Raw genomic sequence first — 72089 nt, 5'->3', positions numbered from 1 at the left:
CATAATATCCTCTCAAATCTCACTGCAGTCTTATATGAAATTTTTTCTCAGGAAGAGTCACAAGAAAAGACGTGTATGCAAACCTTTAACTTTGTACCGTTATATAAATTATATAAAACTATAATGAGTGGACATCAGGTGCCACCGAGATGAGAATTGGTTTTCTTTTCAATCTAGTTTCTCTCTTTCTATCTTGGGGAGATTTTCCTTGCCACAGTCATCACTGGCTCACACATTAGGATTAGGATAACCTCCTAATCTCTGTAAAGCTGCTTTGGGACAATGTCTATTGTTAAAAGTGCTATATAAATGAAATGAAATTGAATTACATATAAATAATATATAAAATATAAATAAATTTATGCAAATACTTTGCCAAGTTGTTGCCCTTTTCAAAAATGTCAGATGTAAAAACAGAAAGAAAAATCACTGTTGAAAACACTGTCAAATACTATAGAATAGTCATCACTTTTTCAATGAACCATCGTTGTGGAAAAGCTGGTCAGCGGCAAGACTGTCAAATTAGTGATGTCACCTTGACTGTGAAACCCGGTCCTGTGATTATTTTTTATATATTGTGGTAATATTTTAATATATAAATATATATAAATAAATAAATATATAAAATTAAATTAATAATAATAATAATAATAATAATAATAATAATAATAATAATAATAATAAAAAATTAGCTGTGAACAGAAACTCGGATTTCCGAGACAAAAGATCAGTGATCAGTGTTCTCATTACTACTAGCTCACGATTGTAACTTTGGCGTGTTTTGAGACCCACTTCAGCTTCTCCAGTTTCCAAAATGCAGTCAGGAGAAAGCTGCCAGGACCATGCTGGGGGTTAAAATCCAAATTTATCACAGTCTCTGGAAATTTTGGAACAGGATTTTGGTGGTAGCTGAATGGGCGACACAAACAAAATTAAATTAGGCATAAAAAGGCGGTCTGGGCATCAGGCATTTAAATGGTAATAAAACTAAAAGGCCAAATGTTTATTGAGAATCTGAACAAGAAACAAATCACAGGATTGGATTTATTGTGTGATAGATGGATATAGATATACATTTGATACCTTTGTAATTTGAGCTTTTGTTCCCTGAGTGCTAGTTTTATTTTAATGACCATATATAGTATAAACATGTATATTGTCTGTGGGAACAAATATAGACATTGCCACAAAACAGCTTTTCAGAAATCTGGATGTAGACTGAAATCCCTGATGAGCAAACCAGGAACAAAAGTGGCAAGTGAGATGACATGAGGAAGAAAACATGGAAGAATAAAACATTGGAGCATGCTGTTATTGGAAAAGAATCAATTTCCTGGAGTCAACAGTAATTCTGCTTCATATCTGGCCAAATTCACATCACACCAGTGTTTTTTCTTTTCCTAGAACAACATACTACCACATTTACATTTTAAAGGAAAGGTATAAAGCTGAAAGCAGGGAATGATTGTGTCTCCTTAGGTTTTAAGGGTATTTTATATTAGCTTATATAAATATGCATTAAGCAACTTTGGATATTTGATTGACGTTGCATTTGTTCACCAATCAGAACTTCAGCAGATTATTTGACATTGTATGTAAACATTTTACAAATCATTGGAGACTTTGGCGGAAGTGGCAGCTCAGTGGTTAAGCTGACTTCTGATCTGAAGGTTGTGAGATCAAATCTCTACCACCAAGCTGCCCTGCCGGGCCCTTGAGCAAGGCCCCTTAACAGTTAAGCTGTAAGTCACTCTGGAAGATGAGCTTTGCCAATGTGTGATTGTAGAAAGAGACTTGATCTGTGAAGTCAGCGGAGATTCTGTGTGGAAGGCATGGGGAGGTCAGTACCTAAACTTTGTTCATTGTAGAAAAAAGAGTGAGATGGGAATTTAACAGGAAGTTTAAATATACTGTATTGGAAATCCCAGTACTTCCCGTAAGCCACAGTCAAAGCACTCAAGCAAGCCTCTTAACGCCGAACAGCTCCGTCTATTCTGAGCTCGAACATTTTGCATTCAGAAAAAAATTGCAATCTGATGTATAATTGAACCGCACTCCAAAATGAGCAACACCACTGTCTGCTCAGTGATGGGCTGAATTGCACTTTTGCAACGAATATTCATTTTAGAAAAGAAGGCAAAAAAAGAAAGGTTATTAATTCCTGTGATTGCTTACTAAGTCCAGCTAAAGAGCAAATTCCTAATTTTACTCCCACTCTGTTTATTAGTGGCTGAATTAAAGATTAACCTTTCAAAACTGTCTGGCATTTACTCCGTCCCCTCAAATGCAAAATTAATTCGCATTTTTTAATCATTAGTTTAATTTCCAGCGTGATACTTTTGTTCCTTTGGCTGTTGAACTGTTACGGGGTGTTACAACCCTTCAAATTGTTTGCCTCCTTCTGGTGCGGTGTTTTATTATTATTTTTTTTTATCATAATTTATTTTTCTGAATAATTCATTAAGTATCATTAGCCAAGCGTGGAGGATCTCATTTAGCATGGAGGATCTCTTTCTTATGTGGGCTTGACACATAATCAAAGTTTTTATCGGTGCAGAAAATGTGTGATTTACACTCATCCCTATAGCAGTTAGTGGCTATCTGAGTATGGTACATTGGCTTGTGCTGCTCTAAAAATGAGGATTTAATTAAATCATGGCTTTAAAAAAGCAAGGCAGAACAATACGGAGCTGAAACAAGAAATGATTTTGAATTCAATTAAGGGATTAACCCAAACGTGGCATGACTGACATCACAGAATTATATCCATAAACAACATAAACATAAACCACTGAACCATGGCAGAGATTTTTACTTATACTATACAAGTATATTCCTTTCACTCTATAGGAAGTAAACTGTTAATGTGCACATTTTCCTCTTTTTGCAGCAGAACTGTTTGCAGTTTCATACCTTTTGCTACATTTACAATATGATTAAGCATTCAGAGCTACTTTTAAACATTTCTGTCTGGGAATGTGATATTATACGAATGCCTTTTCACTGCATCAGTGAATCATGAAATAAATCCAGACCTCCGTTGTACCACAATGTTATCCAAGATGACTACTCAGCAATATGTTTGTATGCACGTGTGTGAATAAACAGTAAAAGGGAAATTGCTTCCAGACACATGATTTTAAAAATATATATTAATATTATAAGTAAAGTGTCGTAAGTGATGCATCTACCGAATGTTCTGATCAAGGTAATTATTTGAGGCCCTGGTTACAGTCAGCATTTTTTTCAAACATGAGTGAAGTAATGAGGCCTACAGATTGCATGAAGTGTATTTTGAGAACAGGCGAGAGAGCGACGTAGAGCCACACAACACAAGTCCATTAAAGCAGCTCTAACCTCCTCCGACCCTCATTAAACACACAAGCATGCCTTGTTAAAGGACAAGCCAGGTTTGTGCTTAATGACCTTGAAGTAAATGTAATTGACTGGGCATTACCATCCAAAAGGCCCCACAGCATATACAATGTTTACCATAGTCGTTTTTATTTTTATATGCAACATCTTATAAGTACTTTTAAATGCATGCTTTTTGTTATACCTTAGTGGCTATAAGACTTTGTGTAATTTAAATAATATTAAAGAAATCATGACCAATAAAGCTGAATAACAACTATCAAGCTGTATAAAGATTTCTGTATCACAGAAATACTTTGCAGAAAAATACCCTTTGTACAAGAAAATGGAAGGTGGGCACTATTTAGAATTCAAATTGATATTTTATTTAGTGGGTCTCCCAGTGGGATCCAGGGACCTCCTAGTTTTGTGTGGCATAGTCAGAGAGTCTGTGATCGATTTATTTATTTATATTTATGAATATTGAGATGGCCATAAAAAAAGCAATCTATTAATATCAAGGAATGTTGCAAAGAAATGCTGGAACAAAAGTGGAGAATTGTGACCTGAAGACAAAATAACAAAATAAAATCTCTTTAATTAAAAAAAATAAGTAAGTAAATTGTGCAGAAAGCATAAATAATAATAATAATAATAATAATAATAATAATAATAATAATAATAATAATAATAATAATAATAATAATAACAATAATAATAATAATAATACAAATAATAATAATAATAATAATAATACAATATTTGGTATTATGACATTTTTTTCTTCAATTTTATATGAATTTTTTATTCTTCTTTCTTATTGTTTTCTTTCATTTGGTTTTCTATTTAAATTGGAAAACAGTTAGTACATTTTACTGAGCATCCTGGAGAATCTGCTGCAGTATGTTGCATTCTTTACAAACACACAACATTTTTTCCTTAAATTCTTGTACCAAAAACTATTAAGATAGAAATCTATAACCAAATGTGTACTTTTTGTGTAGGCAGGTTTTTGTGAAATTTGTTTTTGCAGTGTAGAAGTGCTTTAGCTCCAGGGTCCCAGGTTCAATCCTGAGTGAGGGTTGCCATCTGTGCATAGTTTCTGTGCATGTTCTCCCCATGTTCTACACATTCTCCGGTTTCTGCCTACCTTCCAAAAACATACTGGTAGGTGGCTTGGCTAGAAAATCTGAATAATGCAAAAAGTTTGAGAAATCCCATTTGGTTGTACTGATCAAATTGGAGCTGTCCGTTCAGCACCACCCACAACACACAAAAAATCTGCTTTATTGTCCAAGTATGCCTAAGTAGTCAAGGAATATGCGTCCAGTTTGGAGCATTTCAGCTGTGCAATTTTATCATACAGGCACTGCACAACAGTACTGGCCAAAATAAGATGTAGACTATAAGAGACACGATTACACATGAACCAGATGACCAAGAATAGAAAACATACACACTGGCCTGTGACAGAAAGTGACATTATAGTCAAGTGAATGTCCAGTTATGTAAAGAAAACAACATTGCACATAAGTATGATATTGCACAAAGTAAGGGAAATAAAACATATTGTAGTACATGTATGTCGATCAGTGGTAGGGTTTCCTCCCATTAGATATACAAGAGTCCAGATTAGTGTCATGAAGCACCAGTGCAAAATGAATCATTTTAAATGTCTGATTTATTGACTTGATGGTTATGCATTAACTGATAATCAGCAGAAGTGGTTCTTTTTGTTAATGTAACAATGTAATTGTTTAAGCTATTATTCAGTGGTTTTTGGGTTGCCAAAAAATTCAATTCAAATATTTTTTATTTGTATAGCACTTTCAACAATGGACATTGTCTCAAAGCAGCTTTATACAGATAATGCGGTAATAAAATATTTATAAGATTGTTCTTTATAGATGTAAGTTTGTCCATGATGAGCAAGGAGGCAGCAGCTGTCACAGGGTAAAATGTATGTGCATGTTTAACAATGTTGAAGGAATATGAGACTTGATTTTGAGGTAATCCAGTATGATCTTAAATGATAAAGACCCTTCACTAGAAATCTTCCTTATGGATTTCAATAAAAGGAACACTTTTATAACAAAAATTATAACAAAATTAATAAATCAGTCATATTTCAAACTACTACCAGTCTACCCCATGTGTTATTCTACATTCTTTGATGTTAGTTCCTGGGACATTATACAGTATCAGAAAATAAAAACATTAGCCTCATAACCATTAACATTCCTTGTTGATGGATTGGAGCAGTCTGGGGTACATCAATTGGGCCTTTTGTGTATATCGTTTTATATATATATATATATATATATATATATATATATATATATATATATATATATATATATATATATATATATATATATATATATATATATATATATATGTGTGTGTAATATAACATTTCTTCTCTTCTGCGGTCTAGACTCTTTCTGCTTCTGACTTTGCTTGTACGTTTTATTTTCTGTTGTATTCCGCTAGAGGGCGATGGATGACCGTGGGTTTTATTTTTGTGGCCTGACAAAAAATCTTCACGGGGCATTTATCACAGCAATTCTTCTCATTTCATATATCACTGACACCTTTCCTTGGTGGGACTTTCATTTTGGTGTAAAACGTGATCTCCAGATCTCCAAAAATTGTCAATAAATAGCTTGGACTGGGCTACACCTCAGTAATCATGTATATATAAAATCCAAAATGTAGATGAACATAAAATAAACTTGACCCTGTTAAAGGGTTTATTAGTAATTGCTAAACCAGTCGTACAACAAGTATTTTAATGTTTAATATTTATTATAATTTTTGTTTTTGTAAATTACAAACTGTAATGATCTTTTTCAGTACCCTATAACTGTTAGTATGTTTTGTGTGTGTGTGTGTGTGTGTGTGTGTGTGTGTGTGTGTGTGTGTGTGTGAGTGTGTGTGTGTGTTTAATTATATGCAATGCTATATAACCAGGCCACCTCATAAAAAGGAAAACACACCAGTCTTGGGCACGCGCTGTGGGGTCATATGCAGGGTAACCGGATGTAGATGTAGTGTTGTGTTTTTACAGACTGTACTCCAAAAACCAGCCGTGTTAAAAAAAAAAATTAACACCTTGGAGCAGTGTGTCTCCTAACATACCCGACCTTTACACACACACACACACACACACACACACACACACACACACACACACACACACACACACACACACACACACAGGTCAAGTGCACCAGACAAAGTGATTTTTTTTCACTATACTGTACCGGCACGTTTCCACTAAAATCACCGAGCATCATTTAACACATGCAGCGTTAAACTGCTCTCACGTTTATCAACCCTGTGTGTGTGTGTGTGTGTGTGTGTGTGTGTGTGTGTGTGTGTGTGTGTGTGTGTGTGTGTGTGTGTGTGTGTGTGTGTGTGTGTGTGTAAAGGTCGGGTATGTTAGGAGACACACTGCTCCAAGGTGTTAATTTTTTTTTTTTGAACACGGCTGGTTTTTGGAGCGTGTTTTCAATATTTCACAAAAACGACTGGAGAGGAAAAACGGAATAAAGGGATGAGGGAACTTCCTGTAGTCTGTTATGTGTTTAGTTTGTAAGTGATTTAGGAGATGGATGGATGGATGGATGGATGGATGGATGGATGGATGGATGGATGGATGGATGGATGGATGGATTTGTGTGAATGGATGGATGTACTTAATACCAATACCAATGCCACTTAAGCTCCTATTATGGCCTTGCATAAAATAAAATAGATAGATGGATGGATGGATGGATGGATGTCCTCGTGGATGAATGAATGGATAGATAGATATTCTGGTTGACTTTTAACAAATGCATTCGTTGTTAATTATTCGAAGAAAAATGAAGATTTGGTTTTCATTGAAACAATCAATAATAAATCAATAAATCAATAAATCAATAAATAATAATTAATCAATAATAATCAACTGCTTGTTTTTCAAGCGGCATTTTAGCATTACAGCATCGAATTACTTTCTTCTCAAATGATTAACAGATTTCAGTGTATCTTCGTGTCTAATTTAAATTCGGCTCAAATCACAAAACACTTCTGACTTTTTAACTTCTCTGAATTTCTATATTATTTGTATTGAAATAAGACGTCATGATTATTGGAGTAAGTCATATCAGTGATCTGTACCCAGTTTATACTCAGCTGGTTGCAAATAAAGACTGTAAGTGTTTTTAACGAATTCAGGTGCCACTGTGCTTCCTCTAGCTTTGTCTTCCTCTCCATATGCGCACATCTGCCACATCTGTAGCCTTATTTGTAATTATTGCCCATCATGTGGTCTCCGGCTATGAATGAAGAGTCTTTTAATTAAAGCCATATTTAAGGTTGTGTCTCGGCCAAGAGCTTTGAGGCAGATGGTTTTGTGCTAGCAGTGTGTGAGCTAAAACACACAGATATCTCTGGAGCTTTCGAGCTGACAGACCCGAATGCGTCGGTTTTAGAATAAAATAAAATACACAAGACAAAAAATAAATAAATTAATTGTATGTCGCATACATAGACCAGATTTAAAAAAAAGGCATTTAAAAATATTATCTATTCATCTAATAAACATAATAATAATTATTATTATTATAATAATTATAATAAACATAATAATAATAATAATAATTTTAAGACAAAAATTATTTTTATATAGTTTATTTAAACGAATTTAGACTGTAAATCAAATTCAATGTGGAATATTCACTCAACAGATCGAACCTCCAAAATATTCATATCAAAATAACTTTATTGACCTGAATTTTACATTTATTAAAATGATAAAACCGCATAAAGCAAATTCGATTGTATGATGTAATTCGCATTAACGTTTGTTGACGTTGTGCATTTATATATCGCATTAACATCGGATTCAGATTGTGAGTTAAAGAAACAGTTTCTCGGGGAATTTCTCGTGCACGAAATGTTTGATTTTTAGAGCACGAGCTAACTAAAAAAAATCAATCTCCCAAAATGTACTTTAATTTTCAAATAAAAATGATTTTTAATATTTTAATCCGACAGCTCTCCTTTGCATTGTGATTTCTTCGGGATTTCTGCATTTCTGATGTCTAATCTATTTCTCAGTTTTTTCTCTAATATGCATGTTGTAGCCATAATACGACATTTCCTTTTTCCTGCCAATAGTTAAAGCATAGAACAATAAAAAAGGACATGCAAGTGCTTTTTTTGTTTTCATATGTGAACATGCATGCGTGCACATGCATCCAAAAGCATGCATGCACTTATAAACCCTCAAACACACACACACACACACACACACACACACACACACACACACACACACACACACACACACTGTATATGTAGTATCCTGTCTAAGCAGAAGAATTCCTTAAAGAAATCTAATTGAGCTGAGAACCAAACGCGAGTTGTTCCAGGCGTTCACTTGATGTCCATAGATGGCCATCAATCGTGCAATCCTGCCACAATCTCCTTACACAACTCCATCCACAATTTTAAATGGACTGACCCACTCGAATATGAATGCATTCATTATTAATCGGACATGCAGTCCAGCATGAGCATTGCTTTTTCCCTTTCAGTGGATGCTTTATATTCCATTTCTTGCAAGATTATTAGCTTTGCAGCCTCACAACCACTGGGAAGCTGAGGGTAAGAGAGTGGGGGGGCATTAGTCATGTTTGTTTAACTCCAATCTTGCATGCCTTCTTTGTTCGGTGTGTCCTATAGTGTAAAGCTGATTTCTGACAGAGGGAAATAGCTATAATTTTGGTGCATATTGGTCCTTATAGGCCTCCCTGTGGACAGGCAGCTTTCCCCAGTGAACGGGTTTGGACCGAGGCACCTGGAGCAGCGCAGCTAGATTAGCATTGATATGGGTTTAGTGGAAATGCAATCTTTTTAAATCTTGGTGAGCTGCGGGTAGATAATTACACTTTCAACAAAATTGCCAAGGGGTCAGCATCCCCAGTGGACCTCCGAATGCACTGATTCTCTAACAATGGAGTGTAACATGGAGCAAAGCAGTGTCTGAAATTATAATGTTAATGGAAAGAGTCACCAGGGAGGAAAGCCAAAAAGAGAAAAGGGAGAAAAAAAACAACAATTCACTACCGAGCTGTGTGTTAGACACACTAGTCTGATTCTTTGCCTAATTTAGGACAATGGGATCATATGTTGGAGCAGAGATTTGGATCAAGAAGGCTTGGATGGTGTGTACAGGTGGTCTGGAGGGAGCAGCATGAACCATCTCTTCATCAACAGATGGGGTTTAAAGCTGCTGATCTGGTGTTAGTTAGCAAACAATAAGATAATTATGTCAACATTTGCTTCTAATGCTACTTTAGACAACGATTTATCTGCAGTTCAACGTTAAAAAAACATCCCTCACTAAACCATGGTAAAGGAACTCTTGTGCTACAACCTGGTTCAGCCAGACATCATATTTGCACAAGAGATGGAGGATATGATTAAATTACAGGCAATTATGACACCGTGCACATTATTACTCTGTACTTGACTGCCTGGGAACTTGGGTGGCATCCAAGTACAGGGACAGATGCCTGGCTCCTGCATGCTTGCCTTCTACCAACATCCATATTTCACTCGGTTTGTTGTAGACCACAGACATTACACCATACAGCTGTCTTTTTTAATGTTATATAAATGTGTACAACAAATCAAGTTATTAATCTTTGTTTAAAGGCTTTGGTTTTTGATGAATTGTTTCTCTATTGAATCCAGTTTCATTCGGTATATTCATAAAGAACATTGCTTTATCAATATTCATCAATATAATCATTAATAAACGAGACCAGCAGCGCCTAAAAGAAATCACCTTAAATGGTGAGCAATAACAAGCTGTGATTAAAAGATGAAAAGCAGGAAGCATGTGTTTTTCAGCTGTGGAAGCAGCTACAAGGCCATTTATGGCAAAGGAATGCTCGACTGAATTGTTGGCTATTGTTATTCCCTGATTATCTTATAAAATATTTTAGAAAAGACGACATTGCTGTTGTCTTCTGTGTATTTTTCTCTTTCCAAGTCATATGAAAGAATTTAATGCACAAGTTTGAAACTTATTTCAAAATGGAAACAAAATAATTTGTATCCCTGTTTTTTAGTTTGTCTTTGTTTGGTTATTGTAAATTATGTTGACTCTCAAATCTTAACCTCCATAAGAAGTACAATCCTTCCTTCATTTTCTCACTTTACAAAAATACACGGGGGGGGGGGGGGGGGGGACGGGACTCGGGTGCAAATCAGATATGGGACATTTAGAACATTTACTTATGTATACACAGCTGAAGAGGTGCATACAACAAACATCACACACACACACACACACACACACACACACACACACACACACACACACACACACACACACACATCATAAGCAGTGTTAGTAGTAGACTGATAAGAATCAGAGCTAGCAGAAGTTTGTATATATATATATATATATATATATATATATATATATATATATATATATATATATATATATATATACATATATATGAACATGATTTTACCAAGTTTAACATTTCAACTGTGGATGTTAAATGTAAAAGGAATAAAAACACACTGATGCTGCACTGGATATAAAAAAAGCAAAGAAAAACTTTCCCTACGTCACGATTTCATCAATAAAAAGCACCATGTCAAACGTTATTAGCCTTAACAACCGACCAGTCAAGCGTATTGACTCTTTGCTCCACCTTCTTTGAGACATTCTGTACAATATATTCACTAAAATGTAGCCAAGACTCAATTCACTATTCACCACAAGTACTGCAATGTTCATGTTTAACAAACTAAAATTTATTTCCCCACATTTAAAAATACTCAGAAAGTGAAAAAGACTGATCAGTCAGTCATATAGTGCAGCACTACAACATTTATTAAGGTAAAAAAAGACAATCACATCAGTAACAGAGTAGCTTTTTACTGGTCCTATCACTTATCACATGTTCATCTAAAAGAAGCAGACTAAAACTGACATTTTCAAAATACACTTTATTTATTTACTATCTATCTATCTATCTATCTATCTATCTATCTATCTATCTATCTATCTATCTATCTATCTATCTATCTATCTATCTATCTATCTATCTATCTATCTATCTATCTATCTATCTATCTATCTATCTATCAACACACACAAATAAATATATATATATTGAATGTATATGTTATATTTACTAGCAGTGTTATTAAAGAGGGTTATTAATATTTATATATGTATATTTATATAAATAAATAAATAAAACAAATGAATTCCCTGCTTAATAACTGAAGACTCATGTCAAAGGGTCAGATAAAAAATATTTAGTAGTTACGTTTACATAAATTTCTTTCTTTCTTTCTTTCTTTCTTTCTTTCTTTCTTTCTTTCTTTCTTTCTTTCTTTCTTTCTTTCTTTCTTTCTTTCTTTCTCTCTTTGTTTGTTTGTTTCTTTAATACTTTGTTTGGTTGTTTCTTTTATACTTTCTTTCTTTCTTTCTTTCTTTCTTTCTTTCTTTCTTTCTTTCTTTCTTTCTTTCTTTCTTTCTTTCTTTCTTTCTTTCTTTCTTTCTTTCTTTCTTTCTTTCTTTCTTTAAGTGCAAATGGTATGACTCGATTTTGAAGTCTATTCAATGTGATGTATCAAGAAGACATTTTTCTCATCCAAGTCAAATTAATCCAAAGGTACTATTTTGAATCGAATGCCATGATTTACTACTGAAACACCACATACCTCTAAACCATCTATATAGTACAATCATCACATATCAAAGGGAAATCTTTAGTGTTTAAAAAATATATAATATTAATTTATTTATTTAAAAACAAATGATAATCAAGATAATTTAGGCAAAAATTAACACTTTATTCTACCACAAACATCGCTTATGTTTTATAATAAACGCAATTGTAATAAGTTTATTAATAAAGTTTGTAACTCGTGTATCATAAATACACTGGTGCAAAGTTTAATTATCCAAATATTTAGTTTTTTGCCATTATGTAGTTTTGAATTCTGTGTTATTACTGTAAGTTGATTATAAGGCCATTACATGTCAGTGTGTATATAATGAAGTATATTTTGGATCCAGGCACGAGCGTCTGTTTGCTGTAGCGCGTTTTTGCGCTGAGGCTCTTCTATTTAGTCGAACTGTCATTTGTCAGCATGTCTGATGTGCTCGTTAGCTCGCATTTTCCCCGCTGTCAGCTCCCAGCTTGCCCATGTACACGGCAACTCTCCTCTGACAAATTTAGCCTCGTTATTATTATTCTTATTATTATCCGTGCGATTTGTTTGCCTTATTGTTGCCAGCACGACGCGTCAAAACCAATCGCGTCGCAGTCAAGTTGGCAGGTGTCAATCTGCGCCTTTTTCCCCCCACTATGGCCTACTTAATCTTATCATAAGGGTCAGAGAATAAGAGCAAAAATAAATCCTTTGGACGGTCCACATCTTGCTTTGCTTTTTCTTTCTTTCTTTCTTTTTTTTTTTTTTTTTTTTTTTTTTTTCTTCTTTCCCAAATGGCCACTTGTGGACCAGCCTAATATACATACAGCTTTTTCCCTTCATACAGCTTTTTCCCTTCATACAGCTTTTTCCCTTCATACAGCTTTTTCCCTTCATACAGCTTTTCCCATATACAGCTTTTTCCCTTCATACAGCTTTTCCCATATACAGCTTTTCCCTTCATACAGCTTTTCCCATATACAGCTTTTCCCTTCATACAGCTTTTCCCTTCATACAGCTTTTCCCTTCATACAGCTTTTCCCTTCATACAGCTTCCCAAAGATTCCGATTTAAAAACAAAAAACGAGACATTTTTAGAGACATATCATAAAAACCTCTCAAACAATCCCTTCAAAAATCCTACGCTGAAATGTATTAGACAGCAAATGTTCCAGCACATCAGCCTGCGATAATAAACCTGGTTGACAAAAGAATTATTAAGACGAATATCATAAACAAGCAAAAATTATGTGCTAAAACGCAATTAACTAAAAAAAAATTCTGAATGTTTTGTTCAAAAGTATGAACGATGAAAGATGATCTAACCCTAAATCATTAATGAGTATATTTCTAAATTAAAACTAATGTATCGAATAATAACGAGTGTTTCAAATTTGGGCAAACAAACAAACAAACAAACAAACAAACAAACAAACAAACAAACAAACAAACAAACAAACGACGTCTACTTAGCAGTAATGCAATAATATGCTGAATAGAATGGCAAATGTTGTCTATAGTGAATAAATAAATATATTAATAATAATAATAATAATAATAATAATAATAATAATAATAATAATAATAATAATAATAATATAAGAGGAAGAGGAAGAGGAAGAAGAAAAAGAGAAAGAAAAAGAAGAAGAAGAACTACCGCATGGTGACCTTACTTTTTATATTATTAGTGTTATTATGATTAAATTTATATTATTTAATATTATTACTAGTATTACTATTATTATTATTATTATTATGATTAATATTATTTTTATTTGTATTATTATAGAGTAGTAGTATATGTAGTATGTATATGTAGGTGATGAGATACTGATCGCAAATGTCTTTCCTTTTACTAAACAATATTTCGAGGTCTCTATCAGACAAAGCTAGGTGCTCGGTGCTCGGTGCTCGGTGCTTGATCTCTCTCTAAATTGGCTCTGTGTGTCATAGGGGGCTCCATTCCCCTCCTTCTGTCTCACTTATTTACACACACCCACGCGCACTTGGAAACAGAGGGCCGGCGTAGGGCTGAAAGCTGGCTGGACAGATTTGCGTTCACGCCTGATCACGCACTGAAGAGTGGGGTTATAGTCGAGAAAGGGAAAGGCAGCACCTGTCCCGTCTTTCGCGTCCTGTCTCGGTTTACTGAGTAGCCCGATAAGCGCTCCGGGGCCGTGCGGTTTCCAGCGGAGACTCTCAAGAGCCCCTGCAGCGCTGCGCGGTTTCACTGCGGACGCGCTCCAATCTTCGGAATAGTGCGCTAACCGGGGCTCTGAGCTCCTCTTCCAGAGCTTTTACACAAGTGTGACTTATTTGCTTTAGTGGAACCTGTTTGGAGAAACAACATAAGCAGTTCCAATGAACCCGGTTTAAGACAACAAAGGAGCAAAAAGTAGACCAAAGTTTATTTAACGCACTCTTTTACAGTTCAGTTCAGTTCATTTGTTTCTGGGGTTGGACTGCGTTTGGGAGAAGAAGAAGAAGAAGAAGAAGAATAAACGCTCTCAGGTTTTAGGTTTGTTTGCTAATAAAATAACAGAAAATCGTACAATTCAACAATTATGACTTTTTTGTTTGATGATGTTTTTTTTGTCCAACTTTTATTATTGTATTAAAGTGCTCTAGTGTACCAGGAGGAGACAGATCACGAATCGGAACACAGCCTGTGTGTGTGTGTGTGTGTGTGTGTGTGTGTGTGTGTGTGTGTGTGTGTGTGTGTGTGTGTGTGTGTGTGTGTGTGTGTGTGTGTGTGTGTGTGTCTAAAGGCGGCAGCTCTCAGCAATCAGTCCGAGTCCAGGTCTCCTATCTCTCCTTTAAAAGCATCTCATATCTCTCTGTACACTTCCTGAGAGACGCGCGCGCACACGGTTGCGTATTTGCCGTGCGCAGTGTCCGTGAAAAATTGACATTAGCTGTTTGACGCACAATGATAGCAGCTCATTCAGCCTCATTCAGCAACTGGATTTATATATATATATATATATATATATATATATATATATATATATATATATATATATATATATATATATATATATATATACACGTAAATACATATACGTATATACACACACACACACACACACACACACACACACACATAATATATATATATATATATATATATATATATATATATATATATATATATATATATATATATATATATATATATATATAAAATATATACTATATATTTAAAATTACTTATTATAATATTAAATAAATACACGGCAATACATTTTCAATTAGAAAAATCTCGGTTGCCATACTTTTTGGGAAGAGAAGGAAGGAGAAAGACCACGAGGAGAAACCCCAAACCCAGGATCATTTACATCACCAAGAAGCTGCAGAACAATTGAGGGTCTATAAAGAATTTACAAGCATGCATTCTGTGGTTAGGCTATTAGCTTTAATAAATAAATAAATAAATAAATAAATAAATAAATAAATAAATAAATAAACACCATATTAATATGCTCACCGTAGCAGAGAAGTCACTGACATGGTCTGAAATAACACAAATATTAGTCTAATGTATACAGTTAACAACAACATTGCAAAACAAAAAAATAAAAGCTAATGTTTGAACTCGTGTTTTACAATAGAAAAAAACAGTAGAGCAAAAACATACAATGTATAGATTTGTTTGGTCCAGACTGCAGTCAGGAGGCTTGGATTTTTACACATTCTTAGAAAAATAAAGGCACCAGTGTGTGTGTGTGTGTGTGTGTGTGTGTGTGTGTGTGTGTGTGTGTGTGTGTGTGTGTGTGTGTGTGTGTGTGTGTATATATATTTTAAAACAAACTGGACATTTTTCAATATAGTGATTAATAGCTATTTACAATACATGTCCTTTTTGCGGATAAGACACACCACACACACACACACACACACACACACACACACACACACTTAAAAAAATCAAGTGAACTTGAAAATGTTATGCAATTTATGTATTTTATTAAAAAAACTAACTATAACTTTAGTTATAAAAAACTAAAATATAAAAAAGAAAAATCACTTCAAGAAAGGAAAAAGCAATACAAAACATGAATCCCTGATGGTGGCATCTTACCAACAATATGAAGTATGTAAATATTCTAATTGAAGGATTTTGATGGCCATCATCTTGCACTCAGTGTGAAACAAATAAACACATAAGATATTAGATGATCTAATCTTAACTCTTGGCTGATTATTACTAATAATTTGAGGTTCATATCTCTTTCTGATGCTTGTTTGCTCATCAAATCACACAAGTCGGATTTTGAAAAGAAGTTAAAAAAGCCTTTGGGGTCATGTGGGCGCACAAACATTTTTCCCGGAGACTTTGCGCTTCCAACTTCCCGGTTTGGGGGGCGTTCCAAATGGCGCCCATTGTGACGTATTAAGTCATCCAACCAATCCAGTTGAAGACGAGGAGAATATTAGGGCGAAAGTTGAGTGTAAGAACGGAGGCCGTCTGTTTTTCTTTTTAATATTATTTTACTTTCTATCGGTGTTTAATGTGCTGCAGGAAAGGAATCCACAAACATCTTACAAAGATTTGCGTTTGAAATAAATTCCCAAAAATTTAGAAAGAAGCAAGTGGAAGTTTTTTATCCTTATAGGTATATTTTTTTAAATATATTTTTTTTACTTTTAGCATCTCAACCAGACTTTAGAAAACAACAACAACAACTAAAGAAATCTACGTTCTGCAGCTCTCTGGACTGGATATTATCGACATTTTTGGAAATAGTTTGGTGAAATCGATTGAGAGGGTGGTGCTTTTCTTTTCTTTTCTTTTCTTTTCTTTTCTTCGCGCATCCTGTTCCGTACCCGAATGGCTTTGGGGTCGATAACCATCTAATCTCGACTCAGCTATATATATGATCAGACAGCGGGACTCGATCGGTGAAAACTTGAGGTGAGTTGATGAAGCGCACATTTTTTTTCTAAGACGCAGCAAAAGTAGGCTGTTTGCAAAGTCTTGCGTAAAGACGCAAAAACAAATGGCTAAATAAATGCACTAAATACTCACCAGTGTTTTTATGCCTAACGCTTAAAAACAAAACGTGGTCATGTTATATGTTCAGAGGGAACTCGAGAACACCAGTGCTTTTTGCATTTGATCTGAATGACTTTTTTGCGGTTTATTAAGGTGGAGAAAAAAAGGGAATGAAAAAATCTTGAGGTGTGAAATAACAACCGCTTCGATAATCTCCAAAACCGGATTTACATGTTCACACCTTATTCACCTGTCACTGATAATATCTACAAAACAGAAAAAAATTGAGAACAATAGAGACGCTTTTACAGCAATTAGATGATGATGATGATAATAATAGTAATAAATAATAATAATAATATAATACACTAATAATAATAATAATAATAATAGTAATAATAATAACCACAGTATAAACAGTGTCATAATACTAATATAAATATAAAAAGAATTCTATACATAAAAAAAAATAAAAAATCTCGGCCTTCATTTCGGGGTCTCCAATCCAGTTTTTCTTACTAAGCAGTTTTTTCCGACATAAACTTTTGCCCCTAAATGCAGATTACAGGTCCATAATCTCTGTCACAACTGCACCATGTCAGAGTTATTAGGATAAATCTAACATCTCTAGTAGCCACTGGGAAATGTATGTTATGTGTCCATAGTCCACACTACAGGGAAAGATGAGGAGTGATTAAAATCTATTACTCCACTAGCCTCCATCTCTCCACTTTTAGGGCCTAATGAAATGGAATAATGTGTGACTTGCTCCTTTTCTTGGATAAATGGACAGAGATCATGGCGCCTATAGGGTTACAGGCAAGGTGCCACTGAGCAAAACCGCCCACCAGAAACGAAAAAAAAAGAATAATGTTTGGCAGTTCCTTCCTTCCAACACAGTCACTGCATGTGTTAATAGCAAAGTACTGGCCAACTCTACAATTACAGAACAGTGAGACGATAAAGCTCTTTTTTTCCTCTTTCTATTGGCTCTCTCTCTCTCCCTTTATTCTCTTGCCACCCCCCCCCTTATCTCTCTTTCACGTTATACATTAGTGGCACTCTATGGTTTGTTATATTTCTCTCTCTCTCTCTCTCTCTCTCTCTCTCTCTCTCTCTCTCTCTCTCTCTCTCTCTCTCTCTCTCTCTTTTGCTCGCTTTCCAAACATGACGTCAGATGTATTCACTCGTTTCCCCTCCCCTTATTATTTTTTTTCTTTTCTAAAAAAAACTTTAGAGAGAGAGAGATAGATAGAGAGAGAGAGAGAGAGAGAGAGAGAGAGAGAGAGAGAGAGAGAGAGAGAGAGAGAGAGAGAGAGAGAGAGGGGCGCCCTGAGACAATTTTGCTTCAGGGAAAATAGCGACAAGATTAGGGTCTTTTTCTTCTCAGTGCCGAACAGGGCTCAGTGCTAATCCGAATTGGGCTAATTGACAGACCTCAGAAAAGCCATGTGAACACAAATTTTTTTTTTTAAAGTTGGAACTTGATAACTCGCCTATAAACATGGGCAAATTTGACTTATTCAAATTAAAAAATGTATTTGACTGGTACACACTTAAAAAAAAAACATTGTGAAACAACAGGTAGCTATCATCTTAATCAATGAAGCACAAAACAATACAATTATAACACTAGATGAATTACTAATTATAAAAAGAAATAATAATAAAAAAAAACAATTAGCCCATGTCCTGTTGAGACTACGTGTAAAATGAAACACTATTAAGCAGAATTACAGACATGCGCAATGAGGGATCGCGTTTCCCAAAAGGAAAAGAGCTAATCTCCTTTTAATGTGCTCTTAAACATCATGCTTGGGCCTAATTTAGGGGCTTGTCTTATTTTTTTGAGATAAAAATCGATTGAAAATAGATGTAAGAATTCCTCGGGAACAAATGCAAAAAAATTGAAATGTGTCACGTGTTTAAATTGTGTTTGCATCCAAAGGCGCAGTAGAAATGACTAGATAAGTAAACAAGCAAACAAACAAACAAATAAACAAATACATGTATCCCCTCACACTGAAACACAGGGGGAAGTGGTATAAGCTTGATCATATAGAACGGGATGGGGGGTGTTTTGTTTTGTGGCACCACCCGTCAGAGATGCCAGTGCAGCTCATTATCCAGTTTCCTTTCAGTGCGATTTGCAAACTGTTTGGCAGCGTCGTTTGTCTCCTCATTTTGCGTCTTAGTGGGGGGAATGCGATGCTTGTCAGGACCCTCATTCACTTTCGCCATAGTTTATTGATGAGTCTCTGCGTTTTTTTCTTCTATGCACATGTCAAAAGTCGAGTCGATTGTACCCTACATGTGCAACCACAACTTTATTTTATACCCAAACAACGTTCATTTCTACAACCACCCTGAAGTGCTGCCTTACCCCCTTCCTCACCCCCTCCATCCCTCCCATGACTCTATTTCACATTCCCTCCGACCCCCGGACTATTTTCCCCACTCTAACAGCATTGGAGTGAAGAGTACAGAACCAAACACACAGCACCAAACACACCGCACCAAACACACGCTTTAGCGGTGTTCACTAAAACCCAAAACAAGCAGCAACATGTGGCGTGTTCCAGTCTTTCAGTCTCATCAAGCAACAGTCTGACAAATCAATTATTTAATACTCTTTATTTCCTAATGTTAAATAAATTATAAATCTGTTCTATTTGTGCATAATTTATACTTTTGCGCATTTTTTTCGTTTATCAAGCAAAGTGCCAGGATGCACCTTTAAGTATGTTTACAGTACAGATGTGTGTGTGTGTGTTATATTTGCAGATTAAATACCAAAGTAAAACACAAGTGTTGTTGTTGAGAGTAAATTGTGAGATGTTGTAGTTTTATTTATAAATAAATAAATAAATAAATAAATAAATAAATAAATAAATAAATAAATAAATAAATAAATAAATAAATGTATTATAATTAAATCCTATTCCATTCAAGGAAACAAAAAGGTTGCTGAGTTGGTCCCATGTTATGTATTTTGAGTAGGTGTACTGTATTAAACAACAACAACAACAACAACAACAACAACAACAACTTGCAACAAATGATCTCCAAGTGTGTGTATAATCTGATCATTATAATTGTAAAGGTATTCTGTAGGAAGGTTTCCAGATGACAGAGACATATCAAGGACACCGCCCTCTGTCATTCTTGATTCTTGAAAAACAAAAAACAAAAGAATAGAAAGAAAGGAAGAAAGGAAGTTAAACGACAAAATATGTGGACATGCAGTCAATTCTAACTGAACACCCACCATATAGGCTGCATGTGAATCCCAAACCAGAGTGCTTTTGCTTCTTCATTTCCGCTTTTAGTAATCCATAGACTGATGTGAACATCTGTTTTACCTGATCAGTCTTCATTCTCACGTTCCAGCATTTGAACATCTGATCATTTGAGTAACGCTTGAGGTTTTGAGGTTTTGATTTTGCTGCTACCGTTTTGCAAAAGGAAGCAGAACTTTTTGTTTGTTTGTTTGTTTTTTTTTAAAGCAAACACGCTTCAGGAGGAAACCGGATGCTCAGATCAAAATTTTGGAGTTGATCAGAAGGTTGACATTAGGAGATAAAGTCATCATCATCATCATCATCATCATCATCATCATCATCATAATCATCATCATCATCATCATCATTATCATTATCATCAATGTACTGTCTATAAGTTTTAGGAACTTCATGAGGTGCATTTGTTGGGTTCGGATTGCACATGGCAACGGGCTCAATTACTTTCAAACAATCTTGAGAACCCTTGAAAGATCTAACATGCATGCAGGAACCTTTTTTTTCTTGTTCCTGGAGCGTGCTTCCACGTTTCCCACATTTGGTGGAGTCTCTATGGCTATGGTTTCTATAGCAACAGCCCCCGCCGTGCGCCGTCCAATAGGCAGCTCGCGCGTGAAAGGGAAAACGGGCGAGCGGCGCATTATGGCAGTAGTGCTCGGTGCGCGCGGGAGCAGGGGAGCCGGCTTTTTCTGTTTGCACGCGCGTTGAGTTTTTCAGCGTCTTGCAGTGTTTCCCCACGGTTTTCTCTGCTGAGACACGCAAGGGGGCGCGAGGAAGTGCGTGCGTGGTGTTTGCATGCGTGTGTGTGTACGAGAGTGTTTTTTTTCCTTTCTTTTCTCTTTTCTTTTTACTTGAAGATGATGACAGAGGTCAGGAGCTGCTAATGGGGCCACTGAAGAGGAGGCACCGAGCAGAAACACATACATTGCATATACTAGAATACCGCCAGACTAGGTGCATGCTCTCTCTCTTTCTCTTTTTTTCTCTTTCTTTCTCTCTCTCTCTCTCGCTTTCCCTCTTTTAATTTTCGTTTCAAGCTCACGCGCTGCTGCGGAGTTTTCACGCATTTGATTTAGATTTTTTTTTGTTCAACCCTGTTTCCTCTGTGTCTCACAGGGATTTCTATTTTCTACAAGTCACTTGGAAACTATAAAAAAGACAAACCTATAGGAGAAATATATTTCACTTCTCTTCGCAAGAATCACCAGCCGAGTGACGAGCTGCAGGAGAAAAGCAAAACAAAAACAAAAACAAAAATGCCGCAAAAAGGTGAGTAAAACATTTTCATATTTTGTGCAATATATACATAATTAAACTTTAATGCGTTTGCACAACAAACCTAGTGTTTCTTCCAGTCCAGCTGAACAGGAAGCTTAAAAAAAAAAAAAAAAGTAAATAAACACTGTTTTAACTGAAGTGTAGAAAACAGACCGGGACAGTTTTTGACGCGTTTTTAAAAAATATATTTAAATCAGGTGTTATTACGTAACAACAGTAAAATCTTTAGTACCGGATTAAAAAATAGATTATTAAATGCGCAGTGTGTTAACACGTTTCAACCTCAGGTTCAGTTTTATAATTTTGAGGTGATAAAGATTTATTTTATGACTCATACCATGTCGCGTTTTTACTCCTTTTTTGCGTAAAAATCGCAATTTTATGACTGAAAAACAGTAAAGCCGCGGCCGCAAATAGACAAACTCGGTAAAGCTCTGAGGAGGGTGTCAGGTTGGATAACACACACACACACACACACACACACACACACACACACACACACACACACACACACACCAACAAACCTAAAATCATTTGAACTTGAAAATGCTAAAAATAAAAACATACAGATTATGAAAATACATTTGCACAGATTTAAGTCCAAAAACGGACACTTCTAACATGTTTGAAGACTTTTTTTTATTTGCATAATATATTGTGTGTAAAAAAAAATTTGGTAAATTGGCCCAAAGTTAAATTGAATGTTCAGGGTAGTTACTTGTTTTTCCGACTTGCATTTGTGCATGTCAATATAGACGCACTAGAAGTCAATGACAGGCACAGAATGGGCATGTTGGAAGACTAAAGGCTTTGTGTTGCGCATTAAGAAGTGTAAAATGCAGATGAGGCACTAAAACACTAATCATTAAACCAGAGCCACTGCATTTCTGACAGCAAAGAAAGAAAGAACCCCTTTTTTCCTAAATAAACAAAATTACAGGAAAAAAAAGTTTATTTGGCGATGTAAGGATGAATATTTACTTTTACGTTTAACTAAAAGTAAAATTGATGCACACACACACACACACACACACACACACACACACACACACACACACACACACACACACACACACACACACGTGATCATGTTTTCACCCCAATATAAAAAACACTACAATGCGAATTTAAACAACCCATAAAGTTTGCAGTTATTTGTTAAAAAATAAAACAATCCAAACATACAAACAAACTGGCACACACGCGCGTACACACACCCAATCAATAAAAAAAAAAAAAAAAAAAAAAAGGGAAAATGACTAAAAAAAAAAAAGAGAGAAGAGAATCAAAGCTGGGCCTATTTTGTCAATGCCCCCCTTTTTCCTTTTGGGTAAATGAAACTGAATGGGTTCTTTTTTTTTTTAATACAATTGTCTTTTGCCAAATTGAGCTCCCTACTGCGCTGTTGTGTATCTTCTCTTTTTTTAACTCCAGTTCCTATAACGACACACACCAGTAACACAATTAACGTCCAAATACTTATAATAAGAAATTACCTAAGATGGGTGTAAAGGGGTGTGTGTGTGTGTGTGTGTGTGTGTGTGTGTGTGTGTGTGTGTGCGGGGGTGGGGGGGGTGGTAGGGGGTATTTCTCCTTATTTTTTTTTTATGTTTCTTAAGCTTGTTTAGTTGTCGGGGGTCGTATTTTTAATGTCGGGATTTTATAAAAAAATCAGTTAAAAAACTATAAACCAGTTCCCAATTTGTAGTTGAATCCAAAAACACTGGAACAATTGTTATAACAATTATGAATCCAATTTTTTTTTTAAGTGAAACGCTGCTGTAAATACCGTCAAAACATATATTTGTTTATATTTATACTGTTATATTATATAGGATAAAAAATAAAAAGAATAAAAAGAATTTAAACTGCAATGTGAGTTGAACGAAACAATTCTGCAACACGTTTTAGATGCATTAAATAATAATAATATTAATAATAATGATAATAATCGCTAGATGATACTAATAATGTTTTGCTTTGTCCTATAGGGAATTATTAACTAGTGTGACGCAGATGAGAGTCTATAAATTGTTATAAGCGGACAGTCAACTGTTTCCAGGCAAGTTTAAACGCTGGATAATTAAAAGCTAATTATGGAGACAGTAGTGTGCTCTCACTTCTTTTTTTTTTCATTGCACGAACTTTTTTTTAGTCACCACCTTGCACAATAATGCCCGTAACGTTGTTTATTTGTGCACACAATCCAATCACTGCAAGGCAACAATACTGCAATAACACTGTTCCATTTGTTTTGTATTAAATAAACTGACCATGATTGTTGTTTCTTTATGAACAATAGAATACTATAACCGGAGCACGTGGGAGTCTGGTGTTGCGTCCATGATGCAAAACAGTAAGTGAAGTATTTTTTTACTCTTTATTTGTCTAAAAGATTCATCCAGTATGTTTTGACGTGAACTTGATTGTATGTGAAGATACGGGAGGAAAAGTTTGAGGAGTTTTCTACTGCTGTATTCAATGCAAAATTTGTTGTTGATTTTAAATCAATTGAACGCAAATAAACACCAAACTCTAGCCTATATTCGACAATATTGATTACTATATTTACATATTTATACATGCTTTATATCATAGTATGGTATGGTTTACATGCCTAGACTGATTAATAACCCGAAATTAATTTCGATGCAAAAAAAGCAAAGCCACTAAAAGAGAACGCGTTTATTAGAGAGCTCAAAAGACCCGTATGTGTGCATTCTGCTAAGAACAACCTCCATTAATGTTACCACTCGCTGCCAAACCCTCTTATATTATCCCGGAGAAAAAGAGCTATGCTGAGAAACATGCATTAAGAGGAAGCATAAATGCACTTGACACGCTCCATTTGGCTGAAATTTCCCTGTGAGAGCTGTGCAAAAATAAATAAATAAAAAACAATACCAAACCCCCTGAACTTGACTGTTGGAAACACGTGATGTGCACGAGCAGCTATGATTGTGAGTCTTGGCATCTTTGAAAGAAACAAAATATCAATATCATTAATATATTTTTTTATAATAAATCGGACGTCTTTTTTCTCTTAATGCTGGCCCAGAGGTGTCTGACATCTGTAAAGAAGGTGTGTTGAATGACGTCCTGTCATATATATATATATATATATATATATATATATATATATATATATATATATATATATATATATATATATATATATATATATATATATATATATATATATATATATATATATATATATATGTTGTATATTCTTACATAAACAGTAAGACAAATATAAAAAAATATTAAGTGAAAAATTATTTAACAAAAATATTATTTTGTTTTTAATAAAAATAATTATAAAAAAAAAAAACCAAATATATATATATATATAGATTAGCCCGATTATTTATATATTTTATATATAAATATATAAATGAATGGTATTATTAATTATTATATTTCGCTGTGTTTTGTATGTTTAAGCACAGGACGGAAATATTTATTTAAAGACTTTCTCCAAGCTTTTTTTTTCAATGCTAAATATGTCCTGGGTGTAATATAGAAAATTGACACCATATGTCTTGTCATTAATTTGATTAGAGGTGGAATAGGCTACAAGGCGCATAATCATTGCCCCTGGGGACTCATAATGATGACGATTTAACCTCTCGTCGAGAGAAAACTTTGATTTTATATCTCGAACCGTGTTCTGCCTGTCAACTGGGGTTTGGGATTTATTTTTTTTTATTTTTTTTGAAGACAGAGGGGACATAAGGGACCTAATCCCAAAGCCAATAAATCTTCAATATGCTCCTAGGATCTGACCTCTCTGTATACGATTTATTTCCTCTAATCCTGTGAATGAAAAACGACTTTTAGCTTCTCATCTTTCTCAAGCGCGTTCAGAATGATATCAGATATCAGATTATGTCTAACATATTTCACATTTGCGTTTAATGTCTAATTTCTTGCTTTTGTGCGTTTATTGATTCATTGATGCATATTTTATTTCTATTTGCACATTGTGTATTCACGTGCAAATCCAACCCAAACAATTCCTCCGATTTGTCCTTATAGTTTAGAGTAAAAGATTACAAAAAATGTAACTTTTAATATACCGAAAAACCAATGCGCATCCACGTGATTGTGCACGCGCATAGTTTCTCTCGGCTACCTTAAAACGAAGCATCCCTCCAAGGCTAAACGAGCAGAGTCCAATTTATTCAGGGCGATCTCCAAAAAAAAAAAAATTGCAGACAGAACGCCTCGCATTTTGCATTTTCTCCTTCTCTAATTCTCTCCCTCTCTTTTTGTATCTTGCTCCTTTTTTGTCATGACGATGCAACGTTGAAACGCAAAGCTTTGTCATAAAGCGACATGTCCTGCCACAAGTGCTGCAAGCTTGATCTTTTCCAATTAGTCTTCCCATGCATGATCCAGAGCGACTTATTCCGCCCATTTCCAGATATCAAGCTCAAACTTGACGTGCAGCTTAGCTTAGCTTTATTTTAAAGACAAAATGTCAGGCAGGCTCATCATATTTGTTTCTCCCCCCCTCGTCTAAATTTGGAGCTTATTTATTGCTAAGGAGCTCGTGCTCTTGGACTCAATTTAAGTGGAGGCTCCGCAGGGGAAAGGAAGAGAGCAAAGCAGGGAAGGAGCACCAAGATACGGGGAGAAATCTTTTTTTTTTCTCCATTTGTCTCCAGGTTTGGGCATTTTTTTTTTAATTTTTCGTTGTTCTTTTTCTTTTATTTATGGATTTGTCTAATAAAGTGGCTTGTTTATGGTGGACTGGAATGATGTGCGATTGAAATGGCTTTTACTTGTGTGATATTCCAGGTGTTAATGTTTCAATAGAATTAGTGTCGAATTTACAAAACCATAAATAGCAATACGATTTGAAAGCGGTTTTTTTGTCAGCAAATGCGCAGATTTTCGGAGCATGTGTTGGGAAAGTGTTCTAGATAATAACACGTTGGAAGAACATACAGCGCACATCTGGAGGAACCTCAAGCGCGAATAGACGAGTCACTGTGGCGATGTTTATAAGTTCGCTTTTTTCTGTTCCTATTCAGAGTGAACTGGTTTCTATTAATACGGTTTTTTTGTAAACATTTTGTAGATAAATATGCATGCATTTTTCTTCTTTATGTGCCTGGTTGGATCAGGCATCCATCCAAGCTTTTCTTTTTATGTGATGATAATTAATATTATTATAATTTTTTTTTTAACTTGTTAAACGCATTCTCACGCCGTTTCTCCTTCCGTTCAGGTCACAGCGGCGTGAATCAGCTCGGCGGCGTGTTCGTCAACGGCAGACCGCTTCCCGATTCCACCAGGCAAAAAATCGTGGAGCTCGCGCACAGCGGCGCGCGTCCCTGCGACATATCCCGCATTCTGCAGGTGAGCTGATGGTTTAAAATGCATGAAAGCGTCCTCGCTTTTTTTTTTATTCCTTTGTATGTAATATTTTTTTTGTAAGCACATTTTTGATTAAAAAGCACAAAATGACTAATGCAAAATGTTCCCTACTACTACCACTAATAATAATAATAATAATAATAATAATATCTATAGTAATCATAATAATAATAATATTAATGATAATAATAATAATAATAAAAATAGTTTACATTATTCTTTCGTTTTCGTTAATTGCTATGATGTCGGGATTGGATGTTTAAAAAACATTCAATAATCAATATGCACTTATTTGTAGTTGTCACCTTGGATGATATCGACACTACATATCATGGATGATATCTCATATTTGTGTTTAGCAAGCGGAAATACTGCAAAGCAGCAAAACAAAACATTTGCTATGAATAAAAAAAAAAAAAAAAAAAAAAAATATATATATATATATATATATATATATATATATATATATATATATATATATATATATATATATATATATATATATTTTTTTTTTTTTTTTTTTTTTGCTTTGAATAAAAAAATTAAATAAATAAAAAAAAAAGCAAACGCTAAAAGAAAAATGACAGTTCCAGGCAAATCCAAACGAATTGCCCGATTATATCAAAAGAAGGACTGCATTAAGAGTTTCTTGTAGCACTGAAGGTATATTTCTTGTGTTATAGACCCATGCCGATGCAAAAGTCCAAGTGCTGGACAATGAAAACGTAAGCTTATCAATGTTCGGTCTCATGCACGTAACATTTCACGCCGTGTTTAAATAATGTGTGTGATTTGTGTCTCTCGTTTTGTGTCCAGGTGTCCAACGGATGTGTGAGTAAGATCCTGGGCAGGTACTACGAGACTGGCTCGATCAGACCGCGCGCGATCGGCGGAAGTAAGCCGCGAGTGGCCACACCTGAGGTGGTCAGCAAAATCGCCCAGTTTAAGAGGGAGTGCCCGTCCATATTCGCGTGGGAAATCCGGGACAGACTGCTTTCTGAGGGCATCTGCACGAACGACAACATACCGAGCGTGAGTGCAAAAAAAGAGAGAGACTGCACCCATGACCTTGAACTTGTACAAGCAGTTAGTGTGTAATATGTAAATCACACCACATGAATGCATCATAATCCAAGGAGTGGTTTGTTGTAAATATATAAATATATAAATATATATTTAAAACGGTTTGGTTTGCAATCTTGATCCAATTGCATGAACTGTTCTGTGAATTGAAAGCTTTATAATCTAGGATTGAATCTATCTACTTTTTAATGCAGATCTTAGACCCAAGGAGGGTCAAGGTCATGCAACACAACCAAGTCCTCCATTAAAATGTATTGCTATAGCATTTTACAATTTTAAGGAAAATATGGACAAAATGATCTTGTCACCAAGTCATTGTTTTATTTAAGTGCAAGAACAAATCAAGGAAACAACAACACAAAAAAAAAAAACACAGAGGGACCAGTGGTTATTATGACATGAAGAATACAATTCCAATAAAAGCATAAATGATCGTTTTCACTTTTATAAAATAATAATAAATAATGCAATTCTTGTTATAGTCGATTAGTGATGTTTTTGATGCAAAAAAACCCTCAACAAACAAAAACAGAAAAATGATCGCTGTCCTAATTTGACCTCCTTTTCACAAGCAAAATAAAACACAATTCAAAACATATATACAAATCTATTAAAACTTTAAATAATTAAATTAATTTTCATTTGAATAAAAAAACCATGATTCCACAGCAAAGCAGGTTTAGAACACGTGTAAAAGAACACGTGAATACGTGTCACGTTTACGCACATGCACGTCCAATTTGAGATTCAGACTAGAAGAGAGGAAAAGTAAAGTGCAGAAGAGGCAAAAAATTTATAAATAAACAAACAATTAAATAAATAAACGCACTTAATTAAATTGCCGCATCTTTTGGGGTTTTCGTCTTTTTCAGGTGTCGTCCATAAACCGAGTGCTGCGCAACCTGGCTAGCGAGAAGCAACAGATGGGAGCAGATGGCATGTATGAGAAGCTGAGGATGCTGAACGGACAGACGGGAGCGTGGGGGACCCGGCCGGGCTGGTACCCTGGATCATCGGTGCCAGGACAGCAGAACCAAGGTACTGCTATCTTCTCTTTAATCAACTATAACGGGATTGAGCCTGTGAGCAAGAGTGGAGAAATGTCATTGACTCTGTGAGATGTGTTTTCAGTCTCAAAACAAAAATGGGTACTAAACTGTACCAGTACTTGTTGGTCAGGTGGTACCATTTATGGTGCCCATTTGGTATGTTTAGCATGCCTGAGCTTGAAAGTTTTTGATTAAAAGCTTTATTCTATAATATAATATAATATAATATAATATAATATAATATAATATAATATAATATAATATAATATAATAAGGCTCCAGTAGTGTGTCAAAGGTAAACTATATTCACAGTTGAGCTATAATAATACAAAAAATAAAATAAAATAATAATAATAATAATAATAATAATAATAATAATAATAACCACAAAAGCACAATAATAATCATAACACTAATATTAACATTAAATATTTCTGATGTAATTATTGTTGTTATTGATGCTGTAATTGTTATTTTGAAACATTTGCATATTAATTACGTAGTTATTATAATAAATATAATGATTCATTTTCCTGTTTCGAAATTTGTCCAAAGCAAAACATTGAAAGATTCTGAATGAAAGACAAAAAAAAAAAAAAAAAAAGATATATAATCAATAATCAGACAAAAACTTTAAAATTGAAAAATAAAAAAAAATCACATTTAGATGAATGTAACTTGTGCATTTTTGTCGTTTCGGCCTCCTACTGAACCTGTCTGTAAGGGGCAAGTGAGGTATAAAAAAACAAAACAAAAAACAACAACAAAACGCACAACACGTGGGATACTCTGTACAAAAGGGGGATGTTTTCCGTCACGCGCATGAATGTGTTATGGGAACAGCGCTGTCTCTGTGTGTAATGGCTCATTAGAGGACGTTTTGTATCTCATTAAAGGCGACATGAATGAATGTCTAGCCTGAGAGAGGCAGCTGTAGAAAGTGTTCCTTCAAGGCCTGGACACCAAAGTGGCACTTCTTTACCAATTAGACATGTCACTTTTAAGAGCATGGCACAGTACACGATGGACACTATCAATGCTCTGTTTTTCACATAACATCTAGATTTATAAAATCCACAGTCACCTCACTGGACTGGCAAACCGATACCATAAGAGCATGCCTTTAAAATTTCGTTTTATGCCCAATGCCACGATTTAAATTTTTTTACATACCTATATTTAATGTTTCATAGTCTTTCTTTTCGGCTTCTCCCGTTAGGGGTCGCCACAGCGGATCCTCCGCACGTTTGATTTGGCACATGTTTTACGCTGGATGCCCTTCCTAACGCTTGGGCTTGGGACCGGCACTAAGAGTGGCTGGGGATGGTTCCCTGACCGGGAATCGAACCCGGGTCGCAGCGGTGGGAGCGCTGCATCTTAACCACTAGACCACCAGGGGACCTAGTCTAATCCTGATAAACACAGACGACCTGATTTGAACTGTCAAGCCATAACTTGCACTCAGCTTCCCGATGTTCCTCATTTGACAGTAGTTAGTGATTTCCAAAAACAATATATGTTCAGAAATGTAATATTCCTGTCCTCATATTGCATTATTTTATTATATTCTAAGATTTGACTCACATACTGTAAATCATGTCCCAGATGTTTCAGAGCATTAAGACCAAGTATGAAATGTGTGCAAGACGTTACTCACTATTATTTCTTTCAAGGCAAGGTTTTTCAGGTCATTTTGAAATGATTTAATTCTCATCTAATAAAAGCTGAAAAGTTTTTTTTTAACCTACTGTATATTCTAAACAGCTTCATCTGAAAAGCTTCCTAATGAGACAAATTCAGTATGAATAGTGAACTCAGACTGTCTCACTAAAAGACCTTAATTCAAGAGTAATTTCGGAATGTCTGCAACTTTGTTCACTGAATTATATCACCTAATAAATAAATCAAACAGCATCAGTATATTTGGTCATGGTTGCATAATAAAAATCACTGCATTTGAGTTCATCTGTCTTTAACAGTCAGTTAAGTGAAAAATATTGACGTGCTTGGATTCATTTGGTATTTGCTTGAAAGTACAAACTAGAGGTTTAGATTTTGAGCTTTGATCATGGCAGTATTTCTAAATTGCCATCATAATTTTTGTGCAAATGACCAAGATGATACATGGCACTAGCATCAATAAACGTTAGTTACCTTTTAAATTCTTTGGACAAACGTCTATTTTTCATCACAGGTTGTATCTGAAAGCAGAACATAATGTGTGACAAAAGATTTTTCTTGTGTCATATTTGTGCATTAACCAACCTTTTTTTTATAAAAGAATGCGGCTCTGAAAATCAGAAGTGACAGAAGCTTCCAGTTGCACATTTGTGCAATATAAGCAATAATATAAGCAATAGCATAGAAATAAATTGCAAGGTCGACAAATATATCCTTAATATGAGCTCAATATAATGCTACGTATAAAATATACAAAATCTTAAAATATCCCTTTCTATTTCTTTAGATTTTTTTTCTTGAGATTATTGTGTTGAATTAATCTGCTGTCAGATGAGCTTCTGTCACTCATAAGTTTATCGAGTTTAATATTTAGTTTAATGAGAGTTCTGAGTGTAGCATATATTCCTAATACACTTTACACATGCAGCATGAAAAAGTTCAAGTGGCTTCTTTCTTTCTTTCTTTCTTTCTTTCTTTCTTTCTTTCTTTCTTTCTTTCTTTCTTTCTTTCTTTCTTTCTTTCTTTCTTTCTTTCTTTCTTTCTTTCTTTCTTTCTTTCTTTCTTTCTATTTTTTCTATTTTTGTATAAATGCCAATAATATCAGACAGGTCGTAATGTTGTTTTGCTTCAGTGCAGTTAACGTGTCCAATTCAGCCCTGACCTTTTAGCAAACTGAAGCCATCACTGCATAACGTAACGCTTTTAATTGAGCGCAGCAAGGTTACATTAGTTTCCAAACAGCGCAGCAGGTTAAAGCATATCGACTCACAGTCGGCTCCCCTGTCCCCCCTTTTTTTCTTTTTGCTAACACACTCTGCGTCATTGAGCTGTTTCCTTCATGGTGGGCCCCCAGTGCTTTTTCTCCCACTGCCTATAGAAGGCATAAATCCTATGCGAGGCTGAACGGGGCGGCCTTAGGGACAGTGATTAATGATGCTCGTGCATAAAGGTTAACACACCGAGCTGAAAAGGGTCTGTTGACTGAAATCCTCCTGCTTACAATGAAGGAAGGGGGGGTAGTTCGAGAGAATCCTTTTGTTGCCTCCCTTCAATTGTTGCCTCCTTCAAAATTCCAAGCACGAAGAAAGTTTGCAATCCAGAGAGCGCATTTAACACTCTCTAAACTCTCTTTGGGGCATTGTGTTGCTCTGAAAGCATGCCCTTCCATTCAAGCATTGGTGGTTATAGCTCAATGGACCTTCCAAATGTCCATATGGTATGTAGCTATAATTGGAGAAACTTGCTGATTGAAATAGGAGAAAGTTTGAAAAGTTTTACAACTTTTCTTTTTGTGCTAAAAGGACAATGCCTTGTAAATTAAACATCCCTTTTCACTTCTTCAGGACTTTCAGATTGTATACTGACAGCACTAAAAGATCTGGGTGCTTAGCATGTTTTAAAGTGTGAGGAGCTGTGAAGAGATCTGCCAAGCATAAAACACAAAGTGTTGCATTAGGACTTATGTAACTGCAAATGAAGCACATGCTAATGATTATGTATTTCAGCCAATTGATTTTATAGACCTTTTTTGTTTGTTTGTTTTGTTCTGGTAGAAGGCTGTCAGCAGTCAGATGGTGGTGGTGAGAACACGAACTCGATCAGCTCGAACGGGGAAGACTCGGACGAGGCCCAGATGCGACTCCAGTTAAAGAGGAAACTGCAAAGGAACCGGACATCTTTCACCCAGGAGCAGATTGAGGCGCTTGAGAAAGGTATAGCTGCACACACTTAGGATTAATTTCCATGTCACGCTTAATCAACAATTTTAAATCAATGATAATAATGCATGCCATTTGATGATATTTTTCAGAGTTTGAAAGAACGCACTATCCGGACGTTTTTGCCCGTGAGAGACTTGCGGCGAAAATCGACTTACCGGAGGCCAGAATACAGGTGAGGCATAGAGACAGATGATTAAAGACTAAAAATCAAATAATGCTGGACAGGATGTTTGACACCGTTCCCTTTTCTAGGTATGGTTCTCAAACCGAAGAGCAAAATGGAGGAGGGAGGAAAAGTTGAGGAATCAGAGACGACAAGCCAATAACTCGACCAGTCACATACCTATCAGTAGCAGCTTTAGCACAAGCGTCTATCAGCCAATCCCTCAGCCAACAACGCCAGGTATACATTATATACTATTCATCATATCATGCAATAGCACACTCGCCCTCTTTGTGGACACCACGATTTGTGACTTAAAACTGCTCTTTTTTTAATTATTCGTATAGTGTCCTTCACATCAGGCTCAATGTTGGGAAGGACAGACACGGCGCTTACCAACACGTACAGTGCCCTACCGCCAATGCCAAGCTTCACAATGGCCAACAACCTGCCTATGCAAGTAAGTTTCAGTCTGACTGGTGTAGCCTTACTGACTGGTGGACCCTTACTGCATCACACGTAGAACTCTGTCCTCGAACACTGTGCATGCAAAGCCTCATCTTAATAGTCTGAGTGCAGTGATCTGCCTTAATTCCAGTCTTATGCAACCTCCATTTCATTCTCAGGTGCAGTTGATGAATTGAGGCATAAGTGTTTTTGACACATCAGTTCATCTCTCTCTCTCTTTCTGTCTCGCTGTCTCTCTGCTGTCTCTCCCTCCAGGCAAGTCAGACCTCATCCTACTCCTGCATGTTGCCCACCAGTCCTTCAGTGAATGGGCGGGGCTACGATGCATACACGCCCCCTCACATGCAGGCACACATGAACAGCCAATCGATGACCACCTCGGGCACAACCTCGACGGGTAAGTTCAAAGTTTTCCTCCCCTGCTAAATGAGAGTGGAAATTCAAAATGGAGGAGACTGGGATCAGCAATGCATTGTATATATATATAATACAGATTTGTACAGTTGTACAGATGGGTAAAAAAGTTTGTAAACAATCTAGATTTATGATGATAAAACTCATAGCTGATTTCATCAAATTACATGAATGTAGTAGGGGTAATATTATAACAAAAATGAGAATCACCACTTGAATTCAATACATGCAATTATATACATATATCTAAAGGGTGCTAACAGCTAAATAACATGACTTGGAGGTTTCAGATAATCTCTGTCTAGTAACAAATAGATGAAATTGTATGTTTTTATGTTATTATGTAATCTATAATCATTACATTTGGATCTTGAATCCAAAGTTCTTCGTTTGACTGTTCAATTATGAATCTCAAAACATAAAAAAATAAAAACGTAGGATCTTTACTTTTCTTACAAATGAACTGGGATGTTCCGTGTAGGTCAAAAGTCCAGTGGCTTCTAACTTTTTCGCAGGGTTTTACTTCTTTCATACTAAATCGAACAGCCAATCAAATTACATTATACTTCATCACTGGCTAACTGTTTACATTCCAATTTCTACATTTCATTTGCAACAGATTTTCTCAGATTTTACAAAATAAACTCAAAATATTATTACCTTCATAGAAATGGCTTTAACACATTGTGAGATTTGAGGTGTTTTGCCACAAGTGTTCAATACCAATACTGAAAGTTAACAGCAATTACAGTGTAAGTGATATTAGGAAGGAACTCGACTTTTCTCATCATTAAATATAACCCTAAACGGATACAAATTCCATGTAAATGCACATATAATAGGAATAACACAACTGGGAAAATAATCAACCGAGGTTCGCTTAACTTAACCACATGGTTCCTTACTTCATGATAGACCTAGGTTGCTTTGTGTAGTTCTGAATGGCAGCAGGCATTTTTAGAATGATCTACATGCCAGTTGTACATAATAAAGTGAATTCTCAGTTACTCCAATCACAGGGGCATGAACATACATGAATACTGCTTCTCACCTTCTGCCTCATTTTGTTGGTGCTGCAGGTCTCATCTCGCCTGGAGTGTCTGTACCGGTACAAGTGCCAGGCAGTGAACCTGACATGTCCCAATATTGGCCCAGGCTACAGTGAAGGGAGTTGAGGAGTGCAGAGAAACAGACGCGACCTCCTGGCCTCTCTCAGCTGCAAGGCGAAGCGGTTCAGCAGTATTTCACTACACAACAGAGAAGCGGCTCTAAAAAGGACCTGTGTTCTTTTGTATGGGGATAGTGCCATTTCTCTAGCGTTCTCTGGACAGAAAGACTTGAAGAAGTACCAAAAAGAGAACGGACTCTGTGTAAAGTGCCCTGTGTTATATTGTTTAAAAGAAAAAAAAAAAAACGGAACAAAAATCTCTTTTCAGTTTCCAGTCATTTTGATGTATTTGTAAATGGCCAATTGTATGTTATGACATAAAAAGAAATGACCAGCGGTGGATGGACTGTCGAACCAAATCGTTTCGCGCGCACAGAAAGAGCGCCATCCACGCGAGCATTTCTGCCGTGCTTCTTTTGTTCCATTATCAGTTTATATATCAAGGACTTCTGAACGTCTTTGTAATGATTGTGGACCTGTAGTAACAACAGTTTTGTTCCAAGGCAACCATGACTACATACAGTTTACAAGAAGCTAATTCATTCGTTTTCAAAGCTTGCTGGCAGAAAAAAAAAAAAAAAACGTATATGTGGAACGCTTTGAATGCAGAATCAGAAATGAAAAGAAAAAAACAAACAAACAAACAAAAACAAAACCTTTTGGTAACTTTTGGTTAAAAACAGTAGATTGTGTCTTGGATATAATTCAGTTTTGTTTCATGTTGAAAATGTAAGTATTTGTCTTCCCTAGAGGTCTCTCAGAACAATTTCTATAATAAAATAAATTTCATTTATAATATCTGAATATCTGAGTATATAGATTACCTTTGTTTTTTCATTCAATGACACATTTCACCTGTCTGCAAGTTTCTTCATGATCCTACAAGAACTATACTGATGTAAAAACTAAGTAAGGGTTTTTGCTTTTACATTTTGAATTTTAAAAATTTAGTACATTAAGTATTAAATATTTCAGGATATTTTATTGCCAAACTTTAGGCAACAATGTAGAAAATGTTTGAGGAGTTTAATCTTGTTGGAAATATCATTAAAAACAAACCCAGCTTAATTAACTGAAGTCCATTTAAAAAACAAATGATGAGCTTTTACAAATGCAAAAGGCTCCTATACCACAAATCTTTCCTAAATTGAAAAACCATATTAGGGAACTTTTATTTTTACCAAGCATACCTGGATTCCTTGACTACTTTCGTTTATGCCTTAAGGGTTCTGTAACAGCGTTCGCCACTGCTCCACAAATACTATGAAAAGATACAAAACCTGTTTATTGTTTTGTTTTTCTTTTTGGTTGAAGCTACATTTATATCAAATTGATTGAATTTGCCACATTATCCTCATTACCAGAAGGCACAATATCTACTTTAAAGTATATTTTAATTATTCAGATAAAAATATACCAAAAGGCAATCAATAATGTTTAGACAAATTAAAAGCTCAACACTCTGTTTGTTTTAAAATATTAATAAGGTCTAGGTAGAATAGTTTTATTTATGATAATTAAATAAATAAATAATAATAATAATAATAATAATATTATTAATAAAATAACATAAACAACAGTACTTCATTTTATTTTATTTGCATATCACATTTAATAAAGGATATTGTAATAATGCAGCTTAAAAGAAATATAGATAAAAATATAAATCCCTATTTGAGCAAATCAGAAAAAGTTATTAAAATTAAAATGGCCATGCTTTTCTGGGATCAGTGATTTGTTTTTTGTTGCTTTAGTTATTTCAGTTGTTTTTAATATTTCACTCAATTTATTTCTACTTTCTACTACAGTTCTCACATAAGCAAACCTTTGACCAGTTATTACAAACTTACAATGCAACACTAGACTATGGTGTCCCCTCCATTTAAAATCGAATTCTCTCCCCTTCAAGAACAATTTTAGATGTTTGTAATCTTTTATATATAGATCGGCTGAGCAAGTATGACTTTCGAATATTCCTTATTTAAAAAGATTACTGCGTTTATGCTCGTTAACGCTTTCGAATATGAATCCAAATGGCACCATAAAAATATGACATCAGACTAAATTAAATTCATAAAAGACAATATGACATTTCTGTTCTCTATGAAAGGAATTAGGAATCTAACGGTCATGTGCTGAAAAGATTCCTGACCTTATATTTCATTAGCAGGGATGTTTCTACGAATTTAAAGCACAAATAGGCCATGATTTTTTTTTTACATTTTAAGCAGTTGAATAAAACACTAATGATACTGATGGAAAGAGGAAAAAACAAGCAAAAGTGTCTCATGTCGACAGTCCAATCAAGATGAACCAGACAATGCCTGTGATTACAGTCTTTAGGAAAAATGTTTCTTCAGTGTTTTTCGATAATTAAGTGTTATTAAGGGTGTTTGGAAAGATTTTTGATCATGACACACAAGAGGTTCTATAATAAACCTTTAACGTTTCAAGTGTTACCTTAAAAAAAAAAAAAAAAAAAAAAAAAAATATATATATATATATATATATATATATATATATATATATATATATATATATATATATATATATATATATATATATATATATATTTAGATATATATATATACAGTATATATGTTACTCATTTAAAAGTAATGGATTGTATCATAATGCAATAGTTATCATCATAAACTCATCCGAAACTGGTGTGTAAAAACTTCCACTCATGAGGAAGAACCCATAACCCGATATGGAACCCATCCTTTTCTAAATAAAACCCGATTGGGATTATGAATCTTTAGCTCAGAGTGAACATGATGGTAATAATAATTACAGCAGCAGTCCTTATGTACTGATAAGAGATTATCCACAGAAAAAGTGAGAGTCTTGGGCCTTCAACAACATACCACAACTAAATCCGACCCAGCCATGCATAAACGCTGCTCAGGTACAGTCCTGTCAGAGCAATTCTTTTCCCCACACACACCCACGCGATGCAAGAGAAACTCCACGATGGGACACGTGTTGACTTCATAGCAGCTTGGTTTGAAAACATAGACAATATGAAAAGCCTAAATGTGTCCCTTCTGTGTAGGTGTTTGGGTTTGAGTTGATATGGATGTATGTGTTGTGAAAGGTGGAAATAAGAAGCTGAAGATCTCTGTGATGAAATGTGAAGCAGGTCTTGGGAGAGAAGAACCTGGATTTTTGGTGGTGCCAACAAACTCTTTGAGACACCCAGGCTTTGCAAAATCGGTTATTGCTTCCAGTCTTAAGTCTCACGCACCAAACGATGAAAGCAATCATGACGAGAGATGTCCTCTTTGTTATCTGATGGGAGTTGCTCAATTGTATATAAAAAAAAATTACCTTTATATTATACTGATGATTGGAAATAAGTATTAATTGTTCATGACACGCTTTTCCCATGTGTTTCGCAGGAAAGTTTGCAGGCAGTCGAATCTAGAAAAGGGTTAAGAAGCAGCAAAGCAGAGCAGCACTTCCAGGCCACACCGGGCCGAGCTTTTACTGGATTCTGCCACAGCCGGTTTGCTCAAACATCTCAGTGTATATGACAAGTCTGAGAGACCAAAGCATTGTCTCTGCAACAATAGACGAGGAGACTGAGGAATATAGAGAGAGAGAGAGAGAGAGAGAGAGAGAGAGAGAGAGAGAGAGAAAGAACAATTCCTTTTCTCTAGAGTAGAGGAGCATTTAAATATGACAGGACACAATTATGTTGTGCAGTGTTGTTGGCTGCAGATGCTCGCTGCTATAATTCCACACTTTTGGAGAGGCGTCAGCACGCCAGACCCCTACAATGGAGTTAATGCAGCTGTGGCTGAAATGACACACACAAAGGAAACGAGGGAGAAAGAGCGAACCAAACGTGTCGTATTCCAAAAAAAAAAAAAAGAAAACGAGCTGCATGCGTCCCGAACAGGATTCTGCGTATCTTTTTCCATTTCATTATACAAATTAGTCCTCCTGGCAGCGCAAGAGATGGGGGGGGGGGGGGAGACATAATAAGAAAATAAGAGTAAAAGAGGGAGTGTGGGTGGAAAAAAATAAGAGAGACAGAACAATTGTTTGATATGCTATGTCATGCTATGTATTAAACCACAGTGCTGCCGAATTATCGATTCTGATCAGTGAGAAAGTGTTGATTCCTTTTCTACTGGCAGTTCCATATTCACGGCATATGACACGTTTTATGGGATCAATAGACACAACTTTATTGTCATTGCATAGTACAGGTACACAGCGATGAAACCAAAAGTTTACCAGAAGTGCAAATAGTAGCAATTGTGCAAAATGACAAGTGCAGATAAATATGTATAGAAAAATAAAGAACATGGCAGTGTGCAAAATATGCAAAATATGAAAAGTAGGTACAGGAGATAAATATGAAAGATCTGGGCAATGTGTTAAATTTTGCAGAAGCATGTTCACTAAGATTATATAAGCATATATATGGATTTATATTAGTGAAGGTGTGTGCACATTATGTGTAGAGAATGTGGGATATATCAATTTACAATATGCAAATTGTATGTACAGAAGTTATACATAGTGTATATACAGTTTATATACAGATATGAAGATGATCTTCATACAATAAATTCACAATTATATACAAATACAATAATCCAGAGCTGATCCAGAACATATAAAGTGGAGCAAACCTGCATCATGATTACTGACAGTAGCATAAGTAAAGCATCAGTGAGCCGTCAGTGCCCCAGCGGTGTCATGTGGTGTTCGGTAGGGTGATGGTAGATGGGAAAAAAGCTGGTTTTGAAGCGGCTGGTTTTGCTGTTTTCATAGATAAAAGGAAGTGCAACATTTTGTCGTTGTTTTTTTTATATTATTGCACCTACACTGATTCCACAACTTAATTAGAATTGATTTCTTATTAAACAAACATGTCTTTCTTGCACCTAGATTGTAGCTGTAGTAAATGCTGTGGCACAAGAGGAAAAAAAACAACTTGGAAGTAACAGTAAGTCTGCTTTGGAGTGTGCCAGATTTACACTGCTACACTGTTGTCATTTTGTACATCAATCTCTATCATGTTTATTAATTTATTACATTTGTCTTTTAACATTATTGCAGTAATTTACGATATTTGTATCCTATTTGCGGACATATACCCAGCTGCATTGGGCTAAAATATCATATGCAATAAGAAAGAATCTCCATTGCAATCTAATCTATAATCAAGTCAAGTCGAGTTTATTTCTGTAGCGCTTTTCACAACAGACATTGTCTCAAAGCAGTTTTACAGAAATCAACAGTCAAGGTGAATGGTGTGTGTTTATCCCTGATGAGCAGCCATGTGGAGACTGTGGCAAGAAAAAACTCCTGTAGATGTTATGAGGAAGAAACCTTGAGAGGAACCAGACTCAAAAGGGGAACCCATCCTCATTTGGGTGACATCAAGAGTTTGATCATAAATGATCATATAATGACATTGCATTTACATTTTAATGCTTACATCACTATATGGTGCATATGGAAAACGCTTTTTGCATATCCCCGTTTGTTATAAAGCTGAAGTAGCTTATAGCAAAGAGGAAGCTACGATAGAGTGCATCTGAAAAAGATAGCATCAAGTGCCATTAATAAAAACCCAAATGTGCTACCTTGGTAGTTCTGCGACTTAAACTATTAGGCATAACCTAAGCCGATAGTTGTCGAACAATATTTTTCTTTTATACTGTTTTAAAACTGGATTGTTGGCTGAATGTGAAGTGACAAGTGCATCAAGAAGGTGCAAATTAGATTTATTGTCTTTTTGATTATTACCCAAAACCTTAATTTCATTCATTTCATCTTCTCCCGCTTATCCGTAATTCGGGTCGCGGGGGCAACAGTCTAAGCAGATTCCCCAGACACTTCTTCGTGTCCAGGGCCGCCTTCGACTGCTGCCCAATCCTCTCAGCACCGGTCCCTTACGGTCCCTCCTGCAGGTGGTGAGCCCACGGGAAGTACCCAAAACCTTTATAATACAAATGTATATGATTCCAGCACATTCAGAACTAAATGGATGCCACTTATGTTAGTGTTTTTAAAACTTTCCAGCATCAGCAAATCAAATCAAATCAAATCAAATCAAATCAAATCAAATCAAATCAAATCAATTCAAAATGCAAATTGCAATGCAAAGATTTATGAATAAATTGTTTTCAATAATACTTGTACTTGAATCATTTTACTCTTTTAGGTTTAGTGTATTATTGTGCTTTCCTATTGTTCTCAAGTAAAAAAAAAACAATCAAACTAAGAACAGCCCATTTTCAAAGCAGTCTCTTAGACTTTACATTCACCTCATAAATACATCATCCTGCTGTCCACAATACGACAATTAACTTCAAAGACTTGGTTGTTATTGTGGCTAAATATCCCTTTAAGTTTCATTCTTATTACTCTTCACAGAACTAACGTTTCCAGAACGCCGCCATTAGGACGTGTTAAATGGGGTTAAGATTTTGAGTGGTACTCGATGAGCAACTCTTTCTATGAGTGAGAGAAAGTGATAGAGAATGAGGGACAGCCAGATAAAGAGAGGAAGTGCTTAAAAGAGTCAAGAGGAAGTGAAGAGTTTGTGTGTGTGTGTGTGTGTGTGTGTGTGTGTGTGTGTGTGTGTGTGTGTGTGTGTGTGTGTGTGAGTGTGTGTGTGTGTGTGTGTGTGTGTGTGTGTGTGTGTGTGTGTGTGTGTGTGTGTGTGTGTGAGTGTGAATGTGTGCATGCTCCCTGCCCTCAAGCACTTCACTCAGAGGGGCCTAATTTGCAGTAAGGGCCTCTTGATCCATCCTTCCCATTCCAGAAGAGCCCTTCAGTCCACTTGCTGATAGTTTTCCCTGTTCTAATGACCCAGTAGGCCTGAAATCTAACACAGGAGAAAGTCGAGAGCTTAAACACACTTGAGTAGTTAGTCTGGAGATAAAATCAGGCACTTTAGCTTCCACATTCTTGAACTAAACATGTGTTTCTTTGAGCAAATATACAGACTACAAACCTCATGACAGTCGATGTCCTTCGATCGAAGATCATCTACAACAGTGAGAAGAGAAAGCAGATAAAATACCACAACAATAGACTAATTTGAGAAGCAGGCTGATAAATATACATTTATTATATCTACAGTACAGCCCAATCATCTGTCCATTACAATTTCAAAATACAATGCTAATTTCCTCAGGGATTTATTCCTTGCTGGTTTTATTTAAACCTTTTTAGAAGCACCTAGCTAACAATTAGATTTTTTTGGCTATAGCATCATATAAATGTTTTCACACAGTGTTTACATTTTTGTTTACTGTAGAAATGTTCCCAAAACCTTCCTTTAATGCTAGTTTTGTCATAGGCTACATTAATACAGATTGGACTTTTGTAATCAATGAGCTTTTCCAAAAATGCTTTAGCGAAATTGGATTTTGTTTTGTAATGTGGATTTAGAAAACAAAATTCCAACAATTTTTTTTCTGTCATGTGATAAAGTCACATGACCCATTCAAGTAAAAAAAAAACAAGATGGTGGATGATGTTGTACTGCAGTTCTTGTGCCTGCTGTATAAGTTAATTGTACTATGAAAGTTTATTGTCAATTTGTACAACCTTAAAATTGCTTTTTCTCAAAAGGAACAGAGTGTTTGCTTGCAGCTGCATCGGTTTAAATGTCTGATCGGTAATGACACAAAGCTTTCAAGGCTTTTATGGAAAGTGGGAGCTCAGCGGTTAAGGCATTGGACTTTGGGTCAGAAGGCCATAAGTTAAAATCCCACAACCACCCTGCTGGGCCCTTGAGCAAGGCCCTTAACCCCTAATTGCTAAGTTGTATAATTGTAATTGATGTGTAATTGGTAAATGTAAGTTGCTCTGGATAAGGTTATCTGCCAAATACCGTAAATATATGCATTGTATAGTAAGCATTACAGTTTGGCCGAACAATGTGGATGTAGCCTTAATGGGAATATTGACAGTAGCAAATATCAAATTTTTTCAGATGCTGTTTTTGCATTCTTGAACATTCTGGTAAGATCCCCTGTCAGCTAGTCTTGTGTTTAACGTTCCTGGTTCTACCACAAATGTATTAACTGAACAGATTGAACAACATTCTGCGTGTTAAAACATTTATTGTGAAGTTCTCTGTGTCTCTCTGTCAAAACATGCTAAAACTCTAAACACATTGTGAAACAGTGACCTTGGCCAATGTTGTCTCATCCCTGATGCTTTCATTATGGAAGAAGCGTGAGGATTTGGGTAAAATCCTAGTGGCCGCCCGGTGCTGGTTTTTAATCGTAGTTTTTAATCTTTAATTTATAAATGAGAGAGTGAGGCCAGCAGACAGCAGCACAGAAATATCTGGAAAGACACAAAATACAGAGACGCGTTACAGAACACTATAGCACTCAAGTAAAACAGAACCACAACCAAGACAGTCTACTGTGGAGATTAAGACACACACACCCACCCACACGAAAACGTGTCCACACAGCAGATGGATAAGCGATGTAGCCCGCTCACCTCTCCTCCATCTCCTCGTTTTTTGGAGCGTGTTTGGACTCCCTCTGTGGGGAGACAGACAGAGAGCGAGCACAGCCTCAGAGCCAGAGCCTGCCAGAGAGCAGGCAGCATGCCAGCGTGCCCTTTCCACATCCCAAACACCCCCAACCTCTCCGACTCCCCTCACACACCCTAAGAACACTTACACACACACAGACATCCTGACACCAAAAACAACAAGAAACCCAGCACCAGTAACTTACAAAGTTTGTTGCTTTAGAAACGTCATTATATAGTTGCAGTTCAGTCCAAAATGCTGACTGATGTGCATCAATTTATGTTTTTTTTCCCAGTCAAAATTCAACTTTCTTTTCATTTATGGTCTTTGGGTTTGTCTTTGCCTCATTTACTAGGTGTGTAATTCTGACTGCTAGGATTAATGAGTACAGTAACTTGAGCATGTGTCCTGTTCATGCCTGGAAGTGGGCAGCTTGACAAATATGCTATTGTTATCATGATAAATTACCTCATAAACGCAAATAATGAGCATCATATAATTATTGTCAACCAAAAGTGATGATAAGACCTGATGTTAAAGACGATGTTGAGTCATCAATGGTAACATATGCGTTCATTTTGACTTACAAAAAACAACATGGTATCTGATTACCTTGATCGAAAAATTCTATGTAAATATACATTTAAAAAATACCCCCATAAACAACCTCTTTTCATTGATAAACTTGCATTGCGGGGATTTTATTTGCATATGGGAACATGATTGGCTTATCTAAGTTGTGATGTAATAAGGCTGTGATGTAATAATACATGATTGATTTGCTTGTTTGTTTTATTCTCTTTTTTGTAAATTTTCAGCAAACCTGTACAAAGCTGCAAACATAATGGAGAAATGCAAGCTTCCAGTGGTTAAGAAATTGCACTTCTAATCAAAATATCATCAAATCCCACCATATTTTCATTGATAAACTAGTGTTGTAAGACTTTTATTTGCATATGAAAATACAATTCGCTCCAATTAGATTTTTTTAATTTTTTTAACAGTCTGTTCAGTGGAAAAAAAATATTTTTTTTGGTTTTGGCTGGATATTTATCTATTAAAATGAATGATTGGTTGTTTGATTGATTTGCTTTTGTTTTATAACATATCATCAAACCTAAACAAAGCTACAAACATAATGGAGAAGTGGAAGCTTCCAGTGGTGAAGACTGTGGGTCATGAGTTAAAATCCTAAGCTGTCACTGCTGGGCCCTTAAACAAGGCTCTTAACCCTGAGCTGCTCAGTCTATTAAAATATGAGATAACAGTCAGTTGCTCTGAATACGGGTGTCTTTCATATGCCACCAATGTAAATAATGCATCCATGCCTATATCATGATATTATCCTCTATTTAAATGTTGCAATATTGAAATTTTCACCACATCACCAAGCTCAAACCCCATGAAAACCTGCGTAGCGTAACAAGTTGAACAAGAAAGAGGAGAATCTTTTCAGACCCAGCTTTATCAACATTTAAATCGTTAGCGTGAGATAATCTTGTGAGATATCTTGTGACTGAAAGACCATCATTTCATCAAACAAAGATTAGCTAAGTAGCCCTCACTATAAGAAAGGCATGAAAGGAATTCCGGCACGTTGTCGAGGACTGCTAATGACACAGCATTAGGTGCTAATTCAACTTGACACTTTTTTTTTTTTCCTGGAAGCTTTTTTTTCCACACACATTTTCAATAAGCAATCTGGGGAAAGAGCTACAGGAAGCAAGCAAGTGCAGAACTTGTTCTGTAAAAAGAAAAAAACAAATACTGAAAATGACCAGGTCAATTCGTTTGCTGAAAACAAACCCCAAAGGTAAATACATGCAAGATTCTTTTCCGTTTCACATGAATCCGATAAAAGTTGACACTAAACAGGTCAGGACTTGTAACTGAGGGCAAAGAAAGGGCAATTTTCATACCAGGTCGGGATCTGGTTGTTAGTTTAGCCTTCCTGTGCTCTGCGTTGTGCTGAATTCTTTAGGACATCTGCACAGCACCTTAGATTTCCTTTGAAGGACGGGGGAACTTGTTTCTCAGCTTTTCAGCAATCCTACCCCTGCACCTAAACCGACCGCTTCTATTTGTTAATTATCCTCAAGTGAAATTCAACCCCGCTGTTAAAGAACTCAAAATCACTTCTTCTGTGTAAAGGCTCGGGCATCTAAGGTTACGATGCATTGTTCTGAGACTTTTCATCGGATTTGGCCCCTTCACCCACGCTCAGGTCACAGCAGCTGTTTTGGACGAACACCCAATAGATCTACACTCGTTTACACATTTACACTTTTACACCAGTCTGATCTAAACTATACAGTACAGCTGAATGAAGAAAACAAAACCTTCCAGTCAATTACAGTATACTGTATAACTCTTTAAATGTCTTATTATGAAGCAGGGTCACATGTTGTGGTATTATATTTAATAATACACAATATGGACAAATGTACTGGAACATCTGACTCCTGCAATATTTGGTTCTTCCACAAACTGTTGAAGGCATAAAGTTGTACAGGATGTCTTTGGATGCAGTAGAATGAAATATTCTCTTCAATCAAACTTGGAGACCCAAACCTGTCCCAGCATGTCAATGCCCCTGTGCACAAAGCCAGCCAATGATAATATTGCTTATATGGGATGGAGGGAAAGATCTTGAGTCGCCTGCTATAGAACCCCTAAATCTATTGATCACCTTTGGGATGAATTAACACCACAGGACTCCTCACCCAACCTACATCAGTACCTGAATTTTACTAACACCCTTCTGGCTAAATGAGTGCAAATCTCCATAAGCACACTTCAAAATCTAATGGAAAATCTTCCCAGTAGAGTGGAGGTTATTATTACAGTCCACTAAATGTTACACATTTGTTACTTACAAACTATTTACAGATAAACAATTGGCTACACTTAATTCTTTCACTCATACACACAATACTCACAATACACAACAAAAAGAATTGATGCTCCTCCAATACCAAGTTGCTACATAAAACAGCATCAATTACTACAATATAACACAAAACTAACAAGACCCAACAGACCCATACACAGGATTAAAAAAGTGTAAACAATATTTAGTGAAACAACACATTAGAATAATATAGTAGTAGTGCAGTGCCAACCAGTACACAGCACTAAATGGGAGACTGTGCAAACTGGTTAGCTAAAAAATATATATGTTATGAATGTATGGTGATGATCAAGCAAAGGTTATTCTTGCACAAAATTGGAATTAATGTGTGTGTGTGTGTGTGTGTGTGGGGGGGTGTGTGTGTGTGTGTGTGTGTGTGTGTGTGTGTGTGTGTGTGTGTGTGTGGGTGTGTGTGTGTGTGTGTGTGTGTGTGTGTGTGTGTGTATCAGCCCAGTATTTAACTGTTACATGGTTTAATAGTGAATAGTTGCTTCTTTAATGCAACTGAAAAAAATAAAAATAAAAAGATGTAAATAGGTAGACATATACAAAGGTAAATACATAATGATTTCATCATACATGGGGAATTTGCGAAACCATATTTGGCATTTAGACTATCTGCATGAAATGTCTTGGGTTTCAATTCTTGTCTTGGTTTCCGTCCTCTGTTTTGATATTGGCTATTTATATTCCGTAACCCAACACCGCTCTGAACAAGGGCTCACACTCGAAGGGGTTTTCTGAGGTTTAATTGAAACCAAAAGGAGGTTTGCAAAGAAAACATGACAACATAGCAAAAATAAGAAAGATAAGAGAGAGAGAGAGAGAGAGAGAGAGAGAGAGAGAGAGAGAGAGAGAGAGAGAGAGAGAGAGAGAGAGAGAGAGGGAGGGAGGTAGATTTCACCAAGTGCATCATAAAAGTCCAATAATAATAGTGACAATTTTACCACATGCAGGAAGTAATTGTAATTTGTCCTGTATTTTTTTTTACAACACACATTTAGTCAAACTAAAGCCTAATAATTTACTTCCTGTACAAATACATCAATGAAATATTCTCCAGATTTATCAAACGCTCTGTATAATGTGTACACCAAGCTGTTAGGTGTGTATAGTTACAAAGAAATTGGCTACTCAGGGCTTAGTAAGTGCTAGGTGTTAATAGTGATTTTGATTAGTGTGTGTGTGTGTGTGTGTGTGTGTGTGTGTGTGTGTGTGTGTGTGTGTGTGTGTGTGTGTGTGTGTGATGTGTTAGTGTGTACACACACACACACACACACACACACACACACACACACACACACACACACACACACACACACACACACAATAAAGTTTATTGTGTGTTTTAATAGCATTTTTTTAGGGTCAATTTGGTATCCGTATTTATAGAAGTCAAATTTTGGAATCATTTTAAAAAAACATCTAAGTAAAAATTTACAAATTGAAATAAAAATGTAAAAATAAGCTTTTTAATGGGAATGACCCCCAGACACACACACACACACACACACACACACACACACACACACACACACACACACACACACACACACACACACACGCACGCACACACAAAAAACACTGCAAAGGGGAAGCTTGTTTAAATGCTGCCTTCACATTTAATATCCTGGCATCACAAATGCTACCCACAATGTACTTCGACAACATATCTGAAGGGGATTACACTCCCGCTGTCACACAGACTTAAACACACAGTGAAACACACACAGACTGAGCATACAAGTACTACTAGTGCTAACAGTTCATTTTACTTCCACAATTTAAAAAAAAATAGTTTACAAAACAGCACACTGCAGTAATAAAAGCCACATGTAATAAAAACCTGAAGAGATTTAACCTCTGCTTGTGTCTCAAAGTACAGCCTTGAAATCCTTAAATCCGATTGGTTAGTAGGCGTTAAACAACTTTCTATAGCAGCAACTCTGAGAATGATATACATTTCACAATTTACATCTAATTCTATCTAAATATATTGAAACATTTTAATGTAAATACATAATCTAAAGCTAATAATAAAGAATAAACTGTATTCTATGCAAAGGAAAAAAAATTTGGATTGGCCACTCATCAGTCTTTTTATAGACACGCCCACAACAACCGCATCACCGTCCACCTACATCATTTTAAATCAGTACCTTTGTACTCACTAATGTCATGAAAGAAAGAAAGAAAGAAAGAAAGAAAGAAAGAAAGAAAGAAAGAAAGAAAGAAAGAAAGAAAGAAAGAAAGAAAGAAAGAAAGAAATGTTATACTTGTCACATGTACTTTTTTCAGCAACGTTAACATTTTTTTTCGCATATCCCAGCAATGTTTGGAAGCTGGGGTCAGAGTTCAGGGTCAGCCATGATACAGCGGAGTACCCTGGAGCACAGAGGGTTAAGGGCCTTGCTCAAGGGCCCCAAGAATGTCAGCTTGGTATTACCAAAGCTTGAAACTCCGACCTTCTGATCAGTAACCCATAGCTTTAACCATTGAACTATCACCTCATTAGGTACACTACTGAGGGAATAAGGGAATGACTGTAGATTCTAACATGTAAGTGATGTTAAAATGGAAACTTGTGTGCCATGTGGATGTTCAACATCCTAAGACATTTATTAATAAATAATAATAAAAAATCATCAATGAAATCTTGCAGTAACAGTATCACCTTTGCTGATAATTTTCCTATAACAGCTCCAGAGTAGTTCTGGGATGCTAGCTAGTTAGCTAAAGGGTAAAATATTGAGTTGATGGTGTTATTAAACTAGTTATTAGTTATCAGTACATAGTAAATAATCATGCTTCACTTTATGCAGGATGTCAGCGAGGCTTAACAGGTGCACAAAATGGCCAATACTCGATGGAATACATGAATATTAACAAGCATCCGTTTATGGGAAATGAATATTCATTACATCAAGCAGCCCTACTTGGCAGCCTGTCCTACAAACACTGATACCGAAGTGTGCATAAATGCTAATGTATGTTAAACATGCGCAAGCAACAGGAACACAGCTTTTAATGACAGTGCTGCTAAGTTATAAAAGCCCAAGCCACAAATCGTGTGTGTGTGTGAGGGAGAGTGTATGTGTGTGTGTGTGTGTGTGTGTGTGTGTGTGTGTGTGTGTGTGTGTGTGTGTGTGTGTGTGTGTGTATCTGGAAACTGCAGACTTGAGCTTGGGGTTAATTGGGCGTAAAACACAATGCTAATCTAATGTTTATGAGGTCGCCGCTGAGCTCTGACGACCTGAGAATGACACAAGAGCAAGACGGGACATGAGGCACGCTAAGCATGTTTGGTTACAGTGCTTCTGCTGAGGTTCTATAGAGGCTGCCTTTAAGGTACGGAAAGCATGTTTGTTTATGCAAGCACTTGATCCCCCACTTGAACGCTACACAAAGGCTATTGTTGTGGCGTTTTCAGCGTTTTTAAGCATGCAAGCAAAATTAGGATCTTGTCTCGCAGGCATAGATGCCCAACATCGATTAAAGAAATTAAAGAACGGGTTCTGATCTAAAGTTTAGATGGAAAGTGAAACATTTGCCATTTTACCAGTGGTGAGAAGTAAAAATGTGCATCTACAATGCTCTCAACTAATATTGGCACCCTGAATAAAATGTGAGCAAAGAAGGCTGGAAAAATTGTCTTCATTGTTTCACTTTATTTATCTTTAATTTTTTTAATAATACTCCAATGGATATAAAATTATTGCAGTTTTATCAAAATATATATAAATATTATATATATATATATATATATATATATATATATATATATATATATATATATATATATATATATATATATATATATATATATATATATATATATATTTCAGACCAAGAACCCATAATATACATGAGTTAAATAGATTGATGTATAATGCATTTAAAAATTCCCATTGATATTTGACATTTTATTGTGCATTATTTTATTGCTTGACTAGGAACAGGAACAATTAGCATGGCAAATGGCAATGGGTGCCAATATTAGTGAAGGGCACTCTAAATAGATCCAAACAATTCCTCAGGTAAATCCAAAATGTAAAATCTTTTCATGTGAGATAAATTAGAGCTCTATTCCCAATGGTACATTTCTTGTCGATAACCAACAAACGTGAAAAAGCGGTTATAATGAAATAATGAAAAGCACATGAATGTTGTATTTAGCTTGACTGGAGAAGTAAGTGATGTAGATGAACTACAAAATATATGCTAAATTGTAGAAACAGGAAACCCCATCGATGGTGAATTGAATATAGAAATAGCCCCACTATGGGATGAATAAAGGTATATCTTTTCTTGTCTAATATGATTGGCCAGAAAGTTAGTTTGCTATAAAACCATTTTGATGAACACAATATCTCTAGAAACTAATAAACAAAACTACATATATACATATATACAAAAATATAATTCAAAAAGAACACCTGCTATCCATTATAAAGACAAGTGTACTCAATTAGCACCATATTGCCAGCAGAAGAGCCTGTCATTATACAATCACCATCTCAGAACATCACTTCAGGCTCTAATGTTAGATACACAATGAGACCTAGGAAGTCTATCCAAAAGTTTCCAGGCCATCTGGTTGAGATTGGTAGAGTGTATCAGAACTGGTATAACAGAGGACACAGGAAAACTATTATGTGAGCATGTGGCCCTAGATATGAAGCTTGTTAGATAAAGGAAGATGACATTCATTAACTTGAAATTAGAGCTTTCATACAGTCGTCTTTAGTAATTGCCTGGTCAGGGCTGCTTGATGAACTCTCAAAGCCAGAATTCACACCCCATGTTGGCATTTCCTGGTATTTTCCAAGGTTCTTTTTATTACTGGTTCAAATGACATCCACTTCATGTTTCAAGCCATTTTCAGCCAGAGATTCAGAAATTTCAAGCACTAAACAGATGCAGATAAAAATAACCTACTAGCTACTAGCTAGCTGACAGATCATCTTTATTAGCAAAGCAAAACTGCCAACGGGTTATCCCGAGCACTGCAGCCCCAACCTTTACAATGCATTTCTTCTCAAAAAACAAAGAATCTGTCAAAACTGGTTGCAACAACCTGATGATAAAGAATAGCATGAATGCTGTTTCATCTAAACTCCTTTATTTCTTTTTTAAGCTTTTGTGTTAACGTTTGACTCCAGTGGATTGGGAGATGGTAACCTTATTGTTCATAGTGATGACTCATAAAAACACTCACAGCCCACATACAGCTTGGTAGTGTTTGGGGGATTTACAGGGGTGTGATGAGTAAGCTGCAGGGCCATTCAGGCCAATGATTAGCAATCAGGCTAACTGCAGAACGCTCATATTTGAAATATGCCCCGCTTCAGAGTAAACTAAACAAACATTATTCTGTCTTACACTATTGCAAGGTCCGAAACAGAAACTCTGAATAATTTGAATCAGGAGCATGAGGCATAGTAATGGTTATGGTATAGTATGATAAAGGGTATATTTCATACTGTATTAGACATTATAAAAAAAAATATATGAGCATAATAAATAATAGAACAAGATGATTTTTCAGCCTGTGACTCGTTTTTTACCCCCCCCCCCCCTCCACACACACACACACACACCTCTTTGCGTAACTCTGTAAGTAACTGTATCGTTAATCAACTTAAATGTACTGTACAATATTGTGTAACTTGGTCTGAAATAGTGGAACGCCCAGCTTTTTCCTTTATCCTGTCTCGCTAGCTTTGAGGACGGACGCTCTGACGAGAGCAGCGTTAATTTCACATGCTCCCCAAAAGGACCAAGTGTTATGCTAAGTAGCTCTTGACTGTTGCCTACAGCTGCTGGTGACAAACTTGTGTGTGTGAGTGTGTGTGTGTGTGTGTGTGTGTGTGTGTGTGTGTGTGTGTGTGTGTGTGTGTGCGTGCGAGAAGTATGAGTAGAAGCTGACAGTCGAGAAATCAGAATCTCTTCATTTTATTGTACAGTATAACATCTCAAAGTGGAGTGAATAAAAAAAAACACGCACTCCATGTATCATAATTCTAAAATAAATATATAAAATGTACAAAACAAAATAGAATACACACTTTCTTCCTTTTAGCGGGGTTATTTTCCTCACACCCAAGAGTTTGACGAAAGAACAACATGTTGAAGCCTTTTCTTCATTTATAGTCACTAATGTTGTGGAACTAATGTTACATAAGGAATATCCGGTTATCACTTACATAATAACAGCTATAAACAATCGTTCACTCACTAGCATAACTAAGTCTTATTTTCTACAAGCTATTTTTATTACAAAATCAGCTTTTTTTGTTACTGGAGTTCCAGCTGCCTCAAACTGTTATGAAGCACTGACAGTGGAGACTCCTTCCAAAAACTTTTTAAATAAACACCATATTAAACACTTCACCATATTATATATATATATATATATATATATAATGGCACATAAATTATCCTGATATTACACTTGATATGTGCAGCGTAGGCCACAGATGTTTTTGTGAAATTGTAAAATTGAAATAACAACATATTAAAACATGAAAATTAGCCCAAAGATATGCACTGGAGCTGGAACTACTTTCCAAGCTGCAATCAAATCGATGCCTTCTGACAAATCAGGATCGATGGTCTCTACATCACTGCTACATAAAGCAAAACTCTTTTGATCAAGCGAAAATGTTTTCTTTTCGCCCTACAGGACGCCACAACATGGTACGAGAAAATCTCCAAACCGGAGTTAGAAGATACCGACATTACACAATGATGAATTCTATAATTTTTTTAGTCAGCGCTGTATAAAAAAGGAAGCATAAGAAACTCATTAATCAGGGGCAGATCTCAAACGAGAGTCATAAGCACGTCTAGGCGCTGTGAATAACAACAGTTTTTTTTTTTTTGCTGCGAAACTGTTTCAGAATCTAATAATTATCCTCTTCATCCTCTTAATTCCGACCCCAGTGCCGGGCTGAGAGCCGAGCCGGCGTTGTCAGGAGGATTACAGTCCTGCGATTCGCACCACGGGAGGCAAGCAGCCTGCAATTACGCCGCGGCGGCGCCTTTGATTTAAAGGAAACTTTCAGAAACTGACTAAAATGTTGAATAATACGCCATTAGAGATTCCGTAGGCCGGTGCTGAAAAGAAACCCTCCCTTTTTAGAAATTCCCCCCTTCCTTGCCTACACACACATAGACACACACAGTTGCTGGTGCAATTGATGTTTAGTGACCAAGGGCCACAAAAAACAAGATCAGCAGCCGAACCACCTGTGAATATAAGTGCTTATGCTAATGCTGTCAATTCTTTCAGTTTAAATAAAATACACCTTTACCAGAAAGATTCACTTTTTCCGATTCGCATAGCCAACTCCTCGGAACAAACTAACAGTTTATTCTATTGAGATAAAAGCGCTGAATGAAACGGCCTCTAAAGGAAAGGGAATCTTTTATATGATGTTCCCTCTCCTTTTAGATTTTTCAATGAAAATGAGGGGTCAACTTCTCTCATTTTCCTTACAAAGGCGTGAAAGAAGGAGAGAAAAGAAGGAGGGGGGGATTGATGGGTACAGCAGAAGGTGAAGAGATGAAAAAGGGAAGGCGGCGAGAGGAGCGGCCGCCCGGCTCACATCAATGCGGCATTGTGAGCCTCCGGCCCTGTAATTAAATTTCACACAATATGAGGCAGCAAATGACATGTAAATTATAAATGGCCGATTCTTTGCTTTTCTGTGACAGTGTTAAATAAGAGAGGTGTAAGAGAAATCATTAGATTATACTGTGCTAAACGAGGGAGGGAGGGCCTTTCAAGCAAAAAAAAAAAAAAAAGAACGGAGACAAGATGAGGAGGGGGAAAAAAAGAGGGCCCTCGGCCAGCCCTGGCGCGAAACTGTGCGTTTGGAGACGGGTTCGAAAAGCGGTACGCACAATGCACAACCAGCACCCACATTGTGTTTGTGTACCTGGGTATAAAATAGACATTATGGGCATTTTGTCCAGCCCACCAAGATGCTCGGGCGCGCTCGAAAAAGAGGAGTGAGATAAGTGGATGCACTTCAGCAGCTACTTGTTTCTCTCCCCAATTACCCTCCGAATAAATAGACACAGCCCACTGGCATCAACAATGAAATATAGCTTGAAAGGAGAAGAAAAGTGGGTTCTTTTCAGAGGCGCTTGAACGCATACAGAAGCAGCAAAGGGGTAATTGTGGACGGGGGCTGAGGACAGAGGAGGAGTCGCTTCTTTTCATGACGAAGAGAGGTGCGAGCAAAGGAGAAGCCGAAAAAACAGCAAGAGAGGGGACAGAGGAATACAAACAAGGGCCTATGGCTCACTTCACTAGCCCAAAACACAAACAACAACAACAACAAAAGACTCAAGACTTTGAATGAACAAAGGCAGAACAAGGACAACGTCCACATATAAACAAGCGCAGATATGGAAAAAGGAATGAAAAGCATTCTTCTGAGTGAAATCTCAAAGATGAGAGTACACTAATTACCAGACGATTTAGGGTGTAGAGTTTAAGGTCATTGACTGGACTAGGTTTAGGACTAGGACTAGATTTTACACTTTTAATGTTACTTGAAATTTTGTACAGAGTTATAGTTTTGAGCCCAAAACCTTATGGGAAGAAAAACATTCCACCAAAAATTCCCATAATTCATTATCGATTCATTCAACACCATTATCTGGAATATATCCTGCAAATTCTGAGATGGAAACAATGATATACTCTGGATGGGACGAACACATTTAGAGTTTAGATTTGAGCATGTTGGCATGTTGAAGGAAACCGGAGAACCCTGAAGAAAGTGCGAGAACACATGAAATTCCACAAAGACTGTAACTACCATGTAGCTTAGAATAGTGAAAACAGGATAAGTGTGAGACATTTCTTTTATTTCTCATCTCCACCACTCCACCACATCTTGACCTGGTTTTGGATTTTTTTTGCCCCTATGCGAAGTGATTAAAAACTAATACATACCCTGAGTGGACTATCATACAGCTCAGTGGCCTCTTAATGAGGACAAATCCCCTTTCAGCCAGCAGAGAGCCTAGACTGACTGAGAGGGAGCTCATTAAAATGTGGAACTGGACACAGAGAGAGACAGAGATAGAGAGAGAGAAAGTGAGACAGGGGTTGTGTCTTTCTGCTCGAGTAGCTTCAAGAGGCCTTCAGGATAAATGTCCCCCCTCTCGACTCAAGTAGCTGCATTGCACCAAGTGCCGAGTGGAGAAAAGAGCCACAACGTGTTAGTCAACAAGTTAGTTCTGAGGACCTGGGCTCTTGAGGGGGGTAAAGAGCAACACCCCCCCCCCCCTCCTCACACACACACACACACACACACACACACACACACACACACACACACACACACACACACACACACACACACACACTAATCTAGACCTCTTGTGTTTTATTCTTCCAACTTGAAAAAAATGTGTTTCTTTTACTCATGATTTAATCATCATTACACAAGTGCTACTGGATTCTTCATTCTGATTGGTCAGAAGGTTTTCGTTCATTTTCTGTGGCTCAGCCACTACTTCAAAGTTTAAACACATTTCTGTAACAACCACAACCTTCACAGTAAAAAGGGTTTCTATCAAAGTTTTCTATGAGATCATGTTTAAGTAACATTTTTGGAAGGAGTCTTTAGTGTCACTGCTTTGTGATAGTCAAAATACAAAGTTTTCTGAGGACTTTAGGACTTCTGGAATTTATCATTAGTGTATCCAGATGCATTTTTTTTGCATCATCAGGCATCATTTAAGTGTGTAGTGAGAGACAAAATGAGACTGCTTTAACGATGCTATAATGCAAATGAGAGCATGAACAAATTAATGGACTTATTAAATGGTGCATTCCACAATGCTGCTTAACATTACCCATGGCGCCACTTGAAATTGACAGAAAAAATAGTTGTTTTTCTATGAGGTCATGTTTTTAACAACATTTTTGGAAGGGGTCTCCAATGTCAGTGCTTTTTCATAGCCAAAATAAAAGATTTTCTGAAACATGTACGTCTTCATGAGGGCCAAGAATTTCCTCTGTAGTGTTTTAAAGTGCATTTTTTGTGCATCTAATTAGCATGTAGTGAGTAAAAAAGAAACTCATTGTCCCATTGATTAAATGGTACATTGTACAATGCTGCTTAACGTTACCCACCATCACAGTATATGATGTCACTAGAAATGAACAAAATGTGTGATTTTTTGTCCTTTTGCAAGGACAAAACAATTTGATAAGAAAAAGATTAAATTAGGCATTTCAATTCCTATTACCCCTCTTAGTGTTGATCTGCGTTCCCTTAAAACCCTTCATGACAGACGACATGATGTTACGTATCAAGTGTGTCCATTAATAGAACTGAAATAGAAATAAAGTAATGACATAGTGTATAGTTTATATACATAGACACACAGACACACACTAAAAAAACATACACTTTCTCCAAAGAGAGAAAAAGAAAGATTAAAGAGAAAGAGGGTAACCAGTTCCAGTACAGCCTGTCAGCTTCGGGATGCTTAAAGGCCCAGATTAACCCTGATGGACCCGTCAGCTGTGCTCGTCCGGCATTAAGAGTTCAACAAGGGAGCAAGTACACATTTTTAACATGCACACCCAGTGAACCCAATCACATGCAGCACACATGCAGGAGAGCGCATGGTAGAGCAAGCCAGCTCGGACACGGCTCGGGCCAATTTCACCTAAGTGTTTAATATTTAGTGCAGTAGCTGCAGCCTCAATTAAAAATGAAAATGAAGTAGGGCGGTAAGTGAGTGTGTGTGTGTGTGTGGGTGTATTTGAATACCATAAAACAACGTTGATCTTTCCACAGAGGAGAAAATTAATTATTTCAAATACACGTGGACCCTTTATGAGCGCCAGCTTGATTTGCATTGAGGAAAATTCAGCTGAAGTAATTGGTGCGCACTGAATGAACTCAATTTTCATTCCGAGTTTCCTCCGTGTCCCCAGGCACGCAACACAAACAAAAGTGAATATGAAAAGGGAACATGGGGAGGGAATATTACCGGAATCACACAACAAAAGCCGGAGCAAAATTGTTTTAGCGCCACAAAATGAATGATGAAGGCCTCATTCATGCGCCAGGCAAAAAAAAAAAAAAAGATATCGCATAGCCAGCTGACAGTTGATGTCTTCATATAAATGTAAGAATTTACATTCTAATTAAAGAGAATTTACATCTTAATCAAAGCGGCCCTCATTGTTTGCGCTTGTGTGCGTTGTTTAAATGCGCCGAACATCACTGCGGAGCCAACAACCGGGGAATCTAATCAAACCGTCCTATTATGAGTAGGCATCAATGCAATATGTGAAAGTGTGGGTGAGGAATGAAATGCTGGGAATTCAAAAGGACAATATGACTGAGTTATCTGGAAAAAAGTTACAAATTGTTTTTTTGCACATTTGTTTTGTTATTTTTTTTTTTTTTAGGTTTAAAATCTACGCATTGTAAATATTCAGCAGATGCAAATGTACAATATTCACACATTGTAACGAATAGTAGATTTGAATTACATTTTAATGAGCATCAACGATTCCATTAACGTAAAAAAAAAAATATGTTAAGTTATGTTAATGATGTAATTTTGTTATGGGTTGATAAAAATTTGAAATTTAATCATAGGTAATAATGATTACAGTTTAAAGTAGGATAATGTCTGGTAAGTATTTAATATCTGATCCTATTTCAAAACTGAATGCAAACAAAGAAAATGTATTCCTGCTGTAAAGTACGTGATTTAATTAATAAAAATGTTGAATGAGTCATTTAGGGGCAGGAAAATGAAGAACTCTGCAGTGCTACAAATTTAGATTTGCCATAGGTTGTTTTTATGTGAGGTTTCTATTTGTATTACTCTCAGGCAGGGTGTAAGAAGTGCTCCAGTTCATCACAATCGTGTTCAGTAGGGTTAATGCCAATACAGAACAAGTTCAAGTTCTTCCAGTACCACATTAGCAAACCATGTCTTGTATCTTGCTTTGTCTACAGGACCAACATGATGCTGGACCTCTCAATTCCAGCTAAGAAAAATTGTATTGTAATGCTACAGAATACAAAGACATTATAAACAATTGTGTTCTTCGGACTTTGTTTCAACAGTTTCCAGTCACAAACTGGCCTCATCTGATCTATAGAACTATCAAAAAAGCTGCTGCTAACCTCAGTAGATCTATAACCTCTGTATGATTTGTAAACTCGGGTTGAAATTTCCCCTGAGGCCACTTCACTCATCTCCTAGCCCTTGCATTCCAGACCTGAAAACATATTTTGATTCCTACTTCTGCATTTTTGTGCCAGCTCAAATCTTCATGGTTTCTCAGTCATGAACCAAACAAGAGACTTCACTTCCACTTAATTTTCTTTTCTCTGAAGTGACCTGTATACTTTTGAATTGAACCACTTTACTACACACCAGTATCAATGACTTATCCTTTACACCTTCTGTAAATATTCTTCAAGTATTTGGTTCAGCTCATCTACAACCCCTGGCAAAAAGTATGGAATCACCCCTCTCAGAAGATGTTCATTCAAATGTTTAATTGTGTAGAAAAAAAACAAGCACATATATGCCACAAAACAATTTTCACTCAACAATCCAAACTTCTGGCTGTATAAAACACTTAAAAAACAAAACAAAGAAAGATAACTATAGTCAATTACAACTGTTTTTACAGATCAAACAGAGGAAAAAAATATGGAATCACACAAATCTGAGGAAAATTATATGGAATCACCAAATAAAAACACTACTAGTACTTTGTTGCACCACCTCTGGCTATTATAACAGCTTGAATTCTCTGAGGCATGGATTTAACTAATGACAAACAGTATACTTCATCAATCTGTCTCCAGCTTTGTCTTATTGCAGTTGCCAGATCAGCCTTGCAGGTTGGAGCCTTGTCGTGGACCATTTTCTTTAATTTCCACCACAGATTTTCAATTGGATTGAGGTCCGGACTATTTGCAGGCCATGCCATTGACATTATATGTCTTTCCTGTAGGAATGTTTTCACAGATTTTGCCCTATGGCACGATGCATTATCATCCTGAAAAATGATGCTACCATCACCAAACATCCTTTCAATTGATGGAATAAGAAAAGTGTCCAAAATCTCAACATAAACTTGTGCATTTATAGAAGATGTAATGACTGTCATCTCTCCCATACCTTTACCTGACATACAACCCCATATCATTATTGATTGTGGAAATTTGCATGTTTTCTTCAGGCAGTTGTCTTTATAAATTTCATTGGAACGGCACCAAACAAAAGTTCCAGCATCATCACCCTGCCTGATGCAGATTCGTGATTCATCACTGAATATAACTCTCATCCAGTCATCCACAGTCCAAGATTGTCTTACTTTAGCCCACTGAAACCTTGTTTTTTTCTGTTTAGATGTTAATGATGGTTTTCGTTTGGCTTTTCTGTATGTAAATCCCATTTCTTCTAGGCGATTTCTTACAGTCCGGTCACAGACATTGACTCCACTTTCTGCCCATTTGTTCCTCATTTGTTTTGTTGAGCATTTTCTGTTTTCAAGGCATATTGCTTTAAGTTTTCTGTCTTGGCGCTTTGATGTCTTTCTTGGTCTACCAGTACGCTTCCCTTTTACCACCTTTCCATTTGATTTGTACTTGGTCCAGATTTTAGACACAGCTGACTGGGAACAACCAACATCTTTTGCAACATTCTGTGAAGATTTACCTTTACCTAGAAGTTTGATAATCCTCTCCTTTGTTTCAACTGACATCTCTCGTGTTGGAGCCATGAGTTATGTCAATCATCTTGGTTCAACACGTCACTAATGTGTGCAAGCACTCTTTTTTAACTTCAGACTAATTAGCAGTTGTAATCAGATACAGGTGTTAAATGCAAAGTGCATGGTGATTCCATATAATTTTCCTCAGATTTGTGTGATTCCATATTTTTTTCCTCTCTTTGATCTGTAAAAACAGTTGTAATTGACTATAGTTATCTTTCTTTGTTTTGTTTTTTAAGTGTTTTATACAGCCAGAAGTTTGGATTGTTGAGTGAAAATTGTTTTGTGGCATATATGTGCTTGTTTTTTTTTCTACACAATTAAACATTTGAATGAACATCTTCTGAGAGGGGTGATTCCATACTTTTTGCCAGGGTTTGTATATGTTCCTCTGTATACATTTAAAAAATAACATGTCCAAAACCACCCGCGTGTCCTCCAGATAAGCGAGACATTTCTGCAGCATTTTATCTGTTCGAGAAACAAATCTGAAAACTATGTTTTTCCCCTCAAAACTATTTTTGTACTTTAAAAAGTACTTAAGCATCCACCATGATCACTAAAAGTAGGTTTCAGCATTAAAAACTAGCAAAGAAAGTGAATCACTTTCAACAATCTTCGAATAATGGTGTTAAATAAGCACAAAGCAGGTCATCCCAGGACATTTTGCACATGCTAATGGAGGCCTGTTAGCAGCTGCAACAGCAGCACTCCATTTCCCCCTTATCTACCCTAATACGAACCCTTAGATAAGCGACAGCTAGCAAACGTTGCTAGCGCTAAAATAATGTTTCCCTGGTGCCCGGGATTGTAAATCAGTTTAATACTCTCGCCGACCATTTACGCGTCTAAATTTAAACCTCATCCTCCAAACATTAGCTTGCACAAAAGACTAGCGGCTAAATGAGGCATGATTCATGAAACGGATACCTTTAATCATCGCTCCTAGCCCCCAAAAGGTCGTTTAGCATATTATATCTAAGTGAGCAGCTTATTCTTGCTTCATTACTGTTAATTAAGACCTGTCATATTACCCTGCACAATGTGTCGGCTAAGAGCTTTGGCATCAGCCGTAAAAAAAGCATCAATTTACAGGCACTGAGAAATGGAAAGGCCAGGAGAATGTGGAGAAAGTGCCATAAATATCATAAAGCACAACAGGACAGATTAATCCCAGTGTCTGGTATAAAGCAGAGGTTATTAACATATTTGGGATTTTTAAAACTAAGCTTTCCGTGACATTGAAGAGAAGGGGTGAGAAGAATATTATTTAAGGTAATTCAGATTTTTCTCTTTATTCCTCACATAAAAACACACTATACACGATTTAATTCCGAAAATTGACAGCGTGTAGCTCCCGATAAATACTAGTGCGAACTGGTTTTCATTTCAGGCCACGTTTAAAATCCCAGACAAAACAACGTGTTTGGTTTCTAGTTTTGTTTTGTTTATTTTTGTTGTTTGTGCCTGTCATTGCTTGTTTACTCGTCTAGACAGGAGGAACTGATTAACGCCATGCGAAACATGATGCCTTGCAGCAGCTCTCTCACTGCTCGATGCCTTCGAGACAGAAGTCGCATAAAGGATTTGGCATGCGAGGACAGCACAGACGTGAAGAAAAGACACTCGGGAGCTGCTGAAATGTGACAGAGGGAGACTGGAAGCGCCTCGGCGGCTTTCGCATTAGCATCTGTTTCGGTTCGACTGGGGTAAACTAGCCAATAGTGTCAGCGGGAAGCATCAGGCCGAGAGCCATGAGATGGAGCGCAGAGTGGACAGAGAGAAAAAAGGGACAGGATGGAAGACACAGTGTTTAAGTTGCTCCTGAATTGATTTCTGTTCATTGACTTTTTTTAGGGATTAAACTTGAACAAATTGAAATTAATGGGAAGAGCCACTTTTTGATAAATGGGGAGGGTAGAAAATATGATATGAAGAATATGGAAAACTCCTTACACCCATTCACCTGAGCTCCAGTTCAAACCAGGGATTCTGGAGCTTTGAGGCATTTTAAGCATTGATATTATATTAATTAATTAATTATATATAAAAAATTATATTATTAATAATATTAATAATTGAATTCATGAAGAGTGTGGCTTTACATATCTATAGAAACCTTATCTGGTTGCTTTGTGCTCTTTTGACAAGATCCTGTTTATCCTGGTCTTTAGAATCAGAACAGCAGTTGTTTCCACACGTCCCTGTAAGCTGTTACATAGGAAAAGTAAACAGAATAAAAAAAATCATGCATTCATACATCTTCAGGACGTTTTTTCCCCTGTTCATGGTCGTGGGGAATCCAGAGCCTATTCCAGGAACACTGTGGAGTGAGGTAGGAATACACCATGGATAGGATGCCAGTCCATTTCGTACACACCTAGAGCCAATATAGAGCAGCTGATATACCTTGTGCAATGGCTTTTTTGGGATGGGAGAGGAAAACTAATTTCCTGTGGATATGGGGGGAAAAACTGTGGCGCAAACGTAGGCATGGACAGAAACATAGGATGAACTTGTTTAAAGATGTTATGGAAAATGATAACAATGGTCAGGGAACCAACCCCAGCCATTAGGGTTGCACAAGTCTTAGTGCCGGTCCTAAGCCCGGTAAACATGCGAATGGTCCGCTGTGGCGACCCCTAATGGGAGAAACCGAAAGAAAGTTTTTATTTTCGTTTGTATTTTTCATGTTTTATCTTTGCTTATTATAGGCTATAAACCCCAACTCCAGGACACGGACTGATAATTGATTGATTGATTGATTGATTGATTGATTGATTGATTGATTGATTGATTGATTGATTGATTGATTGATCGGTCGATTGACTTACTTATTGCTTGTCAGTTTTTTTGCTTTTTTCGTTAATTAAAAAGTTTATCAGTGTAAATTGAAACATTTCAAGCAGACTTGAAATGTAGACGCCTGCCTTTGCTCATCTTTAGTTTTTAGGCTCAGTTGGCTGTATAAAATGATCTGGCAGCTAAATGACTGCTGAGGGAACGATTAGTCACGAATGAAGTATAAAGTTGATAGGTGTCTACTTAAGGCAAATCCGAGTAAACTACACACCACTGGATGCAACCCAGGCTTTTGCAAACAGCGAAATAATACTGAAACGCTTGCTTTTAGGACGTCGTCAAAGACCGGTGCCTCGTAGTCAAAATCGCTGGGGCTGAACGGCCCCCTGCTGAGGTCAAAGTGAAATTCAGCTCTACAGGAGTGAATTTAACTCTCTCTGGGTGTTCATTTAAACTCCAGCCAGATCCGAAATGACTCGGACGCTGGACGTTTTCTCCGGTAGGAGGATCTGTTTGGTATTCATTGGTTTGTGTCTCTGCAGGAGTACGTGAAGCATGAGGCGAGAGCACAAATGTACAATGCTGGTTGGATGAATTTTTTTACAAGCACATCTGACAGGAAGGTGTGTCTGTGTTACAGTCTGCTACCTAAGTGAGTGAGTGTGTGTGTGTGTGTGTGTGTGTGTGTGTGTGTGTGTGTGTGTGTGTGTGTGTGTGTGTGTGTGTGGCTGTGTCTGTGCACTCTTATTTAAGAGGCTTTGGTTTTTAAAAAAATCCTGTGTGTGCATGGTTGTGACCATAAGCACAGCAGTCACAAATATGTTGTAGTATTAAGAAATTGTTCTCTTCACATCTGCATAATGTTTCATACATCATACTTTACATTAAAGGAACTATGTACAGAGTTATAAAAAAGTTTAAAAGTTTTGCATTCGTAGGTGGCGCTGAATTTTATTATTGCATTTGGTTGCATATGCATTTACCTAATTAGCAGCTTTTACAGTTACTAATACAGTTATACTTATAATATCTATTAAAGTATCTCACAAAAGTGAATACACCCCTCACATTTCGGCAACAATTTAAATATAATCTTCTCAAGGGACAATACTAAAGAAATGAAACTTATATCTTCTTCTTCTTCTTTTTCTTTCGGCTGCTCCCATTAGGGGTCGCCACAGCGGATCATCCGTCTCCATACCACCCTGTCCTCTATATCTGCCTCTTTTACACCAACTACCTGCATGTCTTCCCTCACCACATCCATGAACCTCCTCCTTGGCCTTCCTCTTTTCCTCCTACCTGGTGGCTCCATCTTCAGCATTTTTCTACCAATATAATTCATGTCCCTTCTCTGCACATGTCCAAACCATCTCAATCTCGCCTCCCTCACCTTGTCACCACAACATCCTACATGTGCTGTCCCTCTAATAAACTCATTTCTAATCTTGTCCATCCTCGTCACTCCCAACGAAAACCTCAACATCTTCAGCTCTGCTACCTCCAGCTCCACCTCCTGTCTTTTACTCAATGCCACTGTCTCTAATCCATACAACATCGCAGGTCTCACCACAGTCCTATAAACTTTCCCTTTCATTCTTGCAGATACTCTTCTATCACAAATCACTCCTGTCACTCTTCTCCACCCACTCCACCCTGCCTGCACTCTTTTCTTTACTTCCCTAACACACTCTCCATTACTTTGCACTGTTGACCCCAGGTACCTGAACTCCTCCACCTTCTTCACCTCTTCACCCTGCAACCGCATCACTCCACTGCCCTCCCTCTCATTCACACACATGTACTCTGTCTTACTCCTACTGACTTTCATTCCCCTTCTCTCAAGCGCATATCTCCACCTCTCCAGGCTCTTCTCAACCTGCTCTCTACTCTCACCACAAATCACAATATCATCTGCAAACATCATAGTCCAGGGAGACTCCTGTCTGACCTCGTCCGTCAACCTGTCCATCACCACTGCAAACAGGAAAGGGCTCAGGGCCGATCCTTGATGTAGTCCAACCTTCACCCTGAACCAGTCTGTCGTACCTACTGCACACTTTACTGCCGTCACACTGTCCTCATACATGTCCTGCACCACCCTCAAATACTTCTCTGACACACCTGACTTCCTCATACAATACCACAACTCCTCTCTCGGCACCCTGTCGTACGCTTTCTCTAAATCCACAAATACACAATGCAGCTCCTTCTGTCCTTCTCTATACTTCTCCATCAACATCCTCAAAGCAAATAAGGCATCTGTGGTGCTCTTCCTCGGCATGAAACCATACTGTTGCTCACAGATGGTCACCTCTTCTCTCAGCCTGGCTTCCACTACTCTTTCCCATAACTTCATGGTGTGACTGATCAACTTAATTCCCCTGTAGTTACTGCAGGTTTGCACATCTCCCTTATGCTTAAAGATCGGTACCAGCACACTCCTTCTCCATTCCTCAGGCATCCTCTCCCCTTCCAGAATCCTGTTAAACAATCTGGTTAAAAACTCCACTGCCATCTCTCCTAAACATCTCCACGCTTCTACCGGTATGTCATCTGGTCCAACCGACTTTCCATTCTTCATCCTCTTAATCGCTGCTCTCACTTCCTCCTTACTAATCCTATCTACATCCTGCTTCACCAACTCCACATCCTCCAACCTTCTCTCTCTCTGATTTTCCTCATTCATCAGCTGCTCAAAATACTCCCTCCATCTTCTCAACACACTCTCCTCACTAGTCAACACATTTCCCTCTCCATCCTTTATTGCTCTAACTTGCAGTACATCCTTCCCAGCTCGGTCCCTCTGCTTGGCCAATCGGTATAAATCCTTTTCTCCTTCCTTAGTGTCCAACCTCTTATACAGTTCCTCATATGCCTTTTCCTTGGCTTTCGCCACATCCCTTTTAACCTGCTGCCGCATCTCCTTGTACTCCTGCCTACTTTTCTCATCACTCTGTCGATCCCACTTCTGTTTTGCCAATCTCTTTCCCCTAATGCTCTCCTGCACTTCCTCATTCCACCACCACGTCTCCTTGTCTTGCTTTCTATTTCCAGATGTCACACCAAGTACTTTTCTAGCTGCCTCCCTCATCACTCCTGCGGTAGTTGCCCAATCATCCGGCACCTCTTCACCACCACCAAGCCCCTGTCTGACCTCTTCCCTGAACCTCACACTACACTCTTCCTCCTTCAGTTTCCACCATCTTATTCTTCTTTCAAACCTTACTTTCCTCCTCTTCTTCTTCGCCTCCAAAACCATCCTACAGACCACCATTCGATGCTGTCTAGCTACACTGTCCCCCGCCAACACCTTACAGTCTCCAATCTCCTTCAGGTTGCATCTCCTACACAGAAGATAATCCACCTGTGTGCACCTTCCTCCACTCTTATATGTCACCCTATGATCCTCCTTCTTCTTAAAATACGTGTTCACCACTGCCATTTCCATCCTTTTAGCAAAATCTACCACCATCTGCCCTTCCACATTCCTCTCCTTAAAACCATACCTACCCATCACCTCCTCATCACCTCTGTTCCCTTCACCTACATGCCCATTAAAGTCTGCCCCAATCACCAATCGTTCTTTCCTAGGTACACCATCTACCACTTCATCTAATTCACTCCAGAATCTTTCCTTCTCCTCCATCTCACAGCCAACTTGTGGAGCATAGGCACTGATGACATTTATCATCATCCCTTCAACTTCCACCTTCACGATCATCACCCTATCAGAAACTCTCTTCACCTCCACTACACTCTTACTGTACTCTTCCTTCAGAATCACCCCTACACCATTTCTCTTCCCATCCACACCATGATAAAACAGTTTAAACCCACCTCCAATGTTCCTGGCCTTACTCCCTTTCCACTTGGTCTCCTGAACACACAACAAATCTACCTTTCTCCTCTCCATCATATCAGCTATCTCTCTCCCTTTACCCGTCATAGTACCAACATTTAAAGTACCAACCCGAACCTCTACTCTCCTACACTGCTCCTTTTCCTGCCGTCTCTGTAGACGCCTTCCTCCTCTCCTTCTCCTCCTTCGGCCAACAGTAGCCCAATTTCCACCGGTACCCTGTCGGCTAACGATACCTGTGGCGGTCGTTGTTAACCCGGGCCTCGACCGATCCGGTATGAAATTCTCATTTGTGATCCGCATATTTGATTTGGCACATGTTTTACGCTGGATGCCCTTCCTAACGCAACCCTCCCCATTTACCCGGGCTTGGGACCGGCACTAAGAGTACACTGGCTTGTGCCCCCCTAATGGCTGGGTTAAAGAAATGAAACTTATATATATGTATTATATATATAACTTATGATATATTTTAGAATAGTCAATAACTGGCAACAAAATTGAGTACACCTTAAGTGAACATGTCAAAACTGTGTCCAAAGTGTCTATTTTATGTGAGCACCATTGTTATGTAGCACTGCCTTAATCCTCCTGGGCATGGAATTCAACAGAGCTGCACAGGTTGTTGCTGGGATCCTCATTCACTCCTCCATAATGACATCACGGAGCTGCTGGATGTTAAACACATGGCGCTTCTCCATCTTCCACTTGAGGATCTCTCACAGGTGCTCAATAGGTCTCAGGTCTTGAGACATATTTTACCACTCCATCACCTTCAGCCTGGCATTAGCTTTAGCAAGGTTCTCCAGTCTGGGCTTCACCTGTAACAAGGCCAGTTGTGACATCTTGTCTAATCCCAGTCAAGTCTTCTTCTTCTTCTTTCGGCTGCTCCCATTAGGGGTCGCCACAGCGGATCATCCGTCTCCATACCACCCTGTCCTCTACATCTGCCTCTTTCACACCAACTACCTGCATGTCTTCCCTCACCACATCCATGAACCTCCTCCTTGGCCTTCCTCTTTTCCTCCTACCTGGTGGCTCCATCTTCAGCATTTTTCTACCAATATAATTCATGTCCCTTCTCTGCACATGTCCAAACCATCTGTATTTTTGCTTAAATATCTATTTTTAAAGCAGTTGTAATATTGGTGGTGTGTTTGGGATTGTTTACATGTAGGAAAACTGCCGACTCACCCAGTATCTGAAAGGAGGGCATCATGTTCTGCTTCAGAATGTGACAGTATATGTCCCCAGTACCAGCAGCACTCATACAGCCCCACCACCACCATGCTTGACTGTAGCCAAGACACAGTTTTGTTGGTGCTCCTCACCAGGGAGTCGCCACACATGCTGCCCACTATCTGAGCCAAACAAGTTTTCAGTACATCCAGAAAGTATTCACAGCGCTTTACCTTTTACACATTTGGTATGCTACAGCATTATTCCAATGAATTATGAGGTTTCACAGTTAACAGTGCATGTCAGAGCACAAACCAAGCCATGAAGTCTAAGAAATGTTCCGTAGACCTCTGAGACAAAATTGTATCGATGACAGTGGCCTTCATCATCCTTAAATAGAAGAAGTTTAGAACCACCAGGACTCTTTGGCCGGCCAAACTGAGCGAGCGTGGAGATGGGCCTTAGTCAGGGAGGTGACCTAGAGATGAGTGGAGTGGATGACTTGAGAGAGGAGAACCTCTCAGAAAAACAAGCATCTCTGCAGCACTCCGCCAATCAGGCCTATATGGTAGAGTGGCCAGACGAGCCACTGAAGTTTGCCAGAAGGGACCTGAAGAACTCTCAGACAATGACAAACAAAGATTGAATTTTTTGGCCTAAATGGCAAGCGTCATGTCTGGAGGAAACCAGGGAACGCTCATCACCTGCCCAATACCATCCCTACAGTGAAGAATAGTGGTGGCAGCATTATGCAGAAAAATTGATGCAGGAATGTACAGAGACAACCTTGATGAAAACCTGTTCCAGAACGCTCTGGACCTTAAACTGTGCGACAACGGATAACGACCCTAATCACACAGCCAAGATAACAAAGCAATTGCTACCGGACTGTGAATGACCTTGAGTGGCCCAGACAGAGCCCACAGGCACAGACACTCCCAATCCAACCTGATGGTTCTTGAGAGGGTTTTGCAAAGAAGAATGGGAGAAACTGCCCAAAATATAAGTGTGTAGAGCTTGTAGCATCATACACAAAAACACTTGAGGCTGTAATTGGTGCCGAAGGAGCTTCACCAAAGTATTGAGCAAAGGCTGTAAATACTTATGTACATGTGATTATTTTTTTATATTTTAATACATTTGCAAAGACACGCAAACTTTCTTTCACTTTGTCATTATAGGGTATTGTTTGTAGGATTTTGAGGAAGATAATGAATTTAATCCATTTTGGAAAAAGGCTGTAAGTGAAGCATATATATATATATATATATATATATATATATATATATATATATATATATATATATATATATATATATATATATATATATATATATATATATATATATAAATCCCTTTTTTTTCTAAAAAAAACAAACAAAATAAAAGCCCCTGAGTGTGCTCGTCTGAAATGATCTGCTTTGACAAATTTAACAGCTCTTTTTTTCTCCCTCTCTCAATGCACTTGTCACTCAGCATTAGCTCGTCTCATTAATGACAATGGCAAAGTTTATCTTAGCCACACATTTAAAATCATCCTCTGCTTACAATGGAGCTCAAAAATCTGCCACAAAATGGAAGGCGGATCAACTTACATAGGCGCTCTTTTTTGAAGTAGTGTTACTCTTTATGCCCCGCGACCACGAACAATCTTTTCAGAACAATAAAGTACATTCTCCGGTGATCAATACGCGTTATCTGTGCTCTGCTACATCTCTATGAACCAGGGCTGAATGACTACCTGTGAGAAAGAAGGCTGAGGCGATGCGATCTATACTGTACCACATCCTTCTCCAGAGCCCCTGATGTTTCTGTAATGACAGCAGCTTTAATTAAACTCTGGTAAACAGTGTCGTGCAAACATAATGGAGTCAACCTCGAGGGTGGATTATTTTTTCTTTTCTGCACATCAAAAATAAGTGTGAATTATTTCTGCTGTTTGATGATGGAAAGACAAAGAAAACACCTACATTACAAAGACTATGGAAATTTTAAGTAGATGGAATGACGTGTCCAGTGTTATAAACTTTCTCCAATTAATTTGTCCCTCATTGTGAAATAGTGTTCAAAAAGAAATGCTCTAAACCCAATAGTAAAAAAAAAAAAAGCTACCTGCTACACATTGTGTAGTGTTTAAGCCTAGTGTTTATCAAATCTAAATTCATTTGTCAAATACACCTTCGTACAGAATAAAACATGTAGTAAAATTCTTAAAAAAAAAAAATTTGTCTCTATGGCTGTTATAGTCTGTGAACCTTTCATAAATAATACATTATTCTATTATATCACAATGATGTGTCTAATATTCATAATATTAATTATGTGCATAAATATATAAATTAATAAATCTCAGCCAATCACATTTCTTTTTACAGACAACAAAATTTAACAAATTTATCTGACATTTTTTTAAATATTATATATTATATTCTTAAATTAAACTGTCTCGTTTTTTTCCAAGTCATATGTAAAAAAGAAAAAATAAATTAATACAATTTATTAATATAAATCGGAGAATCACAAGATTTTTTTACAGGCAACCAAGCTCTCAGCTAATCATTCTGACAATTTTGCCCACCATTTTGTCTTCACATTCCAATGAGATGATGCTATCACACACACCGTGTCCCCGAAAACCCAGACTCAGCTCCAAATTTCTTGCTCAACAAAAACAGACGAGGCCTTGTGCAGGACACGAGCTGTGGGAAAGTTGTTTTTAAGAGGAATGCCGGCGGAGACAAAGCAGGAATCGCTTCTGGCTATGCTGCTCTGTGGGTCCGGATCAAAACACCAACCTCTGGGCTCCCCTCTTCTGAATACGTAGCAGAGATTAGCAGTTAGTCCGGGCTTTAGACTAAATAATATCAAAACCTTCCATCAGACATTAGTGTATACATGTATATACGTGTATATAAGTGTATAATATTATGTAGGCATCTATATAGAGGTTAAACTGTTCTTTAAACTAAAATGTATAAAACTAGGTCTCCTAGTTTGAGTGAAATTAATATAATATATATATATATATATATATATATATATATATATATATAATGCTACGACATTCATAGACAATTATGTGCCTACAAATCTTTGGTAACAGCTCGATGAAGAACCACATATGGCTGGAAAAAGTCAGGCGTCCGTTTACTTTTATCCATAAAAGTATATTATCCATACATACATATGAATTACCCAATTGGCCTATTCTTATTTTTAGTATTTTTCTTCTTCCTACTTTCGGTGTAACATTTCTGTGCATGGTCTTCCCAAGTTCACGTGTTTTTCCTCCGAGTTATCTGGTTTCCTCCTACCTTCCAAAAACATAAGTGTGGATGAATTGGCTTAGCAAAATTTGCCATCAATGTCACATTATACTATGCAATGGACTACATCCAAAGTGTCTGTTCACATGAGGCAGTACCAAGGAAGTAAGTGTTTACTGGAAATGAGTGAGTCATGGACTGAAAGATTCTTTGCAAAAATAAAATGGTCTGGGACGGAAAGCCATAGGGGCCATTGCTTATTTAGTTCTACTCTGGTAACTCGGGGCACAGAAAAAGATCTGCTGACCCATTTCAGGGCAAAATCACACACAAACGCTTCAGGCAATTTGGAAATCAGCGAACAACACAAGTCTTTGGACTAGGGGAAGAAACCAGAAAACCCAGAGGAAACCCTCAAAGTACTGCAAAAACATGAACACAGGATGGCG

General features: G+C 37.0%; 1 protein-coding gene across 6 annotated transcripts; it reads left to right on the top strand.

Annotated features, from left to right (window-relative positions):
• Nucleotides 1–16513: 16513 nt before the first annotated feature.
• Nucleotides 16514–35601, top strand: pax6a (paired box 6a). Of its 6 annotated transcripts, XM_083559764.1 has the most exons (14): nucleotides 16568–17011; nucleotides 21508–21660; nucleotides 23661–23731; nucleotides 23972–24025; nucleotides 26909–27039; nucleotides 27741–27782; nucleotides 27874–28089; nucleotides 29013–29178; nucleotides 32924–33082; nucleotides 33181–33263; nucleotides 33344–33494; nucleotides 33602–33714; nucleotides 33978–34119; nucleotides 35216–35601. In XM_083559764.1, exons 4-14 carry the CDS (start codon nucleotides 24013–24015, stop codon nucleotides 35299–35301), a joined length of 1302 nt encoding a protein of 433 aa, XP_083415890.1. In that variant the 5' UTR covers nucleotides 16568–17011; nucleotides 21508–21660; nucleotides 23661–23731; nucleotides 23972–24012; the 3' UTR covers nucleotides 35302–35601. The 6 variants fall into 6 exon arrangements, with proteins under 6 accessions (XP_083415887.1, XP_083415888.1, XP_083415891.1 ...); XM_083559761.1 differs by lacking the exon at nucleotides 23661–23731 and having other exon boundaries at nucleotides 16514–17011; XM_083559765.1 differs by lacking the exon at nucleotides 27741–27782 and having other exon boundaries at nucleotides 16556–17011.
• Nucleotides 35602–72089: the final 36488 nt, after the last annotated feature.

This window comes from Silurus aristotelis (assembly GCF_946808225.1).
Source record: "Silurus aristotelis genome assembly, chromosome: 14".
Lineage (NCBI taxonomy): Eukaryota > Metazoa > Chordata > Actinopteri > Siluriformes > Siluridae > Silurus > Silurus aristotelis.
The sequence above is the reverse complement of the archived record's forward strand: the minus strand, read 5'-3'. Positions and strand labels throughout refer to the sequence as shown.

What these genes read in the sequence shown, in the direction of transcription:
- pax6a (XM_083559761.1), top strand. An exon ending in AAGTGCTGGACAATGAAAAC is followed by an intron (nt 27,783 to 27,873) that starts GTAAGCTTATCA and finishes TTTTGTGTCCAG; the next exon opens with GTGTCCAACGGATGTGTGAG. An exon ending in CCAACAACCTGCCTATGCAA is followed by an intron (nt 33,715 to 33,977) that starts GTAAGTTTCAGT and finishes CTCTCCCTCCAG; the next exon opens with GCAAGTCAGACCTCATCCTA.